General features: G+C 34.3%; 3 protein-coding genes across 5 annotated transcripts; 1 reads left to right on the plus strand and 2 right to left on the minus strand.

Annotated features, from left to right (window-relative positions):
• Window positions 1-11,455: 11,455 nt before the first annotated feature.
• LOC132303771 (uncharacterized) lies at window positions 11,456-18,375 on the minus strand. Of its 2 annotated transcripts, none has more exons than XM_059801187.1 (8): window positions 18,223-18,375; window positions 17,918-18,127; window positions 17,116-17,176; window positions 16,946-16,988; window positions 16,248-16,325; window positions 16,052-16,124; window positions 12,138-12,177; window positions 11,456-11,840 (listed from the first exon to the last, which is right to left on the minus strand). In XM_059801187.1, exons 1-8 carry the CDS (start codon window positions 18,253-18,255, stop codon window positions 11,800-11,802), a joined length of 579 nt encoding a protein of 192 aa, XP_059657170.1. In that variant the 5' UTR covers window positions 18,256-18,375; the 3' UTR covers window positions 11,456-11,799. The 2 variants fall into 2 exon arrangements, with proteins under 2 accessions (XP_059657170.1, XP_059657169.1); XM_059801186.1 differs by having other exon boundaries at window positions 11,456-11,814; window positions 18,223-18,371.
• An 8,736-nt stretch (window positions 18,376-27,111) lies between these two features.
• LOC132303773 (nuclear pore complex protein NUP85) lies at window positions 27,112-42,567 on the plus strand. 2 transcript variants are annotated; one of them, XR_009481325.1, is made up of 19 exons: window positions 27,112-27,683; window positions 28,676-28,778; window positions 28,935-29,045; window positions 29,169-29,252; window positions 30,544-30,615; window positions 30,724-30,780; window positions 36,380-36,499; window positions 36,577-36,777; window positions 36,949-37,059; window positions 37,161-37,198; window positions 38,449-38,605; window positions 40,065-40,166; window positions 40,290-40,346; window positions 40,550-40,696; window positions 40,880-40,950; window positions 41,061-41,148; window positions 41,436-41,492; window positions 41,713-41,993; window positions 42,102-42,567. XR_009481325.1 is itself a non-coding variant. In XM_059801189.1 (18 exons), exons 1-18 carry the CDS (start codon window positions 27,286-27,288, stop codon window positions 41,905-41,907), a joined length of 2,169 nt encoding a protein of 722 aa, XP_059657172.1. In that variant the 5' UTR covers window positions 27,112-27,285; the 3' UTR covers window positions 41,908-42,567. The 2 variants fall into 2 exon arrangements, 1 of the variants encoding a protein (XP_059657172.1); XM_059801189.1 differs by having other exon boundaries at window positions 41,713-42,567.
• Window positions 42,568-43,003: 436 nt separating this feature from the next.
• On the minus strand, window positions 43,004-54,778 carry LOC132303772 (protein unc-13 homolog). Its single transcript, XM_059801188.1, has 5 exons — window positions 54,164-54,778; window positions 51,341-52,207; window positions 47,970-48,425; window positions 44,493-44,682; window positions 43,004-44,414 (listed from the first exon to the last, which is right to left on the minus strand). The coding sequence occupies exons 1-5, from the start codon at window positions 54,704-54,706 to the stop codon at window positions 43,489-43,491; spliced, it is 2,982 nt and encodes a 993-aa protein (XP_059657171.1). The 5' UTR covers window positions 54,707-54,778; the 3' UTR covers window positions 43,004-43,488.
• Window positions 54,779-63,373: the final 8,595 nt, after the last annotated feature.

A 63,373-nucleotide genomic window follows, 5' to 3' on the forward strand; every position in this document is an offset into this window, starting at 1 on the left:
ATAAGGCACAATATTATAAATGTTATTCAGTTGCACAATAACACTAAGCAATATTCACCAAAGACGGTGAGAAAGTTCGGAATATTGTCTACCTTTTTGGAATTGGAATTGATTTGAACTAAACATTTCTTCAATTCTATCAATTTCAATTTCATGTAGCAGAACATAGTCTAACAGAGATTATTGATCTTTATAAGCTTTATGGCCAACACCTCTTTTACAATGAATTCTTAAAAGACAAGTTTGAACTATTTGGACCAAATGGGCAATTGCCCAACTGCAATAACCGAACAAAAAAATAAAAAATAAAGGATCAAATATTGTAATATTAGTTTTAGAGTTTTAAGTTTTATTTCAAAGTCAAAATTGGCTGAGATAATGTCCTAAAAGTTAAAGCACTAAGGGGTTAATTTGCACAATTGCATTAAATCAAAAGAAGTTATATGCATCCGGAGTGTTTTGTGACACAATTCTTATATAGTAAGAGTTATTTTGTTTTGTTTTAATTTTTTTTTTCTTTGCGCTGTACCTTAAATCTATATATTCAACAACTTAAGCAAAATCATAAATCAATTAAAAAAACAAGTTATTATATCATATCAAAACGGGAGATGAATATATATTAATTTAGTAATGATTTGATTTTCGACGTCGACTTTAACAAGTACTACATACTTATATAGTATGAGAGTGGCATCGAGTGGTGGGTGGCCGTGGAGTGAGACAAGGGTCATGCCCCGCCAAAGGAAAGTGAAAGGTGTGTTTCAGAGTCTTTTACAGTGCGTAAAGGATAATGGAGTATCAGAGGATTCTTGAAAGTTATAGTAATACAAAGAGTAAGAGAATATTTTACAATGGTAGAGAGTTTTATAGAGTTGTAAATATCTAAGCTAAATATTTTAAAAGTATTAGGTTCTACCATGTATATATAAAGAGTAGGTGTCATTTTAGAAACAAATCTAAGAGTTAAGAGTATAGATATAGACAATCACCTGCTACTACGCATGAATCAATTATAATCATGTAAAAACATGTAATGATAAACTTACAAAATAACACGGAATGGATCTCGATATAATTAGGCGCAATCATCAGCCTACAAAATGAATCTACTGCAGAGTTAAAAATCACCATAAATACTAATGTTACATTATTGAGAAAAAATGTCAAAACTGAGAACATTTACCACTATACAAATTTTCATAATTTTTTCACTTAATTTTTTTTCCGTTCACTCAAAATAAATAAATAACTAGTGTTAGATATATCTAAACTTAAAAGTAAATTTCCACCCATTTCTGAAATAATTAAATAAACATAATGTTTAAAGATGATGACGTAAGATAGCAAAAAAAAATATGTTAAAAAAATTAAGCCAAAAAAATGGAAGGTAAAATGACAAATCCCTGACCTACATACTGATGTGGGAGAAAAGGTTTGTGTTCAGTCATTGATCGCATTGAAGGACCTTTTGATAGCAAAAACTCTAGAGTACTTTGATTACCTCCCGACTATAGTAAGTACTGAATTTGTGTCAAACATAAAAAATATATATAATAATTCAAATACTACTATATAATGGTACAAAAACACTGTTGATTTATTGTTTTAATTACATTATTATTTTAAAACTCGTGAAAAGTCCCTTTAAATTATCTGTATTCCATCCAGATATCATCTTTTCCAACAAAATAATACTAAAAAAAAATACTATCATATATGAATATTAATGTACATATCATCTTAATTTATCATGAATTGTTTTTCCTTGCAGTGATTCTTGGCTTTGCCCTTAATATATATATATAGTCAGTTTGGGATTACTTTTCAATTGCTTAAAAGTATTTTTATTATAAAAAATTGCCTTTAAATGTGTTTGGTAATCAAAGCTCTTAATAGTTACCAAATTTAAGTTCAGTATAGCTTTTGAATTGAGTTATAATTTAGAATTTGTAACTCTTTTTCTTTAGACAATTTTGAAGTTAGAATTCCAAATCAATAGAGATCTGAGTTTATGTTGGCAGTGAACTTAATACAATCCCCTTGCGCCCATAGGGTGAGAAGCAGAACCAGTACCCTATTTCTGTAGTAATCTTCCGAAGACAATTTTACAAAATATGTACTCAAAATACTCTCTCCAATTACTTCCATAATTACCATTACAGCCCTCTTACTGAGGGTAGTTAATGGAACTTTTTTATTTTTTTTAATTTTTTTTTCATGGGCCTCAAAGGTAATTACCATAATTTCTAGATTTTGACATCTAGTTTCTCAATTGTGCATTTTCATCAAAAACTCCCGAAAGATACCAAGAATATTCACAACCCTACCCCACCATGCAACTCTAGTTTTGAAATAAATAGTACTCCGTACATGTTTCCTAAGAAAAAACAATTTTCATAGAATGTTTGATTTAGTAGAAGACCAATGAAAAAAACTCTCACTTATTCATGTTATTAATGTCCTGTTTATTGTAACCAGAGACACTACCCTGCATTAGCTTAACAACACACATGCCCGCAAAAATTTTTATTTTCTTAGATTGCTAAATTTTGAACAATACAATCCGATAAGGGACAAAATAAAAATAAAAAAAAATCGCTATAGCCCTATAAAAAACAATATTATCTATAAATAGAAATATATATTTTATATATTTAGTTATATATTCAAATAAGATATACAAATTACTAATAAATTAAATGAAATTTCAAATAATCCCACAATTCAATGTATTATTCATTAAATATAAAATTTCTATATATCTTCAATTCTATTTAAATATTTTTAAATTTGAATCAGTTTATTCACGAGGAGTTCATGTCCGGTTATGTAGTAGAGATTTCAATTTGTAACCATCAACTTTAACTCCAAAAGAACCAGATTCCAATTTGTATTGGTAAAAAACGATTTTTTTATTTCATTTTATTTTATATACCACATAAATTAACAAATAGGCTCAGAATCCCCAATTATACAATTAAAAATAAATGGAGATTCGAAGGAAATCAACAAACTGAATTGCGCCACCGATAAGACCCCACAGTGGCGTACCGGGGCCCATTCGCTTTGTAATGCAAGTGGAGTCCGGTACAATTCGGGTCGGCTTGTGCCCGAGTACCGGCCCGCTGAGAGCCCAACATTTGTGCCGAATACTCGAATTGGACCGGAAGGTGATGGAGCTCCGGAGGCAAAAGGAGCTCCAAAGAACCCAACAAGGACATTAACAGTTTCTTCCTCAGAATTTTGGTTTATCCCTCGGCGATGATTACTTGATCCATCAGCATATGGGGCCCGATTTTCGGCAGCTGATGTAGTGCATGCATGAGTAGGGTATTCGGGTGATATTCAGGTTTAGAGAGTTTCCGTTAATTTTTAATTTCATAGGGATCATCTTTTATTTTTTTTCGAAAATTAGGGATCATCTTTCCTAACTCTTGATTTTTGTAGTTCCTGAATTTGCTTCGTCTAAATTTGGCTAATTATAAAAAAAAAAATTATTTATTTTTTTTTAGCTGAAACATATCTTTCTTGTTCTATTTGTGGTTGGACTTGTATGATTATTGAATTTTGAAACTTTTTTATTATTATTTTTTCCTTTAAGTTTACTTTATTGATATATATATTTGATCTCATAAATAACTCCCACAGTGCACTTCAAGACCCTATCCTTCTATATTTCATTTTGAAAAACAATGAGATATATTGGGATAAAATCACAAAACTCTCATGTATTTTTAAATTTATACATAACTAATTTAACCAATATAATTTAAAAACCTCCTGAACTAAAAAATGTTATCTAAGTTACTCTATTTCTGACCGACGAGTTATGAAATGTCAAAATTGACCTTATTATTTAAAGTTAAATTAAAAATTGATTTCTTTATTTATTTATTTTTAAGATTACGAATATACTTAATAACATTTTTTAATTTATGACATTTTTTAATTGTATGGGAACTTTATGTACAAATTTAAAAGTACAGAGATTTTGTAATTTTACCCCATAATATATTAATATGTTGGGTAAAGTGAAAAAAAAAAAATTAATATACAAATATTGTGCAAATACTGCCATATGTACGAAATGGCTCTTTCGCGCATATGTGTACCACTTATTGCTATCAAGATGCTTTAAGGATCCTTCATTGTTTCAAAGCGAAAAAAAAAATCACAAAAATCACAAAAATGTGTTTGAAATTGGGTTCTCATATGTCTTGCATTCTTTGTTGGTCTTTGATTACTAAAAACAGAGCACCTAGTGAAAACCAAATCCATTTGGATTCAATAAATAACACCTCCCAATTCGTCAATATATCCAATTTTTTAAAAAGCAAAATTATAAGCAATCAAAAAACAACCCATGATCAAGAGCAGGGACTGAGTCAGGATAGGAACGTGCCCCTGGATTTTCTACTTCCCTTATTTTACATATATTTTTTCCCATAATATGTATATATTTTTTTAAAATGTGTAAAAATACCTTCGTGAAATTTCTCCATCACTTGTATATTGTATATTTTTCTTAAATGTTTTTTCTTAAATTGTTTTATTGTATTTTGTATATGTAATTTATTAATTTATCTCATTCTAAAAATATCAATTTTTAAGTATATGCACCTATGTCTTTTAATGTATATATTCTCAATAAACACTACGTAGTGTACAATATGCCCCTGAAAAAAATTTTTGACTCCATCCCTGATCAAGAGCCATGTCTATGCACAAAACCATCAAAACTGGAGATTCATTTATACCATTTAGAGTAAGTAAAAATATCAAAGATTTGATTTTTGAGGTGCTTAACATGTTATCAAGAATGAAATTGATGTGTTAGGTGGTGGGTGGCCGAGTAAGTGTCATGCTCTACTAATGTGTAGGGAGGTTGCGGCGTGCGCCATGAAGGTGACGCAAGTACTAGAGAGAATTTTGCATGTGGTCTGCTCGGCATATGTGGATGGTTAGTTTTAGAGTGTTACATACTCGTGTAGTGAATTGTATAGAATTGAAGGATTTTAGAAAGTTTTAGTAATATGTAAGGCATATAATATTCTAAAATATTATTAAATTATTTAGAATTGTAAATATTTAAATATTTTTAAATCTGGAGGTAAATCTTAGTCGTTAATGGTAATACATCCCGACACAGTGCATTAGGAGGATAATACCACGCATCAATATAAAGGTATGAATCTCATTTGTAGCGAACTAATTCTGAGAGTGAGAGTAGAGCTAAGAGTAAGAATAGAGCTGTTGAGAGTGAGAGAGAGTTTTGTTTTGTACCATCATTGTAATAAAGTAATAGTGTGTTCGCATGAATGAGAGGGTGTGAGGGTTGGTGAGACACTATAGACACGATGCGAGAGATGGTTGAAGGAGTGATTCGTGACACAAGGCAAGAGATGGTTGAAAATCAAATTATGAAGTTTATCCGTCAGATGTGGTCTATTGTCATTGAAATATGTGTCTAAAAAATAAAATAAAAATTAAAGATGAGCATTAATCATTTTTTATGGGTTAAACTGTTTTTCTTTTCTTTTTTTCATCTGGAACACAATCATCTGTCTTCATCTCTCTCCATAGCAAAGCAAATCTCTCTCCATCTTCATATCCAACCTCTATCCAAAACCCTAGTTTTCACCCTGCATTGCTTGCCGCCACCACTTTCCTCCGCTGCTTGTGGTTGCGTTCATTTTAAAACCATAAGTTTGAGTGTCTAAAACCCTCAGTATATAATCTTCAATAAGTGTAAAATCTTTATAATATATTTAACACGGAACACTATTATAGAAAACCATATATATATATGTACTAACTTTTAAAAACTTAATAGTTTTAGTTAAGAACTCAGTATATATCTAAGGACAGTATGCCTAGCAATCCAATATTACATATGGACAATCATAAATAAATAAAAAAATTAATAGAATTCATGCAAAACATGATAATGGCAAATAATAATAATAATAATTATTATTATTATTATTATTATTTCTTCTATGCTTTCTATAGAATTTTGAAATTTTTTTTTCTCTTTACTAAAAAAGTAAATGATTATTTTGTTTTGGAGTTGAAAATATTTATTTATTTATGGAGCAAGTTTGGACAATGAATGATTATTTATTTACTATTTTCTACATAATTTTGAGTTTTTGTTTTTTCTTTATGTTTAGTTAATTGAGATTTGCATTGTTGTGAGACCAAGAGAAGAAGGAGAAGAAGAAGAAGAGAGAGAATTGCTTTGTTGTAAAAAGAGAAAGGAAGATTGAGGAAAGTCAACCGCCGTATCTTATCGTGTTTAAGAAGGAAAGAATAAAAAAAAATGGAAAGAAAAATGATTTAACCGGTAAAGAATGGGTAATGCCCATCTTTAATTTATTTTTATTTCTTAAAAACATATTTCAATGACATTAAACCACATGAGATGGAGTCATCCTCGGAGGATCCAAACATTCTCCATCAAATTAACCTATCTTTTAATAAAGTTTCCAAATAATTCTCTTACGTTTAATTAAAACCGTTTATTTTTTAAATTGGTACAAACATGAATATTAGTCACTTTTTTAAAAAAAAGATATTGTATATATAATATATTTACTCCGGTTAATAGAAGTATGATATCTTTAAAACAGGTTCCGGATTGTTGGATGAAAAATAATGAGAAAAGAAAATAAATGAAAATTATCACCCAACTTTTTTTATAAAATTTTCTTAGAAAAAACACATGAAAACTTAAAAAAATTTTTTTTTTTTTTGAAAGTTTTATGAATTTAGAGTAATGTTCTTTCATTTATAGTAAATTTTATGACATTTATTTATCGAAAAAGAAAGTTTTATGATATTCAAACCATAAAATGGTACCAACCATTATAGTCTTGGATAAGTGGGGTGTGTGATTGTATTTCTTGTTATGATTTTAAATATATATATAGTTTTTAATAATTTTTTTTATATATAAAAAAATTTATACTAATTAAATACACGATAAAATTTTTATTTTCCTTTCCATCGTTTCAATTTAACCAAGTAGGGTTTTATGAAAGATAAAGAAATATTTCATTAGTTTGGTAGAGATGAGTCAAAAAAAAAAAAAAAAAAAAAAAAGGAAGGAAGAAGAAGAAGAAGAAGATGAATGAGTCATCTTTTTTTCTCCCTAAATTTTCATCTCTCTAAATACAAACGAAAGAAAAAAGAACCAAATTACTTTTGCCCATATATGTACCTTGTGTCAATAGTTTGCCATAAATGTGTTTTTTTTAATCGAAAAAAGTGTATGAAATTGGGTTCTCATATTACTTGCATTCTCTGTTTTATTTTGATTTTTAAAAACAGAACAGAGCACCTAGTGAAAAAACCAAATCCATTTGGATTCAATGAATAACTCGCTCCCAATTCGTCCCTATATCCAACTTTTGATGAACCCTCACTTGATGTCGTAACTTGATATACTAATTGGTCGCTTATTTCCTCTAAAAACTTTTGGAATGTCTTTTAAAATATATAATTATTTTTAAAAATATCATTTAAATATATTTATTTCTTATTTTATAACACAATTAACAAGTTATTTAGTTGGTAGATGGTGACTAGGAATTTCCATTTTGGTCTTTGGATCCAAGAGGTTACAAGATCAAAGCGATCTAGGCCGTCCATCATTGGTACTGGCAGATGAAGCTATCTTGACCGTCAAACGTGGAAAAATGGTTGATCTTAGAATTTTTTCTTTTTTTTTTTTTTTTAGCATGAAAATGATAACATATGATTTCAAAGGCACAAAGGCCGATGGCAATACAGAAGCAAAAAGCCAAGCCAGAAAAGGCATACAAATTATGAAGCTAAGCAATAAAATGAAGAACAGACTCCAGATCTGTAGAGAAAACAGAGCCTAACACTTTGCAACGAAACCACCATGGGAGAAATGTAGCAAACTGGAGTAACCCAAAGGTCAGGCTATCATCAAGGCAACAACTCCAAAGTTACAGCCACAAGGCGCTCTAACACCCAAGAAACCCCGCACAAGAGCAAATCAAGGAGAAAAAGATTAAATCTAGACAAGAGAAAACCAAAACCGACCTAGACCGGAGATCTAGTCGGAAAAAACAACAGATCCACCCATGTGATCCGAAAACGAACCCAACATGAACAGATCTAGTCGAACAAAACAAAAATGGTGTAAAGAACGCATTTATTGAAACATGCTGAGTTAGATTAATGGCCATATTTAAACACACCTCAATTCAAAACACTATAAAAGGGCTTGGAGTGAGCCTATTACAGATGTGAGAAGTAACAGACTTAAGAAAAAGTCTAAGAAAAGGAGAAATTCGGTGAAATACTGATGAGGATTCCGGCGACAAGTTCGGGTTCCGATCAATGTCCAATGAAGTTTTCGGCCAACAAATCTAGATTCCGGTGAGGTACCGGCAGATATTTCAATGAAATTTCGATGAAGTTCCAGGAAGACTCCGACGAAGGTTCTAACCTTCCCGTCTGAATTCCGATAATGCTGCCAATTTAATATTCCAATTGCATTTAGGAGAGATTTCAACTATCTTCAAAAAACAATTACGAGCCTTTAAGCCTTAATTTGAAATTATATTAAATATTTTTATTTATATTTTTGGAATATTTTTATTTATCACCTATTTATATTTAGGTGATTAGCTCTATTATATGAGATATATTGTCATTTTTGTGATCAAATTCCAACACAAACCCCAAGTGTCCACCCATCACAGGCTCTATGCTTGTCTATGTGAGATCTCATATCCGAGTTGAACAAATAATAAAGAGTTATATGCACACATACTTAACAACAATAGTGTTTTGTGGATAATTTGGTTGCACTCTAAATTTAATTTTCAATTTAGACACATGGTGTTGGTTGATTGGAGGAAAAGATATTAATTAAGCCACATGTCATTAGTTGATTGAAGAAGAGAGGTGTCCTTTTTGTGATAATAATTTAATATTGTTTTCTTAAAAGACTCTTATATAAAATTGGAGTCTTAAGTCAATAAATTGTCAAGGTCAGTTTTATTCAACAAGTACGATTCATTTAGATAAGTTTAAGACAAAAGACAAAAGACAAAAGGTGGATAAGATTGAGACAAAAGAAGTTTTTTTGTTAATTCAAATATATTATTTGAATTTGAAAAGGAAACTGTCGATTACTGAAAATAACGGCTGCTCCATACATCTATAAATAGCACCATAGGCCTTGTGCAAATGGTCCCCGACCACAACAGATTTCCTATTTTCTGCAATTTCTGTTCTTACTGTATTTTCTTACAATGTAATTTTATTTGTACTTCTCTTTTTCCATAGGAATAGTGTTAGAATAGAACTCTTATTCTTGTACTTTTGTATAAGACTACTTCTTATTAAATAAAGTGGACGTTTGGATCTCGTATCTCCTCCATTTTCTTTTTATAAGTTGTTCTTGGATTAGATGGACGCTTGGACAATTTGTTTTGTCTCCTCCGTTTATTCCAAAATCTAGAATTGAAGAACGTTTAAACAATTTTTGTTGTTCCCTTCTTCAAGTTCTAGCCCTTACTGTCGAAAGTCCTCTTTATTGAGGCGTTGAAGAACCTGAAGGAAGGGTCATCCTTGCCTTCCAGCAGCCGCCTAATTCACTAAGGGCCGATTTCATATTCGGTCAGCACCAAAAATAGTTTAACTATCCAACCTCTTGGGTTGAAAAACTCTGGCATGCCCCTAAAAAAAAGAGCCAAACAATTTGGCACGCCCGGTGAGACCCTGGAAGTGTCTAAATTCAACCTATATCTATGCCATTTACTCGATATCAATCGCAAAATTTGCCTGAGAAACAGCCTCAACATTAGGAATAAGAGGCTGAAATCGAAATCAATCAACAGCCAAATAATCAGATGTTGGTTGAGAATATTAACAATTTAGTGCAACAGATGGAAATTTCCAGCCGTACCTTTCATGGAGCACTAGAGCCAATCCATAACACATTGGCTAATTTAAGTAACTCTTTAACCGTTCTAGCAACAAGGTTTGATCAACACCTTATGACACGGTCAAATACTACAGATACTTTGTTGAATGCACAACAAGAAGTTCCAGCGCCTGTTGGGGTTCAACAGAATTACTACCAACAACAGCGGCAAGGGTTTTAATTCCTTCTGCAGCCGTTGCATGGACAATATCAACCCCATGCTAATCAATTGTAGACTAATCAGTCGCAACATCAGACGCCAGCTAAGTACCAACTAATCGGATGGGCCAATCAGAATGTGAATTGGCCACCACTTAATACGATTTATCAACACCAACCGCAGGCATGTTAAACCCAAGAGGGGCGAGATAATGTTAATGCTGGTTTTAATTTTCCAACGCCTCAGCCTCAGGCGTCGTATGTGCCTTAGCCTCAGATGTCGTACGTGCATCAGCCTCAGGCACCTTATATGCATCAGCCTCAAGCACAACAGCCAAACCATCAACCCCTTATGGTTGATAGAGATCAATTGGCTAATTTAATTCAAGAAACTTATGAACCATCCCATGGAAGAGTTGGTCGCCTTACATATAGGAAGCCATATCCGGGTTATATAGACCGATATGCGTTTCCAAAAGGCTATAAAGTTCCCGATTTCGTTACCTTTTCGGGAGAAGACTCCACTTCGACCATAGAACATATTAGTCGGTTTACCATTCAATGTGGTGAGGCTGGAACAAATGAATTTAAAAAATTAAGGCTATTTGTTAATTGATTAAAGGAACCGCATTTTCTTGGTATATAAGTTTACCGGCAAATTCGGTCTATACTTGGCAACAATTAGAAGAAATGTTTCATACCCAATTTTATAGGACTAAACCAAAAGTATCGATGGCTGACATATCTAGGCTGTACCAAATGCCTGGAGAGACAGCTGAAGCCTTTATTGATAGGTTTAAAAGGGCGAAACACAAATGTCAAGTAGCCCTTCCATAAACTGAATATGTGAGTCTAACCTTAAATGGTTTAGACTTTGAATTACGAAGGAAATTTGAGAGAATGCAATTTTGGGACTTGTTTCAACTAGCCTCTAGAGCTACAAGATATGAAAAGATCCTAAAAGAAGAACAAGATAGAAGGAATGCCTCTAGGGGTACCTATTACAGGGACCCAAACTATGAAATTCGTGTGACAGAGGCGTCAAATAATAATTATGTCAAATATCCTACTTATGAGATTCATTTGACAAAAGTTGATATTGTGCAATAGTGATGTGGACTCCCAGAAAGATAGTGAACCATATTGTTGACAAGGAGTGACTCAGTATGGGAGCAATCTGATTGATTGTACTGATTTACTGAAATTTTGTTGAATTGCCTAATTTATGCTGTGTCTCATTGTACCCTATAGAAAAGTTTATCTTCATGTCCTGTTGATCAGCGGAAGTATAGTGACCCAAAACCATAAAACACTAGGAAGAGCAAGTTTCCAATTGCAGTTGCTGATGATTTATTCCAGAGATGAGAAAGAAACATGGATTAAAATATTTTCTTCAAATACGACTTTAAAGTACGCCTTTCATATTCCTCCTGTTCTACGGGGAAAGAAAAAAAAAAAGGGAGATGCTAACTAGTTACCTGACAAACTGGTGTAGTATCTTGGAAGATGTCAAACAAGTTCTTTGACTCTAGTCCATTACACATGTTCAAGGAATGAAGTCTCTCCCATAAGAAGTGACAAAATTACAGCATGCTTCGAAAATTTAGTCACACAGGTCTACCATACTCGACACCTTCAGAGTAAGCGCAGTTTCCCGGTTATTGAATCCACTATCGCCTTATTCCCTGCTCAATAATAGCAATAGGAAAAACTGCAAATCAGAAGGCATTTGATGTTAAATGTCACTCTGCGAAGCTATAAACACTGAAAAGGCTGGCGATTTGGATTCAAAAACCATATGAGAAATGGTAGTTAGTTTAACAAACTGCCAACAATACTAAGGGGGACTACCCAACTGCTCAAGAGCCAATAAGACCACAAGAGGCTTTCTGTCCTCAGGGAGGCACCAATGGGAGTTTGGAAGTTGAGGGATTTTTTTATTATTATTTCTTTGTTTTGGCAATTTGCCCACAATAATATAGTGAAGTTGGATTGAAAAGAAGCATACCAGGTCCAATCGCAAGAACTGTCTTTGACCCAGACAAAACCTGAATGGAACCAAAAAAGTTGTGTAAATGTGATTGCAGAATTCATAATGGAAAATTAGAAAGCAGAATTCATAATGGAAAATTAGAAAGCAGAATCTCAAGGTAGAAACAATCCCTTAAATGCAAATTGTGAACCAGAATACTAGATGCTTGTTGCACGCTTCACTTTCAATTGCCAAATGGAGATGACATAAATTTATTTTTCTGATGCAGCTGAATACAAAATAATTTTCTTGTATGCCATCTAAAAGGGTATTAGAAAGAGTCGTTATCAATAGTGTGGAATCTTAAGAGGGCTGCACTGGATACACTCCTGACTTCTGGCATTACACAAAATGGCTATTCTCAGACTTTAACTCACGTTCTCAAACTTGGACATGCACTTTTACCACTAAAACAAAGAATAATCTACATTTGTAGCCAACTAGCCATTACTGAAGTCACTTATATCATAGTTCTCCATATCGAGTCGTAATGGACTCACATGAAACTCGACCAAGTCTCCTCCGAATCCCTAAGGAATTAGTCGAGTCAGCACATCAAATAGCGTCCAAGGTTGATAAATTTCACAACCGCGATAACCGATTCAATTACGTAATACCCGATATGGCCTTGTGTACACATGGGCGTCTACGCTTTCGAAAAATGACTTATATGGATATATATATTATATGGATTCTATAAATAAGCTAATTTTAGATCTACTTTATTTTCATTTTCCATATTAATTGGTTCCAACAATGATTGCGAGAACCACCAGCAATGGAGCCCGAGTGGTACTTCAAAGTTCACCAATATATGATTGTTGGGGTTCTATTCAATAAAAGTGATGTTAAAAGATGTAAAAAAAATTTTAATGATAACCAATTAGAAGAAAAACTCTAATTGTGAGTGACACACCCACAAATTTAAATGCAGAAGAATCTAGTTCCATACTTAAATTCAGTGCATGTCTTAAATCCAAAATCCACAACCATCCACAACGATATTAATAAAACCACATTGCCAACCAATAACGTCATTAATCCATAAACAGTCACAATAAAAGCAATCCCAACTAGTAAAATTCAACACTAGTTACATGTAATTCTTACTTCATGAGTCACTTATGCTAGATATAACTGAAATAACTAAAATAAATAAATAAATAAACTAATTAAATTCCTCTCTATCATGTGTCTCCGTTAACATGTGCTCAACCAACGAGTACCTAAAAGAGATTGGTAAAGGGTAAGCTCACAAGCTTATTAAGAATAGTGCTGCTCAACGCAATCACTGCTCAACAACTTTCCCTAACATTATATTTTTATACATAAAAACAATTCACATTAGCAATTTTATGCTCATCTCAGCATCACCTAATTAAGTTCTCATTGATTAACCATATACAAATATGTAATTTAATATCTTATTAATTATAATAACTGATACCAATTCCACACAAGTTACATTAACTTGATCTCAACACATTTGTTAGTTAATAAACTTGATTAACATTTATTAAATTTCGATGTATTAATCATGAGCCCCGAACTCCAATAAATCAAAGCGGATTATTGGTTTATTTACCGGGGAAAAAAAAAAATCAAAGAGGATTACTCTCAAAGCCACAAGTAAAATATCAAATACTCCTATACTCTAAAAAAGCGTGCATCGCAAAATCGCGGACAACCAAAAACACGTGGCTCGGTTCGTACATCTCGTCACCCAAATGGTCCCAAACCACGTCCACATCAAAAGAACATGCTCAACCCAAATGGTCATATCAGAATCATCAATGAAGGGTAGTCCACTGCCAAAAAGGAAGTTCAAGACCCATAAATTCAAACCTGTGAGAGTACGATATTTAGAAAGCTTTGTTAACATCAAATCAAGATCCTGGTAAAATTTCACAACATAAATCTTCACTGTTAATTTGTAATCTCCAATTATGCGTATTAAAGAATTAACTTTTTCGGGTTTTTACCAAATTAAAACACAATGCTCTTCTAAATTCGAAAATCTTACCACATTTTGGTTCATTATTATATTATGATTTTTCAGAGATTCGGTAAAGTTTTGAAGCTTTTTAATATTTTTCTCTAATTTCTCCTAATTTTTTATCAATAACAAATTAATTAATAATATATTTGTAATCGATAGGACCCCAGGGTGGGGCCAACGGGTTGGGATAAACTAGTGGTCCTTTCCGACGGCCAAGCCGCTGCCCCATGACGCCGCATTGTTCTCACACACCGACGGCGAGAATGGGTATGTGCAGCCAGACCAAAAATGAGTCTTCTTCTTCACCTTTCATGATCAAAAACCCTATTCCACCATTGCCAACCTAATTCGAGCTTTCTTTCCCAATTTCAACACCCAATCAAATCCAAATTCAAATTTTAAACTAAGAATCATCACTAAACTTCTCATTCCGATCCTAATACTCAAAATTTTCTTTGATTTTTTTCACTGTTACAAGTCTTTATAATCCTTTAATTAGGGTTTGAATCAATTCACATTTACAAATGTAAATATACTTATAAAGGTGAAGATCCAATTCTAATATCATTCTACATAACATGGATTTTAACATTATAAGCCAGAATCAACAGTACACCTTTATCGTCATTCCTAAATCATGTATGCATAAATAAATAGACACACACACGTCACACAACCAACTTCATGTTGATAACAATAGAGCCCAACAATTTTGAGAACAAGAGTTGAAGATATTCAGTAGCAATCAATATTCAAACATATAACCATGTACAAGTTCAATAGGCTTCACACATATAGATATATAACCACGAAAAATTAAAATAACTATAATTATCATATGCAAATTGCTTATACTAATTTAAAATCAGATTAGATGAGTTACAATCATGAATATAAGTGTAAGGTAAATTCAACTTGTTTGGATTTGTTTTATGAATCGAATGTTTTCTGGTCTTAGTTCTCACTTTTCAAACGTTCCTTCTCTTTTTGTCAACTGTGTTTTTTTTATTTCAACAAAGAGTTTCCAACCCAACGTCCATGAGTCATACCGTAGTGTAAATAATCAGTTGTGTGATACTAAGTTCAGTTTTTTAGGAAGTCGTGTGAACGTGATCGTATATGTATAGACAAATATTTTAACCATTATAACGCGGAGAGACAAGACAGTAGGGTGGTTAAAGATATTTTCAATGTTTATTTAAATTTCAAAGCTAAAATATTATCCCTCTTATCTAATAAAACAAATTTATAGATATAGGCATACATGATCTATCAAAATATTTATCTGATACTGTTATTACATATTTTCGGCTATTATATTGAGGGTTGGATTTGTTTAAGACTTGCTTTCTGGTATCAAATACTTGGCAAATCCAGTCGTATGGCTACAAATTTTGGACAAGATGGCAGCCTTGTGCCTCTCTTCTCATGAGTTTTGACATTATAATCATCATCATCCTTTACCCTTATCCCATATGAATGGAGTTGGACACGTGACTTCTCGTATTCCATTTTGTACTACAATTTACAAGTCATGTATCCTATAATATTTATTTTTATAAAATCATATATAATTACTTCATCTCATGTTAGTTTGGGTCGGTCTCTTTATTTGTTACCTTCAATGCAAAGTAATATTTCTTTTCTTACCAGTGCATCAAAAGGTCTACATTGTATATGTCCATATCACTTAAGTAATCTTTGATCTTGAATGGTTAGAATTTTGACATTATAGGCATTATTTTTAATATTATCACTTCTGCAAACCAAGCTTTCCCTCAAACTAGAACTGCTAGGCAAAAACACTTCATGTTGTCTAGACTCCGGACACACTAAGATATTATCTACTTCAAGATGACCTTATCAATTCCATACATTACAAAATGTATACCTGAGTGCGTCCCGCATCAGCAACAACAAAAGTCGGAAGGCCAACGCCCTCAGCTGTTTCCTTCAGCCTATTCCTGATATAGTGCCAAGAGTGAAACACGTGCATCAATAAACAAATGGACACTTCTGAAATATAGAAGATGCTTATTGTAGCAAAATTAAGTGAGAAATAACTCACACTGAAATCACCTGCTTACATTTCTTGCTGGTTCTTGCATGTGACGACTATTTTGGGTTGCCCACATAGCTCCCATTGTCTCAAAATGGACCGCTGGCTGCAAAATATACAACTTATACTGTCACTGAAATATTAGACTCATTGTAACAATAGTAACGATGTAGATGATAAAAAATAAGCGTCTAAGCAGCTATCTGGACACGCTACTACTTACTTCAGAGTATATTGCAATGATATATGCACTTATTGTTGTTTGGCTTAAGACTAGAATATATAAAAGCTATTTGGAAGCTCATTAATTGTCTCTAAAGGAGAAAAATCCAGGCTATCAAGACATGTCAAAGGACACATTTTTAAGTGAATTATGTAATCAGAACTTAATAAATTATAGGAATCATGATTAGATGGAACTCTCAGTGTTCTTTCTGAAGCTACCTACTCTCCAAGATGATGAAGGTGCATAAATGGCAAAACAAAAATGTGAAGATTAAAGAATCCCAGCTTACGTAAAGTACACCAAGAAATAAAATAATGAGCTCCTTCCAGAAATATTATATACTCCGTACTTGTTTAAACATGTGAACTATTTTGTATTTATCTACTTTAACAAATATTATCAAAACAAGCAAGAAAAGGGGATTAGGAAAAAAATTCAGGGACATGACTAACAAATGTAACACATATCTAGCAATAGTATAGGAAGTCACTCATATATACCTTTGCAGCAGCATCATTTCAGCGTACATGCCGGTGGCAGCATCTGCAAGTTTAAAATAGAAATCTTTAATCAAGTAATAAACAAAGGAACCAATAATTAGTTACAAGAGTAATAAAAGTGCAATGAAAGACAAAGCTATGATATCAATAAAAAGTTTAAGGTATCTTACGAGCACATTGAGATGCAATCTTTCCTGTACCCATCTTGAGGTCTTGCCTAACTATCAAAACCTGCCAATAAAACAGAAAAAACAGAAAAGTAAGTGGTTTTCACAATCAAAGTGAAACCAGCTACACCTCTACCCCATGTGATGCATTGATGTAACACAGGTGTTTGGAAAGCTTACGCTCCATTGTCAAATTTGTATGCGATAATTACAACTGACAACTATTTAGAATCAATGGAAAAAAGAAAAAGAAAAAAACTTCAATTGAATTCCCTTGCTCAAAAGCAAAAAGAAAAAATAAAATAAAATAAATTTGGGGGGGGGGGGGGGGGGGGAGGGAGTATTCATCATATAATTTTAGTTCACATACATCATGATTATTTGAGGGTTTTTTTTATAAATAAATAAGACTAATTTCAAAATCCCATGAGGCCCACTATTGCAACAACAAGGGGAAATTTAATTTTTGGATTTACCCATAACAATTAAAGATACTCCACTATATTTTGTATCCAATTTCTGATATCTAACCTATGAATTGATAGCACCCATTTTCTCCACAGGCCACACCATGAAAAAATGGATGTCAAATTAAGCAAATTCTCCTAACAAACCCCTAATTTTACTGCGTACAACAATAAAAAATAAAAAATAAAAAAAAAAAAACCCACATAACAATTTCGTATTCTAAATCAAATCATTGATAAAAAAAAAAACATTCTAATATCACATTAATATAGAAAAAAAGAATCGGACTTTTCAAGGGGCAAAAAAAAAAAGAAAGCGGAGTAAATAAGAACTAGACCATTTTAAGCTCTTCATCATTGTCATTTGAGACCGCCCTTTGTTCCTGGTGAGGCTTGCCCAGTATGCGAGTGTTGTTCCTCTTTGTAGTATTTTTGGCGGGTTTCGATAAATCGAGGAACAACCCAAAAATGAAACCAATTATGAGACCTGGAATGAAGTTCTCTGGCTTGAAGCTCACTGCAAACAATTCTCTTCCTTGTTTCTGCTCCTGTTGTACAGTTGAGAAAATATTGCAAATCAGAAACAGAAAATAATAATAATAATAATAAATAAATAAACCATGAACAGAGAGAGATAAGATACCTTCTTTGAAGGCTGAGAAGGGTTTCTAAACATTAGGTCTGGTTGTTGAATGACAAGGAAAAGTTTCTACCCAGTGATGGCTAACGGTGGCTGACAGAAATATATCATTTTGTTAGTATTATATTTTCAAGGGTAAAGTGCAAAAAACCGCCTCGAGCTATGGAGTTTTTGCAATTAATCCCCAGAACTGTAAGAAACTCTCATAAACTTTTAATTTGTTATAATTTACCCACTCAGGCCACCGGAAAGGAAAAAGACGAAACTACCCTTCTAATATTCTTATAATATCAAACCAACCAATAATAGCTGATATTTATGTATTTTATAATAATATATAATTAATATGTAATGGCTTCTAATTGTGCTTTGGCTTCCTCAAATTTGGTGTCTAATCTAGCTCCGGTGAGCTCTCTTCGCGACATTGCCGGCGAACCAACCTGACTCAAAGACCCACATGACTCATAGACCTAATCAGCAAGATAATCAAGTGCATAATCAATCTAGGTCTTGCTTACGGTGGTGGTGGTGTTGCGAAGCAGAGGAAGGCTAAACCAGATAAGGCATAGAAATTGACGAAATTGGTGAAATTGGTGAAATGGGTTTGGGAAAATGATGGCCGAGCTTCTTCATAACAGCCCATCACTGGAATCAACCGTCTCCACCGGCCGAGCACACCGCCGTCCGTGTTTTGAGCACCGCCGCAACCTCACCGTCAAGCTTCGCCTCATCCGCCGACCTCTCCAAACCCTAACCTCAATGGGTCTCGCCGATTCCTCCACAGCCAAACTCGTCACAGCCAAGCGACATCTCCAAACCCTAACCTAAGTGGGTCTCGTCGATTTCTCCACAGCCCAAACTCGTCATAGCCAAGCGACATCTCCAAACCCTAACCTCAGTTGGTCTTGCCGGAATATTTGTTTGGCCGGTAAGTTCAGTTACAGCGCTGCCAACCTTTTTGTTCGTCGCCGGTGAGGTTCATTCCAAGTCGCATATGCTCACCGTTGAATCTTTGCTTCCCCGCTGTTTCGAGCTCACCGTAAGCCCTCTTTACTGCCTTATTGGGCATCCTCACGATCTCGCTGACATTCTCGCCGTCACTGTGGTCGTCGATCCATTTTTGGTGGCTCATTCATACCGTCCTCTCCACTGTGCTTACTGGAGTCATTTCGTCAAGCTCGCTGCCATCGTCGGCCACACCCAGCTAGCTTGCTCATCGGTAAATCCTTGTGCCACCGTCCTCTGTCCTCGCCAGCGCCGTTTCTGGGTTCGTCGGTAGCACAACGAGAAATTTAGTTAAAAGCCGTGTTTGACTTTGTTGTTAATTAAGGGTATTCTTGTCCTTTCATGCTTCTAAGGGCAATATGGTCTTTTAAAATATTTCAATAGATTTTAACGGCCAATTCTCACCGGATGTTGGCCGGATGAGGTGATCTGCAATTTTTTTCATAGTTCAGGGGATTTTCTGCAATTTTGATAGTTCAGGGGGTTAGTTGCAAATTTTCCCAAAGTTCAGGGGTTTTTTTGCACTTTACCCTATTTTCAATGAATGGGCTGTGTGTTTGTTATATTTCTATTGGGCCCACAGTTTGAACAGAGACAGTTGAATGCTAGGCCCAAAACCCATATCACAGCACACACAATGATAGTGTTAATGTAGCTAAGAATATTTAGTAGAAAAGATTATGATTTATATTCATCAACGTAACAATAAAGTGGGTGTGAAATACTTTTTAGGATATTATGAGGGGGTGTACCATGTACATGGAGTTATTTTGTCACTTCATATATATAATAAAAATAATGTGTGATGCGTGTGTACAAAATTGAAATGTTAATATTATTCAATATATATGAGTATGTGAATGTGTGTGCGTTATTTATTAATGATTTATTTATTTATTTTAATCATTGACAAAAAAAAATTTACACACCCACTTTGTCCTTTTGAGGTCTCCAACCCTTACTATTTTTTTTTAAGAGATAGAAGAATTATCACTAGACCACAAAACTCTTTATAAAAATAAAAAAATAGACTTATAAACAAATTGAAAAAAAATCATAATAAGAAAACATTATGCAAGACATACAAATAAGTAATGTTATATAAGTAGACTATTTAAATCGACTAAAAACATAATCACCTAATATATTTATTTTTTTCTCTTATTCCAGTGATTAAGTTGAAATTTTAATCATTTTTATTTTTTATTTTTGTCAAAAGTTAAAACTAACACTACCCATACCAACAACACGATCCTAATTAATGGAATTCGAAATCTCAACCCTCGAAATATATATATATATATATATATATCTTATCATTTAAACTAGAGATCTATTATCTATTGGTCAAAGTTAGCCACAAATGTACTGTGGGTTCGGAGGGGGCAGTCCCCACTAAAATTTTTTATTATTACATTTTACATAGTTAAATTTATATTTTTTTGTATTTATACCCATAAAATTTTAAAATTACTCCTATTAAAATTATGAAAAAAAAAACCATCTATATAAATTTTTTCTCCCTTGTATGAATTTATAGATTATGGTGAAAGTTATTTTACTCTACGCCTTGTTGGTTATAAATTTGATTCCACCTTGTTTAGTTCAGTCTTTGGCTATCGAGTAACATTTCATTTTTCTCTTTATTTTTTTCACGATTTTTTTGTAACATTCCTTGTACAGTTATATGTATGTATCGTAATCCATGCATGTAATAATTCTTCAAATTCAGAGAAAGAATATGAGAATCAACATTCAATTTAATAATATTCACGATGGTGTTACATTCAATTTATAGAGTAATATCTAACTAAAATAGGTAACTAAATATACAATAATCGGGAAACTAATTACCTACCAATTAGCCCTAAATTAAAGAGAAAATAATTCAATTCTACAGCTGTACAATAGGTGAAATCTCAACATTCCCCCTCAAGTTGGTCCATAGATGTCACACATGCCCAACTTGTCTAAAAATTTTGAAAACACTTGATTTGAGACTGCTTTGGTGAGAATGTCAGCTAGTTGATCCTCAGATCAAATATTAGGCAACTCCACAATTTTTTCATCCAACTTTTCCTTAATGAAGAATCTGTCTATTTCGACATACTTTGTACGACCATGTTGAACTGGATTATGGGCAATATCACATGCTGCTTTATTATCACAATATAGTCGAATCGGTTATCCAGGTAGATAACCCAAATCCCGCAAGAGAAGTCTTAACCACAAAGTTTCACAAAGTCCATGTGCCATACCTCTGAATTCAGCTTCTGCACTCGAGCGAGCAACAACATTTTGTTTCTTACTTCTCCATGTAACAAGATTACCTTCTATAAAAGTGAAGTAACCAGAAGTAGATCGCCTATCATCTATAACTCCAGCCCAGTCAGCATCAGTATATGCATTTATGTTCTGATAACCAGTATTTTTAGTGAACAAAATTCCTTTTCCAGGAGCAGATTTCAAATACCTCAAAATGTGCATAACTGCAGTCATATGTTGCTCTCCAGGATCATGCATAAACTGGCTAACAATGCTCAATGCATAAGCCAGATCCGGTCTTGTGTGTGCTAAGTACATCAATCTCCCTATAAGTCTTTGGTATCTTTCTTTATTAGCAGGTACTTGGTTGGACTCAACACATAACTTCAGTCCTTCTTCCACTGGGGTCTCAGCCGTTTGACATGCTGTCATACTAGTCTCTTGTAATAGATCTAAGGCATATTTTCTTTGAGATAGAAAGATTCATTTATTAGACTGAGATACTTCGATCCCAAGAAAATATCTCAAAGGACCTAGATCTTTCATTTCGAATTCTCTGGACAAGTACTTCCTAAGAGCCTTCATTTCTTTTTCTCTCCTTCAGAATCATCTACTGTCAATGCTTGTTGTAGCTTGGCGGAACTTTTTGACAGCAAGTCCAAGTAATACAGCTTCCCTCGCCTAATACCACAACCAATCGTCTGCTTTGTTTGAATGTCCTTAAATACACAAAAATCAGGCCAAAAAATTACAACACAAGATAAAGATGTGGTTATTTGGGAAACTGACAAAAGATTATAAGATAAAGATGGAACAACCAAAACAGAATCTAAATTTAAATTATCAGTGAGTGTCAAAGATCCTTCACCAATAACTTGGGTCGAAAGATCCTTCCCCAATAACTTGGGTCGAAGTTCCATTAGTAATAGAAACAAATTGTTGTGGGGCGGAATTATCGGGGAAACCTGTCTAGAATCACATGTCATATAATCTGTAGCACTAGAATCAATTATCCATGCACTATTAACAACAGGTGTAGAAATATTTAAAACCTTACCACCATGATCTCCAGTTACTACCAACCCCAAGGCCTTGTCAGCATCATCATTATCTGTCTCAACAACTGCGGCAGTGGAGGTCTTTGTTGAATTCTTCTTCCAACGACTATGATCCCACCATTCCGGATATCCCACAAGTTCGAAACAACGACTTTTGGTATGACCAGTCTGATTGCAATGGGTGCATTTGTAGGTAGACTTGTCTGCACCGTTAATGGCTTTGGATTGATTAGGTTTAGAATGATCCTGCCAGTTTTGCTTAGACCTGTTTCGAGCCATTATGATTGAAGCTTCAGAGTTTTCGGATTCCCCTTTCAGAGTTGCACGACGTACCGCTTCTCGTCGAACCAACGAGTAGCAGCCTTCCAAGTCTAGAACTGGATCATTGCGTAGAATTTCTCCACGAACTTGTTCAAAATCACCATCTAATCCGGCAAGAAAAATGTGAACCCTTAGTCGCTCGATAGACTTCCGATATGCTTCAATGTCATCTGGATCTTTCATGACCACTTTATCTCGATGGTCCAATACTCGGAAAACTTCAGTGAGCTCTCCATAATATTCAGAGAGAGATTTTCCCTTTTGTTTGGCGGTGAAGGCCTTTTGGTTCAAGGCGAAAACTTGCAACTCATCATTCCCATCATAAAAAGCCTTTGATAGAGAACTCCAGATTTCGCGGGCAGTGGGTAAGTGTAAATAACGCTTCATAATTTTCGGAGTCATGGACATTAATAGCCACCGTTTCACTTTCTGATTTTCGGCATACCACTTATCATAACCATCTTTTGATTCAGCAGGTGGCTTAGTCTTGCCACGAATATAGGATAGATTCTCCCTTTCAGCAATATGCATCTCCATCAGTTGGGACCAAACGTCATAATTAGATTCAGTAAGATTAATCCCTACATTAAAAACACCTTCAGATTGAACAAAAATAGGAACTGATTTCGTCCCAGAGGATTCAATAGATTTTTCAGTCATCTTCGTTTTTTTTTTCCTTTTTTTTTTTTTTTGATATATATATATATAGATATTAAAAATAAAACAAAAAACAAATTTCAAGAACTATTCGTCTATGTTAAGAGGCAGAAACAACAAGAACAAAAGAAAAAAAAAACTTTGGTAGATTCGGCAAAGGAAAACGATGGCCGTGGATAGCAGCCGGAGCCGGCGATCTGATGACGGAGAAGGCGGCTGGTTCAGTTCAGCAGCAAAGAGGCGGTTGGTTCAACTGAGGTAGATCCGGCGGCAATGATGGAGAAGATCCTACGAAGATCCGGCGAGGAGAAGAAGAACCGACAAAGCTATGGACAGCGGTTCGGCAGGCTCCGGCGTGAGCGATGGACGGTGATTTTGATCCGGCAACGGCGATGCGGCTTATGATGGCTGTGTCTTGTGACGGCTGCGGCTTGTGACGGCAGTGACTTGTGATGGCAACGAAAGTAGATTGGTGAAAGGGAAGATGATTCTGTATTGGCAGATTGGTGAAAGGGATGATGGGTATGGATGACTGTATATGTATGGGATGGGTCTTTGGATTGTGTATGGGTATGTATGCATAGGGTTTTAAATTCAAAGATAAATTTAAAGAGATTCAAGGTGACGGTTCAAGAATGGCTCTGATACCATCTTCAAAATCAGAGAAAGAATATGAGAATCAAAACTCAATTCAATAATATTCACGATGGTGTTACATACAATTTATAGAATAATATCTAGCTAAAATAGGTAACTAAATATACAATAATCGGGAAACTAATTACCTACCAATTAGTCCTAAATTAAGGAGAAAATAATTCAATTCTACAGCAGTACAATAGGTAAAATCTCAACAAATTAGGCTCCGCAAAATTAAACATCATTACTGCATGAAATTCAAAATGACATATTTAGCCTCTTACCCTGTATCCCTCTATAACACGATTTTTTTTTGTAACATTCCTTGTAAATATGTTTGTATGACAATCCTTGCATGTAATAACAAAATTAGGCTCCGCAAAATTAAACATCATTACTGCATGAAATTCAAAATGAAATGTCTAGCCTTTTACCCTGTATCCCTCTATAACACTCGGACTGATCACTTAGACTGGTTGCTTCAATAATGAGTTATTAGATGGCATATTCTTATATGGCTGCTATTATTATTATTATTATTATTAATTATTAGAAAAGATTGTGTAATTGTACTGCCCACCAAAGTTGTCTATGTCAATGCTTTAAATTTTTAGAACAATTTTTCATTAATACACTTTATTTCAAATTTCAAATATCTTAACCATCATATTCAAGATTTTGGATTTATTACATTCTTTCTCCATTTATTTTGAATTTATTACATTCTTTCTCCATTTATTTTGAATTTATTACATTCTTTCTTATTTTTCATAATGATGTACAATGAATAAATAGAAGAGAATCCTCAGCCTTTCCATTTTTGCCATATGGCTATTTGTCACTTTTTTTCATATTCATTTCAGTTACATAGTGTTGCTGTTATGACTAACAAAGTAAAATCATCTAATTTTTGTCAGCGAGTGGAAAATGTTACTTCTAATATCAAACTATACCTAATAAATTTTTGTTTCAACTTATTAAGGGTGTGCTCTTTTCTATTCAAATATTTTATTATGTTATTAGTAGAGCTCCTCGTTATATGAGCATGGTTAGAAATGATTCTCTCACCTATTTACAGCTATCCAACCTTCCCACACATTCTAAATACTTACAACCGTATAAAAATCTTTACTATTCTTTCTGCATCTATATACAAGTCTTTAGAATCTTCCAACTCTCTATGTGATACTCCATAATCTCTACATGAAAGGGTCTAGAATATATTATTTTGGCATTGCTCCTTGTATTGTTGTAATGCTAATCCTTGAAATTCACTAGTAGACGGAAAGAAGAACTTATATTACGTAGTCATTATACTATTTGCTTCAATCTTTACATTTTGATCCTGACGCGTCTTGTATTCTTTAAATTAAAATCCCAGTTTACCAAATATATAAAAATAAAAAATAATTTCAACATTATTTGTCAACATGACTCGAACATAATATGGGGTATAATTATGTTTGCATCACTTTTAAAAAAAATAAAAATGATCAAAAGCAAAAATATAAAAATAATTTTGTGTATAAAATTCTTAGGAGTGGTTGGTAGAGTTAAAAATTTTTTTAGTAGTTGATATAGAATTTTAGGAGTAGAAAACTGTTTTTATATATTTACTAAAGTAAATATTATTATAAAAAATTAAAATACATTATAAAAAATCAAATATAAGATAATTGTTTTTATATATTTATAGAGATAAAAAAAATATTGTATAAAATTATTAGGAGTAGTTGATAGAGTTTATTATGGGCGGACCTAATGCATTGGCAATTTATTATTATGTATATTTTTGAACTATATACCCCTCGTAATTTCTTGGGTCCATCCCTGGAGTTTAGGATTTTATAGAATTTTTAGGAGTATATTGGTAAGAGATTTAAAATTAAATAATATTATAAAAATTTAAAATATATATTATTACAAAATTGATAGAAAAAATGAATAGAAATGGAAAAAAAAACCTAAATTATTATTTAGAAAAGAGTTAGAAAGATAATAGAGGTATAAAAAATTTATTATTTAGGGAATAGTTAGAAAAAGAATAGAATAGAAAAGGTAATTTTATATTATTCAAAATGCATTATAAATAAAATAAATAAATAATGTACTAAAATTTCTTATACTTATAATAATAGTATAGATATAGGTACAGATATAGATATAGATACAGATAATGTGTATATATATATTTTTGAGATTCAACTCCTTTAATTAATCAGGTCATAATGGTTAACTTATTTTAATCCAACTTTTATAGACATTTTTGTTATTTCAATATAAACCCAATATAGATTTTGCATTATCATTTTCTTATCATAATTGTTTTGTCCAAATTGTTGTCCTTTTCATGAATTTAATTCCCAATCATATAACTTTATAATTAAAACTCTAATTGATAAAATAGGCAGCAAGTTAAATATATTATTGAAAAATAAAAAACACACTCACACATTCAATTTGTCACTTTGCATAAGTCATATTACAAGTGTAACCACGAGTCGTGTCATTAATAAAAAAAAAAAAAAAGAAAAAAAAAAAAAGAAAAGATTGTGAGAGTGTGTTTGGTTGGTAAATAAAAGAAAAAAAGAAAAGAAAAAAAAGGGAAAGAGCAGAGAGGGATAGCTATCCCTTATTATTTCTATTTTTCTTCTTTTTAAAAAATGAGTAGATAGAGAGAGAAATTATAGCATTAAAAGATTTAAATATTAGTATTTTCATAATCTTGAAACTGTTCTCAATAATTTTAAAAAAAAATTATTATACCACTCATATATGATATCCCACTATTTATTTATAAGATAAAATAATATTTTAAATATTATTATTTCTCTTATTTTATTCCCTCTACCATATTAAAACAAAAACACTGTCATATGTTTTTTCTTTTCGCTTATTTTTTTTCTTCTCACATACCTAATACTATTTCTTTCTTTTATTTTATCTCCAGTGTATCCAAACAAAGCTTAGTTACATCCCAGCGCACGTTAGTCATGCCCGTCGTCCAGTGTAGAGAGCGTCTCTCTCAGTCAACACTTGCGAGTTCTACTCAGAAAAAACCCCTCCAAAACCCTTAAAATCAGCAGAATAGCCGTCGGCTTGCCGGTTACTCTCCGGCGATATGCCCGCGCTTGCGTCAGATATCGGCGACTCCGCCCTGGTCCTTTTCTCGCCGGAACCCCAAAAACCCGTCGTCTACCCTTTCCGCCACGGCCTCAAACCCCCAATCTCTCGCCTCTCCATCTCGTGGTCTCGTGGCAACTCTCTCCGCGTGTCAGTCTTCCGGCAACTTCAACCTCAGCCCAACGACGTCACCAACGACGGCGAATTGGGCGCCGAAGTCGGCGGCAAAGTGGTGGAAGTGAAGCTTGCTAGTGGAGATGATGAGATCGGCGACGCGCAGTGGCGGAGGATCGCGTACGGTTCGGTGTCCCCGTTTGCACATCTTCAGAGTCGGAAAAACTCACTGCTGGCTCTGTCAAAAGTTTCGTTAGGCTCGTCTCCGTATAATGTTGAGTGGTAATTGAGTTGAGCAAATTTCAATTCAGATTGATTTCACATACATATACATAGTTATATATATATATATTATGAATTTTTCCCTTACATACATTTAGATATATGTATGCATTAGTGTTGTTTGATGCTAGCTTCAATTTCATAGTAATGCTCTGATTCTGTGCATTTGAAGTTGAATTGTCCCAAGCTTGATAGGGTTATTTAGAGTGATGCTTTGTCAAGCTATATGCAAAGTGTTTGATTAATTTTCCACAATTGAATGTCAAGAATAAGATATTGTTAAGTGAGGTTTAAAAGAAAGAACACATCCACTAATGTGAAAACCCTCACTAGGTGCCACCACAGAGAATTCCACTAATCAACAAAATTGTTTTATCAAGAAACCTTTTGAGACCAAAGCAGGATTTCTGCAACATGAGAAAAAAATTAATATTATAGGGGATTATTCCAGTGGAATGACTTCTTCACATTTCCATACTCACAGCAAGTGATAATGGCTTCTAAACTCGTGTTGAAGACCCAACCACGTGAATTCTAGTCCCGTAGCTCTAAATTTCCATGTGGGAGTATGAGAGGATTGAAGAGATGGCAAGACTTGGCTCTTTGAAAATATTTTATATACAATAAGAAGGAATTCATATATTTGTTTTCCTAATTTCATTAGAACCTCAAAAGTAAGGGTATTGAGCTTTTTTATGACTTTCGTGTAGGCTTGCTCTGCAATTAAAAGCACCCAACATCCGTCGATGCATGTAACTTTGAACACCATTTCATTGAAGAATAATTCACTATCAATTAGGTTAAAATTTTGTTTTCATACTTTCCTTTTTACTTTTATTTTTTTCTTCTTGTTTGTAATGCCGTTTGTATAGTGCAAATTTTAGTCCAGACAAAAGAATGTTTCTGCCCAGTTAAATTAATTTTACTTAAAATATTACTTCATATCTGTTAGTCTTTATTAAACAAGTAATCACACTTTTTTATATAATCAGGTGGGAATATGTCATGGAGTACAGCAAGGACATAAATTCTCTTCTCGGTAGTCCAAAGTTGCCTCCTAGTTCGGTGATTGAAGACCCAAAGACAATTTTAAAGGTGGATATTTGTATTTGATGTGGATTTGCAGGTTGCGTTTTGATTGTTTATCTGTTGGGCCTGGACCATGTTCGGGAGATATGTTCATATCTGGAACTTAATTGGTTCTATTTTAATACCTGTTATTGTGTCTAAATACAATTTCTTTTTACATAGAAAGTTGAGGAGCCAACTTGTTTGAAGGCTGCATGGGAGCTGATGGAAATATTTTATGCGGACAAACAATCTCAAGGTTGGATTCCAGAACAGCTTGTTGATTGGTTAGCTGTAAGGATCTTTCTTATGCTTACTTCTTATGTCAAATGAATCCACGGTGGCGCTCCTCTTTCTGTTGGAGGCAATCTATTAAATCTATCAAATTAAAGAATTTTTAATTTTTTTAATTGGTAGGAATATGATACTCTACTGTCCGGGACTCAGCCAACGGTCCATTCAAAACTTGTGGAGTTTCAGAAAGAGCTTGTCGCTTTACAGGTTTAATTGTGCTTTGATTTTTTATTTATTTTTTTCTTTTCATATTTTCTTTCATCACTTTTTGTAAGTACAAATATGAGGCAGCACACGGCTGATGTAGTTATCACTTGGGTATGACCTTTTGTTGGGTAGCAAAGCATTTGGCAGTACTTCCGCTTAGTTTGTATCAAGCGGGAGCAAGATTGTTGATTTATAGTTGGGCCACGGAACCACAGTGCAAAAGTTTTTTGTTTTTTTGTTTTTTTCCCTTTCTAATTGAATATTTATTCAAGAAAGAAAGAACGTACAAAAAGCTAGGAAACCTAGCCAGACCACAAGGAGTAAACACCTCAACAAGGGCTACAAGCCCAAACAAGGTAAAAGGACAAGGCAAATGAATGCCATCACAGACCAACACATGAAATAAGCCATAAACAAAAGAGTAGAAAAGACATCTTTAGTGTCAGACCGAGAAGACCACTTGAGCTTTAGAAGTCTCTATGCAGAAGATATCAAGATCCATAATAGATAAGCTAGTGATTATCTGGAGGATGTGAGGGAGGATAAATTATGACGGAAGGCTCCAGTCAGCTCCAAGTACTCTCACCCGCCTGGAATTCTTAGTTCTCAACTTCCATAGGTATCAGCTTGCATCTAACTGAGTCAGAAATAGAATTTAACAGGTTAGTCCAGGAACAACAGACTTTTCTGCATGTACGATCATTTCTCTCTCCAAATGTGGTGATGCAAACAACTGGTTGGCTAGGCAAAACTTCTTGATAGGTATCTGCTAAACTTGGTTTGACTTTTCAAGTGAGTGGTAGCCCATTGGATCAGATCTCTCCAATACCCAGGCAGCACATGAAAGCCACAAAGACTTTGGAATTGTCAAAAAACAATTGAGATCTGATATCGACGCCATTGTGTTGATGAGGTGGAAGCAAACTAGATGGGGCCATTGCCTAATCTTCTTTTCTTTCATTTTTTATTTTTTTTCTTTTTCTTTTGTAAATAACATTTCATTTTTTTGTTATTGTTTTAGCAAAATTCATTTACTATTTTAGTGTTGTAATATCTTTAATTTGCTTCTTACTACCTTATGTTCCTTGGACCATCTGAAAATATTTGGTCATCTGAGTTTTGGCAACCTGACTAGAGATGTGAGCCTGTCAAGTAGATCTTTTGTCTAGACGAATTTTACATGGAATATATGGAATATATGTTTCACTTGTTAATTCATGGGGTTTTCTTAGTGGATGCAAATTTGATTGGGTGAAATGGTATAAATGTTATTGAAGATTATTCTTCTCAGGCAATTGAAGATGATCCTAAATACTGGGAAGCATTGTCATCAGCATTGGCAGTTGGCTGGCTAGAGATTGTGGTAAGTTTTATTCACTTATTTTGTTGGTGATTAACATATCACACTGAAAAAAGTGACAGCATATATGCTGCTTGCGCAATGCACCAGTTTTATACTTCTTACTTGCAGGTAAAACTGTTGCGGTTGCATGGATCTTATCAGCTCGATCAGCTTGGAAACCGCGAGGTTAGTTATAAACCATTAACCTATAGCAGTTATGGGGATGTGAGCTCGATTGTGTAACACACTTCACAAGGCCTTAACGTCCTCAGTTCACACTGTTCATGCTCTATTTCACTATTTTTCAGGTTGTCTATTCAAAACTGCCCTTTCTTGCTTCCCTGTCTATTGTATATGTTCCATTTATCACATGTAATTGTTTTACTTATTATTTCCCCATATTTTGAACTTTTGTAATGCCAGAGTTCCTATATTTTATAATGCTCATTGGTCTTCCATCCATATAACAAAACCGGTTTTCTCTAAATCTTCGAACTTTTATACATGTTGGTGCTACACTTGTGCCTCATCATATATGGTCTTTTTTTTCTTTTTTGTCTCTCCATCCATTGCTTTTAACACCCTTCCATCAGCACTTAACCTTTTTGTAACATAATGCATCAAAATTTCCATTTGTCTGACATAGCAAATGCTGAGTTGATTGGTGATACAACCCTCAAAAAGTCTGGCCATGATGTAGGACAAGAGAGCAGCCTTAAATAGCTAAGAACTCAAAGAATTCAGAGTCTGAAAGTTCAAGAACTAGGGCAGAAATTTGGAGTTTGATAGTAGAAATGTAGAAAACCAAAGGAGAAGTGGTTGTTAATTAAAATAAACAGAGCTATGGTTCAAAATATTAGTAGAGAGAAAGGATTGAAAACAACAAAAACCTACTGGAATCACACCAACAGGTCCAGGTATCACACCTAGAGAAGGCCTCACACCCTCACAAATTGTGAATCACTCACAAAGAAATCTCAAAGATATTTTTATTCATTCCTTGACTGCCTCAGCAAGTTTACATCATACCCTTCTTATAGCAACTTATGACCCTCTAATTACCCCATGGTTGAGGTAATCAAAAGTTGACTCTATAGCATAATAAAAGTAATCACCCCGTAATTGAGGTAATCAATATTTGACTCTAGCATAATAAAAGTAATTACTATGGACGGATGTAATTTGATCGAAATTGATGCAAGCTACCATAATTATGCAATTTGACCAAATCCCCCTAATTATGCAAGACTCCAAGTGAACCCATCGTCTAGCATGTGCCAAATTAAGGTTTGAGCCTTAGAACCCTCCTTGCCACGGCTTTTATATAACTTAAAAGGCTGCTGCCACTATTCTCTATCAGGCCAGCAAGGAATTGTATTCAACTCCAATTAACTGGAATTAAGTTTTGCTTATATGCATGAGCAGCTAGTTCTAGTTAGTGTCTGCGTGAGAGAGAGAGAGAGAGAGAGAGAGAGAGAGAGAGAGAGAGAGAGAGAGAGAGAGAGCCTTATGGGTTTAGTTGGTGTTTGAAGTGTGGAGTCTTTGTTACTATATAGACTGTTTTTGTTGTGTTGATGCAATTTGAAGTAGTGACTAAGAATTTAAACAATAATATCAGAGAATGAATTGGATTCGTATTAGGGAGGTCAATAATGGTAGATATTTACATACTGTAGAGACTAATAGAAGGGATCATTGTTTGGTGGGCTGGTAAAATAATTGGGTTGTCAAGCATGGAAATAGAGGTTTGAATCTTGAGATCTGCCATTTCATGCAAATAAGTTATGCATCCAGTCTACCCCTCCCAGCATGTTGGATTTGCAGGGATCACAATGGATAATGACCCTTAGAGAGATCATTATATGATTTTTATATATTTGGATAAAGACTATGTGATGTTGTGGCCTGAATTTTGGAAAATTAAAATTTTATTTTCATTTTTTGTATTTTTATTTTTGCTTGCAGGTCGTGGACCCTGTTTAGTACTCTCTTTTAGCCTGATATATAAGTGCGTTTAGGGTTTGGAGTGAGAAATTACAGGAAAGAGAGAGAGAGTGAGTGCGAGAACTAGGGTTTGGGGATTGAAACTTGTAATCTCCTGATTTTCACATAGTGATCTTTTGCCGGATCTTCACCGTGGACATAGGCACAAGCCGCACAACTTGTGTCGAACCACGTAAATTTTTGTGTTCTGTGTATGTGGCATGTTTACTTTTCTATCGTGATTCTTGTTTTGTTCTTGGTTTGCTACGTTCGTCGTAATAGACTATGATGAGGTCATTGAATTTTGAAAAAGAAGTTACAAAAAACAAATTGACATGACAAAGGACATTTATGATGGGGTTATGGCTATGGTAAGAACAATTGCACAAGAAAGTGAACTCTCAATCACTATAGCCTTTAGTGAGGGGTTAGCATCAAGTCATGTTTTTGCCCTGGTTATAAAAAAAAATATAATATATATCTTTACGATTGTGTTGCCTAGACTTCTCGGCACTAGCGAGAGTGTCCATGGGAAGACTAGAGATGCTCCAACGGAATTTCCTTTGGGGGGGTCGTGGGGAGGAGTTTAAATATCATCTTGTCAAATGGGATCAGGTTTGCAAGCCTCTTCAGCTTGGTGGTCTCGGAATTAGAAGACTGGCCCCTTTTAATAATGCTCTTCTAGGCAAGTGGCTTTGGAGGTTCGGCAGTGAAAGACATAGATTATGGAGAAAAGTCATTTCTTGTCGTTTTGGGGAGGAGAGAGGGGGGTGGTCAGCTAGGCCTGTTAGGGTTGCTTATGGTGTGGGGGTGTGGAGGTCCATTGGGAAGGGGTGGGATGAATTCTCCAAACACATTAGATTTAGAGTTCGGGATGGAAGATTTGTCAGGTTTTGGGAGGATTCATGGTGCGAAGATAGGCCTTTGGCTCTGTTGTTTCCAAGATTGTTTAGGATTGCTGTTGACAAACATGCTATGGTTGCTGACTGCTATCGCCTTGATAGCGGGACGTTGTCTTGGGATGTGCGATTCAGGCGACCTTTTCAGGATTGGGAGTTGGATGATGTCACTGGCTTGTTGGCCCTTTTGTATAAACAGGAATTGGATGGCACTGGTGTGGATTCCTTGTTTTGGGTGCCTTCTTCTAATGGGATGTTCCAGGTCCAGTCATTCTTTGTGCGCCTCTCTGGGTTTCATGGGTTGCCCTTCCCGTGGAAGACGGCGTGGCTCTCTAAGGCGCCCTTTAGGGTGGCCTTTTTTGTGTGGACTGCAGTTTGGAGTAAGATTCTGACTTTGGACAATTTACGGAAGAGAAGACATATCATTGTTAACTGGTGTTGTCTTTGCAAGTGTTTTGGGGAGTCCGTGGATCACCTTCTGTTGCATTGTCCTGTTGCTTATGAATGTTGGAGTCTTTTGCTTGGTTTGTTTGGCATCGATTGGGTTATGCTTCAGACTTCTTGAGGATTGCTAGATATTTAGAGGGGCCAATGGGTGGGGGCTCAGGCTAGAGACTTCTGGAGGGTGACCCCTTTTTGCGTTTGGCGGAGTCTTTGGAAAGAGCGGAACATAAGATCTTTGATGGGAAGGAGTCCTCTATTGGAGAGCTGAAATTTTCTATTATTTGTACCCTTTTTTGTTGGGGTTGGGGGAGGGATTATTCTTCTTTAGTGGACATTGTGGACTTTTTGGGTTCTTTGAGTTCATAGATTCTTTTTGTGTTTATCTCGGGACGCGTTCCTCTTTTGAACGCTTTCTAATACATTTTACTTATCAAAAAAAAAAAAAAAAAAACTTGTCTACTGGACACGGCTGATGACAAAAACCTTGAAAAGGATTTGTCTGGTTAAAAAATGGTGGTTTGTACTGAGGAATAGGGTTTTGAAAGATAGAAAATGACCTGAAATAACGTGCTGTGTATGCCTAAATTCTAATGCCTGACCGAGCTTGTTTTTCAGGCAAATGTTATACTATATGTTTTTTTTTTTGCCTTACCAATGTTACCAAACATGCATGTTTTAAGTTTTAACCTGTAAACTTACTATATTAAATACAGTACGTGGGTTACAGCTGCAACCCACAAATACAATAATAAATAATAAAATAAAGTATTAAAGCATATAAAGGTATGCACGTGTTCTCCAATCCTCACCTATTTTTTAACCGCATGAGTTGTGCATTGCCTAAATTTGGCTCTAAAAAGCATGTGTGAACCTTCTTGAAAAGTCACCTCAATATGCTCTTTGCAAGTGGATTGCTGATTTGGTGAGCGATATGCAAAACATAAGAAATTTCGTTGTTAACCATGGCATGATACTGTCAATTTTCAACATTTATTCAAAATTATGTTTACTAAAGATAGCAAAGACAAGATTTATATCAAGCAGTATCATGGAAAACGTATGAGAGAAGGTTGCATTTGAGAAAATGGTGTTGGATGCAAATTGGAGAATATCTCGAAGAGGAGATGGAAAAACAACAATGGAGATCAAGGTTCGTGAAGTTAAGCAGTGTATTGTCAATGACAGTTGGTGGGACAACTTGGAATACCTATTGCATTTTACTGAACCTATAATTGACTTTTTAAGGTTAGCAGACATTGGTGCTCCTGTTCTACATTTGATTTATCATATGTGGGATACGATGATTGAGAAGGTGAACTCCAAAATATTTGAACATGACAAAAAAGATTTGCTCACTGGCTAATCAGATTTCTTTGATGCCATTCACTGTATTTTGGAGATAAGATGGAACCAAAGCAACATTCCACTACATTGTATGGCACATTATTCATTGGTGTTATATTTGTGGGTTAGCTAACTAGAGAACACATGCATACATTTATAGGCTTTAATACTTTATTTATACTATTGTACTTGTGCGTTACAACTGTGTTTAGGATTGTGGGTTACAGCTGTAACCCACATACTATATTTAACATAGTAAGTTTAAAACTTAAAATTTGAAACATGCGTGTTTGGTAACTTTGGTCAGGGTTTTAGGCAAAAAAAATTAAAAAACATTGTAACATTTGTGTGAAAAACACACTTGATCAGACACAAGAATTTAGGCATGCACAATGTGTTATTTCAGGGCGTCTTCTATCTTTCAGAACCCTATTCCAGAATACAAACCACCATTTTTGAACCAGACACATCCTTTTCAAGGTTTTTGTCATCAGCCGTGTCCGGTAGACAAGTCGATGCGTCTGACACATATCCCATGTCCGTCTCCATGTTGTGTCAACATAGACACTCATGCTGGTGCTGGCGAGTCCAAGTAACACAGGTTAAGACATATCATGTTAAGAAAATTATGCTTACGTTGAAATCAATGTGTGGTAAGGTGAGAGGTAAATTAAAATGAACACATTTTGAAGACAATAGGAGCACCTTTTAGAGATAAATGAAAATGAAAATGAAAATGACTAAGATGGTTTAGGTATATGTGGTGAAGAGCAATTAATATCTCAGTGAGGAAGAATAATACGATCCACATTAAGGGTAATGTTAGCAGGAAAATGAAAGAAAATTAGAAGTTGACATCGAATAGTTGGTATAAGGTTCTCTTAGTTGAGTTAATAAAGCTAAATTGTTTGTTTCTCTTCACGAAACTAGTTGGTATGCCGATATCTTAAATGTGATTGTCTGATTTAGTTTTTATATTATTATTTTTATATATATCATTGTTCGAGTCAGTTATTTAATTTTGTACACTTGGTGATGATGTTGCTATCTGCTATGTAACTGGTATGATTGTTTTATCTCACATGTTTTATGATTTTTATCATGTGACTGAACAGGCAGAAAATGGACTGGTGGAAGCAATTGCTGTTCTTATTTCAAAAATGCCACGTATGCGTCCTGGTCTCAAAGCTGGGAAATTGGGTGAATGCTATAAAACGAAGCCCGATTTTATCAGGGTAATTTTGGATCTTTTGGTATATTTTATCTTTCAAAAATCTTCTCCCCTTAAATTTTGAAGAACTTCATCTACTAGGCATGGGAGAAATGGCGGGGACAAATTTCTAAGCTGGACAGCAGTGCATTCTGGATTCAGTGTGGTCACCGTCCTACTAGGGAAGGATTGAAAAATATGCTACAAATCATGCTTGGAAACACCAATATTCTCTGCACTGCTACATGCCATTGGTTAGAGTTGTATATTTCACAGCTACTATACATCAGACCTTTCACTGTGGTCAGTGCCTATTCTTACCTCCTATTTCTAGTGAATTTTAATCCATAAGTTGTGTGAGTTTAATTATATAGACAGTTGTAGCATTAGTTATTTTTATTTATTTATTATTATTATTATTCTTATGCATTATAAGGCAATGAACTAGGCATGGAATTCTTATATTTGAATCAGGGTTTAGAAAGCCTGTTCAGCCTAGTTCAGACATGTATGCAGTTAAAACCAACGTCAGATCCCCATAAGTTGATGAGATTATTAAGTGGTATTCTTGGAGAAAATACAGAGGTGAGGGAACTCATGTTACACGCTGTTGGTGTGCAATCTTCTTTTGTTGTTTCTTATTCCCTCAAGTATTTCATCTGGCTTTTTTTCCCCTCCCTCTGCAGGTTGTTTTAGCGGAATGCTCAAGATCATTTGGCCCTTGGTTAGCAATCACTTTAGCTTATCCGATCAATTATTTTTTTATATTAACCATGGAAGTAATGCATGATAAATCTTTTCTTCTTTTCTCCTTGGTTGCCATTAAAGGTTTTAGTTCCTAGATTTCTAATAGTTTTCATTGAATGTTTTAATTCCTATATTTCTAATTGTTTGAACAGCGCATGAACATTAATCACAGGGTCAAGGATTGTTGGATGGGTGCTCTCCAAATGATCCATCACCTAATAGTATAGGAACATATTTCATCTTTAGACATATACTTATGCAACTAAGGTATCTTTCCCCATGTAGCCTGATGGCTGGTGGGTAAATCTTTTAGACTTTTAACCAGGGCTGCAAATGAGCCAAGCCAAGCTTTGGCTGGGCTTGGCTCGCCAAGGTCAAAAGGATGTTCAAGCTCGGGCTGGGGGAGCTTGCCTTAGCCAAGCTCAAGCTTGGCTCTATTCAAGCTCGCATTGCAAGAAATCACAGCCATGTCTAAAATCAGTCTACATTCTTCATCCTCTCATGATTCCATAAAAGTGAAAAATGGTACCAAGAGAGAACATGGTTGAGAGAGAGTGAGCACGTGGCTGAGAGAGGGAGAGAGTAGTAACCTTGTAGTTGCTGTTGGAGTAAGATTATCACAGCAGTTAGTGGTAGAAAAGTTGCCGACACTGGGTCTGCGATTTATGGAGAGGCCTGACAGTGCGTGACTGCCGTCTCCAAGAAGAGTTAGGGTTTCTTTTCTTAGATTATAACATGTATAAGTGTAATCCAATGGTTGTGCTAGATCAGTGTAATCCAATGGTTGTCTAGATATATGGTTTAATGGGCTTATGGGCTACTGGAATGGATGTAGGACAAGGTTATAAATATAAAAAAACTCCATGGGCCTTTAGATTCTTAGAAAGTCAAGTGTTTGGACTAAACTTAATAGAAAATTTTGAAATATAGGCCCTTTAACTAAGCGAGCCTGTTCACGAGCTTGGATAGCCAAGCTCGGAATTGTTCAAGCTCGGCTCGTTTATTAAACAAGCCTGAAAAATGAGCTCGAGCTTGGTTCGTTTACTAAACGAACGAGACCGAGCCGAGCTGTTAACGATCCAAGCTCGAGCGTGAATTTGCAGCCCTACTTTTAGCCTAAGGATAAAAAGGGGGAGGGGGGACTCATAATGAATCATCATGTGATAACATGCGGACATCCTTTGGTCTTTTTGACATTTACTCAATGTTAATTTTCTTTTTTGGTAGGATGATTGCCCATGCGGCGGAGTTATTGACAGCTGGGAGCACTCAAGCAGACATTCTTTTACATGAAGAGCATTATGATCTGGGGGGAATCAGCATAGAGGAGCTCCACCGACTTGTCTATGCTCAAGTTTTATCTTCTCATGCATTAACTTGGCAAGTAAGTGCAAATTAGTTGGAAAATAATGTATTTATTGTTCCATTTCTATGTTGGTTTCTTTTTAAGGAAATAATATTAGTCTTAAAGAAGACTAAGGACTCTGAAAGCTTGGCCTCCTTTAAAACCACATTAACAGTTTAAAATCTGTTTATGTGGATTTCTTTTGATTTTTCTCTACTATAACATTTTGCATGTTCCAGTATACTTATTTAGCTATATGAAAATAGATATTAAGTAAAAGGAATAAAAAAAGAGTTCTGCTATATTCTCAACATGTTTAAAAGTAGATTTTATTAAGTCAGTCAATTGCACTTTGTGGTGCAGCTGGAACCACCCACAAAAAATCTCTAGTGGCCTCTGAAACTTTTTTTTTTTCTTCTTTTTTCTCTTTGTTTCTGGGGGTTTAAGAAAAGAATATTAGTCTCAAGGATGACTAAGGACTCTGAAAGCTTGGCCTCCTACAAAACCGCAAAACAGTTTAAAATCCGTTTCTGAGAATTTCTTTTGACTTTTCCCTAGTATAACATTTTGCATGTTCCAGTATGCTTATTTAGCTATATGAAAATAGATATTAAGTAAAAGGAATAAAAAAAGAGTCCTGCTATCTTCTCAACATGTTTAAAAGTAGCTTTTATTAAGTCAGTCAATTGCACTTTGTGTGCAGTTGGAACTATGCACAAAAAATCTCTAGTGCTTTACTCGTTTTTTTTTTTTTTGTTTCTGGTGGGAAGAGGGGTGAACCGGCAGAATCTCTGGTTCAATTTTTTGTCGTTACTGATTTAGTCATAGGGCATCATGTTGGGATTTTTCAGTTTCCTTATGGAATAAATGGATTACTTGTCCCAGAAAACAGATCTCTAATTTTTCATCCAAGGAGTGGAATACAATTTTTCATTTTTAGCGTCTCAACTCTCAAAGGGCTGGTTCAAGCCTCATGATAGGAGGAGGGAACAGGCTGTTAGTGCCCACAATACCTTTATGTTCACCCTTGTGAAGACAAAAACTGACCTCAAATAGGTAGGATTTAAGGCTTTGTGGAGTTAATTGGTCTTGTTTCTTCTGCTGGAAATTATTTAGATTTTGATCGTCCTGTGATTTAGTGCACTATATATGACCTTCCACATGTCAAAAATTAATATTGTGATTTTCATCATTATGGTTTCATGTTAATCCTAGGAGTATCGCATGGTAGTTTGTTTAAATTTTTATAAAGGAAATTAATTAGTTTACATTGATCCTTTTATTAATATTTAATAACTTGATCATTGGACAAGCCAAATTTTAAAGTTACTGATGATGATGGCTTGTGTATAACAATGAAATGGCCTATTTTTTTTCATGTCATTAGCCACTGCGGCCCTACCGTGTTTTCTGTTAATATTTTCAATGGTCATGATGGGTCTTTTTCTATGATCAAGCTAAGTTCTCCTAATCCATTTTGATGCTCTCATTTCTACAGATTGCTCCAATATATTTAACATCATGCATGAAACAAGGAATGGGCTTGTTGGAGATTTTGCTGTACAAGCAACCTGTACAACATAATCAAATACTGCTCAAGGTCATTAAGTTTTCTTTTGTTATCAGTTTGATTTTTCTCTTTCTTCTTGGGGTCAGTGGGGCTGTAGCGCCTGCACCGGCATGTGTTTCTGATTGATCACTAATTACTTTGTATTTTAAGCAGAACATAGAGATCTGCCGTCTGTATGAACTTGATGGTGTTAGTTCAAACATTATGAAGGTATGTTATCTTGGAAGTGGTCGATGTTCCTCTTGATGCACATCCAAATGTATGCATTTCACATGTATATTGGAATAGTTCACCTGACAGTCGGTATAGTCTGTTTTAGCTTAACTTATATAAAGTAGTACTGAAGTTATTTGCAAGAGATAATGTTATATGCATGTATATTCCTTTTGAATATGTAGTCTTTCATTGAATAGATTGCTGGAGTGCACCACTGGAAGCATGGTAAGAAGGGGTCTGGGGTCTTTTGGCTTCAGCAAGCTCGGGACGAAGTTCGTTTAAACAGAATTGCTCAGCAGTTGTTTGATTTTGTTGGAAAATCAATTTCTGATGAAAGTTTCAAGGTAATTATTGTTTAATTTTATTGCATTGAGTCACAGCTGAGAAGATCTGGAATCGAGGTCCATATGCATACAGTTATTCTGTGATGATTCACAAAATTTGTAGCCTGAGTGCCTAATCTTGGAAGATTGAATTTATTATATGTTGTACTCGTTCCTTTTTTTTTTTTTTTTCGTTTGTTACAGCAATGGGAAGGATTAATTGAATTGTTAGGATCTGAGTCTAGGACTGCTGGGGGTCTGGAGTTTCTGCACAAGTATGCACTCATTCATCTTCGTTTCTTTTTGTTTCTGGAAAGTCATGCAAAAATGGTTATATCTTCAATTTCTTGTTCATTATTTCTCTGTTTTTATGGGTGGTGCACAGGTATAGGGATTTCAAGAGATCCCTTCAGCAGGTTCAAGAAGGATCTACTAATGATGCAGCTCGGAAAGCTGCTGAATCCCTTATATTGGTATGATTATGTACACACTTGACTTAGTATGTAACCACAGCCATCAGGGTAACATACTGCCGACTACAGTAGCAAACAATTCAATGTGAAATGTTCAGGGCTTATGAATCTAGTATCCTTTACAAGGAAATCCATGTTGCAACTTATTGACTTATAGTGATTTGATTATACCATTTCATGCATAGCAGTTTTTTGGTTGTTTTTGTTCTCTGCTGAATGAAAAGTTCATCTTGGCATATGTAATTATTTAATAGATGATTTATGATGAGATTTTCTTGTAAATGCAGCTTATGAAAAACCCTTCTACGCCTCACCGCTTTTGGCTGCCTCTTCTATGTGACTCGGTAAGCTGCTCTAATTACATTAACATGGGTCTTTTACTTAGAAAATACAATAGCAATGCAAGAGTGTCAACGTTGAGATATTGTGTATCCTTAAATATAAATATTTTAAATTTAAGGATATTGTGTTTATTGTCAATAATTTTTTAAGGTTTGTCTTTTTGTTCACTTGCATAGTTGCATGGTTTGCTTTATTAACTTCTTTTTTCATGTTTCTGTGCAGTTGAAATTGCTCAATTGGCCGGGGCGCCCTCTGCTTAATGTCTCTCAGACTTACCTGCTGTTGAATAAATTGCAAGAGTTGTCCCTGGCAAGGCTGCGCCCTGATTTCATTGAAGCAAACTTACCACCCGAGGCCTTGGGCTCTGTCAGGCTAGCTCTTGCCACTAATCTAGGACGCGCCATCCTTGAGGAATGATGCTTTGCTTTCGTTGGAAATTAAAAAATGTCCAATATTTGTAGTACGCGTCTTGTTACCCAACTCCCTCCTTCAGGCTTAAAATGGTGATTTTATATTATTCACCTTGTATTTATTGATTCTAAATCCTTCCCTTCTAGCACCTCTATGCTTGGACCGATGACCAAATCACACCTTCGCACTTTATGGTACAGAGCAAGAGGGTTGCCTACATCATTTTGCCAAGAAACTGTAATTGGAGAGTTACCAGATACACATGGTCCTTGTCTTCAAATATCTTTCAGGGCCTGCTGAAGCCTCTGGTTTTGCAATGTACGGATACTGGTTTGAGGACAAAGCACCTGTCTTGGAAGGGGAATATGCGCCTCTAGTATCGGCGGTGGATGCTGCACTTGTCCTAATTAATGGCCATGTGTTGTAACCAAAGCAGAATTACATAACAAAAATCAAATGGAACTGAGAAAATCCACTTAGCCGGGAATGGGTCGACAGTTGTACAAGGTCGAGAGAATGTTAATATAGCCAGTTCTATCTGATCTGCCTTGATTGCTGGGATTTTTAGTTTCTGTACCGTATGTCGGATATTTTGTTCATCAGCAAAATACAAATTTTCATGTCAGTGTATTCCAAAATGATTTCTGGAAATTGCACTGTCCATCTGATGTTTGGTGTTGCGTGGACTATAGTTGTATGAAGAAGTCGAGCCTGTTGTCATTTTTGAGTTTGAAATTTTTGGCATAAAATCATTTCTGCAAAACTTATTGGTTTTAAGTATATTTCAGTTCTGGTTTAATACATGTTATTTCTGCAAAACTTATTGGTTTTAAGCGACAAACTTATGGTATGGTCTCTTTTTCAAGAGGGAGGACGAGAGCTTGAGTCTCACCAGGGTCAACGTTGTGTGTCTTGCATTTACTTCCGGGAAAGGCATAAAAAAAGTGCCGATTGATGCTACTGTACATCCCCAGTTAGTTCTACAGCCAGTATTCCATGAATATTATATATATATATATATATACATACACACATAGTAGTATACATATGCGTAAACATTATCTAATAGTGGAAGAGATATCCAGAGCCATAGAAAACATCATAAAGGACAGCCTTACAAGGCATGCTGATAACAAATACTTACAAATCAACAGAATGCCTATGTTTTATAGGAATACAAATATAACCTAATACATCCAAACGGGAAAAGGAAGAAAAAAAAAATGAAACGCATAGAGGAAGAGGACTCTTAGATGATTTATCTAGTGAAAAATAAATAAACAATAGCATTAAAAGGATCTAATAAAATATAGAAAATGAATAATAATGAATCTCCACCAACCTTTCCACAAGCAAGCCTTTGGAAACCCCCCCTAGTGATCCAAACGGCAGTCTTGACTCCAAAATATACAAGAATATGCCACTTCCAAAGGCACCCGTTGTTCCAAGGCCCCAAGCCAAGCATGGCACGAGGAGCATACCCGATAAATGCATTAAATACAAGCAGAACTGCACAGAATGTCGTTCTGCCAAATCGATTCTCATACAAGTTGCCTTAGTTGCAGCGCACCATGCTATCAAGTTTTATCACAGTTTCTTAGGCAAGTTGTAGGTCTTCTTAAGAAACTTTGAAGCTGCTTCATCATTCCGGTAACACAGAACACGCAGGAGCGTGTTTGGCTCAGTTGGGTTCCACTGCCCCGAGGTTGGAGGTAATGGAAGTCTTGATCTGGCTGAAGAGCCATATGTTTCCAAAGTCAAGCGTCTGAATCGTTCAACGAGGCCCACTGTATCTGTCCGGAAAAGAGGAAGGACATTATTCACTGTAGTTGAAAGCTTAGTGATCAATTCAGTAGGCAATCCGTCCCCATTTGCCCAGAATAGATCTTTAAGGTTCTTGTAATCCTCCTCTATAATTTGAGAGTCTTGACGGCTAAAAGCACGAAAGGGACCACCAGCCAGCAAAACCAGCAAGAACCCATCCAACGAAGCTCTCATTATGTCAGCAATAACCCTTGTACGTACTCTTTCATGTAAAGTGTCTGATATGGTTGTCAAGTTCTGCTCGAGCTCTTGAAGGAAAGGCTCTATCCTAGAAGATGATGGTTCTCCCACATACAGACCATCCCATAGAACGTGACTCAGATCATGGAAAATGATTTTGTAACCAACTGCCTCAGAAAGTTGCTGAATCCCTTCCACACAAGCAGTTGGTGTCAGCTCAAACTTTTTCCCCAGCCCATTTGAGAAGTCTTCTGCATGAGCCGATTCACAGTTCCGCAAATGGGTGATCATTCTCTTCTCCACAACCTCTAATTCTGTCCGAATTCGTTGCAAAGTGTTTATACGAGCACATAGCTGTGGTACTCCAAAGGAGTTCCCTCCATTCATTGTTGCAACCTGAGAATTCCTCCGCTGAGAGTTTTGTGACTTCTCTTTCTTCTTCCATAATTTTGTTTCTGTGGTACATCTGGTTAATGCTGGCATAGTGGGAACAAAGGTGTTCCTTGATCCTACATATCAAATCAATAAACAGTTAGTCCAGAAGCTAAAAATGTTAAGCCATGTACCAATCCTTTTCGAATAATTACCGCAGCCAGATTTTGCCTTGCTTATGTAATACTGGAGACATCTGTCAAGGCCAACCATCAGGTCAGGAAGCAATGCTGGATGCATTGGTATTGGCAGTTGGAAAAATGCATCCAAAGTTTCATCTATAATTTGCAGGACTTCAACTGCAGATGGAGCAAATCCATCTTGATTTGCTCGTGGATTCCATACCTATAAAATATCAAAGGACAAAGTTAGATTGTGTGAAGCCAATAATTAAAGAGGCAATCTTCTTCATTCCCGCCACCTCTGCAGAAGGTGTCTTCCCTCCTTTGGATTATTGGCAGGGAGTGCAAAAGTGGTGCTATTTTTTTTTTTTGGGTCATATGAGCAAGGTTCTTCACTGTGGACATCAAGTCAAAACAAGATTCTGCAACTTTACAATCAAATAATATCTTGGACTGCAAGAAGAATAATCTAATATTTCAAGAATAATTTTATCTCATTCCTGCAGCTTTGTTGGCAGATTGACAGAGCAACCTCAGGAAAAAATTAAAAAAATTGAAAAATGCTAATTTGATAACCAAACTATTAGCTGAAATAATATGCTATAGCCACTTACAAGCCTATAACAACTTAACATGGTGTCCTCGTTCTCATTTTTAGTGGCAAGTGGAATGCATCCTTCCTAACATAGTTCAGTATGTAGATGTGACATTCCTTTTGATAAGTCAGATGTCAATGTGATAATTGGCAATAAATATAGGTGATGATAGTGCATAACTATATCACCAAAGATGCTATTTCTGACTATATATTTTCAAAATATGTTAGGAAGCTTACTGGAAGAATTGTAGGCCAAGACACTAATTTGATTTCAACAATAGAATCACCTCGCAAGCATAATTCAGAGTGGAAAAAACACCAGAAAATCATTAGGACCTCACCATTCAGGATAGACCTGAATATGCAACTTAGTATTTTCAATTAATCGTTGGATTCTTTTGTAGTCATTCTTTGTACAGTTGGTTTTCAGTGTTAACTTCTTCGTATATGCTTTCCCATTCATGAGTTCATAGTTTAAATTTAACAATCATTGAAGGCTCATTACAATCCAGCTGTAGAATAATGTTCTTTTCTTATTATTCGAGCCAAGCAAAATGCAATTAGTCCAAGATTGTATGGCATTTGATGATCTAATCACCCCTTTCACAAATTCTTTCTTCCCTGCTTTTATACTCGTCTATTGAGTTTTAATCATTTGCTTTCCACTGATTAAGGGATGAGCTAACAAACCATGAATTATAGTAAATATAAAAGCAACTGCATATCTGCATACATTGAATTCTATTCTTGACACCACCAAAGGTTGTAACCCAGTGGTACTTCCTCGCCTTCCAAAGTAGAAGGCGAGGGTTCAAGTCCCCATAGGAGTAAAGTGGGTGTGTGAGTTTCTTGCCATGACAAAATAAAAAATTCTACATTTGACACCCATGTCCAATTCTACAGATCATAGTGAATTGATGAGCCCGCATCTCCACATAAATCTGCCCTCCACTTTTTGTTTCTTCCTTTCTTCCCCCATTTGTCTGAATTTGTCCATCAACTCCATACAATATCAAGAACAAACTGATAAAACTCAGTTCCCAAGCATCCTCACTACACAAAAGAGCAAACTCAGATTCCCCTTTAATTAGGCGAGGATCAAAATTACTCAAATCCAGATATCATACGATCGATAGTCGAGCATTTGTCTCACCACCATCCACGTACCAAAAGGGAAGGTAAGAGTAAAAGGGGAAGAGGAGGGTGAAGGAGCAATAGAACCTGACCCTATAGCTGAGAAAATAACCATCTAAACGCTATCACCAATCTCTCCAAATGAAAATCCCCCTTCACAAAATTGCATAATCTTCAAACTAAGCCCAGGAAATAGTGATTAGTGATTACAAACAGATGTCAATATTTCCAGAAGATGTAAGATACCACTGTTCAATTGTCATTCCAAAAATTCACACCGCTGACTCCTACATTAAATCAACGCATTCAACAAATTACAAGACCTTCCATTATTACTTTAACCCACCAAAAACTTCCTGCCAACTCCATCGGCTATAAAATTTGTTACATCACACAACCACTTCTTTCCACAGAACACACCTTTCCTTAGCAAATCATGGAATAAGTTTATCCAGAAATGCTTGATTCATACTCATCAGGATCCAAAGATACAAGTTTACAAACCTAAACTCTTAACTATATAGTGATGTTTAAACTTACCCCCTATTATGGCCTTAGGAAGTATCTGTGAAACTTCATTTCAACTGCTCAGCTACCCAATGCATATACAATATCGTCCTTAAGACACCAAATATTTTGTAGTACCATCATCCATATAATCATCACAAATACTTTACACTAATGTTATCCAATCAACTTACTTTAAGTGATGTGGGAGAATTACAGGGAGAATGATTTTCAGTTTCCTTATAGAGCCTAACTAACAATTTTCCCTTAAACATTATTTTTCAGTTAGGGTAACTTATATCTTAGTACTAGCAGATACAATCACTCAAGGTATCATGACTTACATCATTATCCATCCTCTAACACATGCGTATTGATGACAAATTTCGAAATCAATAATGGTATCAATTTGTCCGACTAATTACTTTCTACTTATGTTGTAATCAGACCCCAAAGACCGGATCAGCGCTACCGAAATAAAGTAGCTCAGAGAAATGGGTCTGGTAATCGGCCTTGGATAAAGAAGTTATAGAATTGTGAGAGAAGATATGAGAGCCAATTGACAAAGATCAAGAATAAGAAGAAGAAAACTTATGGAAAAGGTTTTGTGCAGCCAAATGATAGGAATATATATATATACACACACACACCTTTTTTTTGTTAAACATCAACTATATGAGTTTGTTTCACCCTCTGTAATGGTGAACATCATTTGTGCACCCAAATGCTAGTAAGAAGACTTTGTTAACTTTTCAGTATTTTTGTTCGACTCACTGATTGTAAAAGGTGATCCTTTGCAATGACTTAGAGATATTTCCATAACAGTGACTAGCAGTCCTTCCCTTTTCAGGTGTCAATTTAAAGGCCATCACCCACTCCCATCTATGTGAAAGTTGGCAGGGTTCAGAAGGATATAGATCTGATCTTTGGCATTATTTTTGCACAAGATAGGCTCTCAAACTCAAACTAGCATTCCGCACACTTAGCAACCTGATGTTTTACCATTGCACTAAGAAAAGGCAATTGCTCCGGTAAGGACCAATTTGGCACTCAAATTTTTACAATTTAAGTTCTCATCAAATGTAGCCTAAATTCCTGTATGAGCACGGCACTGAGCTATAGCATTTTAAAAGTACTTTTTAAGAGTAAGTTTTAAGTATAATAAAATAAACTAGAAAAGATAATGTAACTACTAATTTTTAAGCATCAAAGTTCATATGAAAAATTTACAGATAGGCAGAACAACAAAAAATGTAAAATTAGTGGTATACCTCTTGCTGTAGACTCCTGTCAACCCATTCCTTCAGTCTGTCAACTCTCACCTTAATCCACACATTAACCAGACTGGCTATTGTAGCTTCAGCTTCATAAGGAGGCATCTCACGAATTATTGCTTTACCACCATCATCACTGTCCACAGAATCTTCAACAGCTATCTGCACAAGATCTTTCTCCAACTTATCTGCAGCTCTCAATACTTGAACCACATCCGGTGTCAACTCCGTTATCCCCAAAACGAATTGCTTAAGCTCATTCCCGTAGCAAGCATGAAGGGTGGCAACAGCCACACCTGCAGAGAAAGGATGCCATCCTTTCAGTATAGGACTGAATACCTCCTTCTCATTAGCTGCCAACTCGCCTACATCTTTTGCAAGGATGGCAAGAACAGGAAGAGGATTTGGCTGGTTTCTGGATGCTCTCCTGCTTGAATCTGCCTTTTCCATTATCTGTAATTTGACATTTAAAACGTCTTTTGTCACAACCCCAGTAGTAATAGACTGTTAATCTAGTAACTGTGTGGTTACATTATTATACTGAACAGGAAACACATAATGGGGGATGCACTGTGTTATGTGTAACTAGTATGAGCATTTTACTTTTAAAAAACAACATCAGAGAGCATGAAATACTCATGGAAGAAAAAGGAGTCAAAAGAATTTTTGAAACCTCTGTGGCAATTGCCATTGTCAGCTTTGTCCAATCAGTTGTTACTACCCGTTGGACAGAGAATAGCCCCAAGTCATATGGCGTGTCGGCTTCAATCACTCAATGTGTGTGATTGCAGAAAGACCATCAGCTTCACCTTATCAATCTACATTGCTTCAATACTTTGTCAATCGCATGGGTCTCTAACAATATCAGTTGAAAATGATACAAAGAAGGGTATAGGAATGGCAGTTCGGCAGGAGGTCAGGTATCTGAAATTTCTGCCCTATTATTTATAGGAAAATAGAGTGATCATGGGAAAAGCTTTTAGGTTCCAATTGAATTTTGGAATATGTTGAAGTACTAAGTACAGAAATTAGAAATTTTTTAAGGTAGTTCAAATAAATTAATTTAAGAATTCTAATGCATATCCTCCTCTTCATTCCCAATTTCATGTTTCAAACTCCAGATACAACTAGTTTCCTCCACCATCTGAGTCAGAATCGTCTTTACTCATCAAGTTTGCAGCACCAATTTGATGAACAAAAGAAGGGTGGGTGGGAATTTTGTCACAATGGAAAAATGAGAAGTATTGTGAAGGTATTCAAGAATATGACAGTGACTAAATCTATAGTAAAATATCAAGCCACGATATCATCAAAGACCTTGAATAAATGCATTTTCACCTACCAGTATCCTCTTAAGATACTTGTGGAGCAGGTGACAATACTAGGCCACCCTAAAATCTGGTTTTGGCTTTTAAGACTGGTCACGTCCAAGGTCTGCCTCATGTCTGTTAAATATAAAGAAAAAAGGGTTTAGGTTAGCCAAAGTACGTGTAAACTGAGACAAAGTTCAGGATTGACTTGTAGTAGTTCCAACTGATGGAGCAAGATTTTAAATCCTAGGTGGCTAGATATCATGGCACATCACATAACAAAATATCGAGCAAGATTTTAAAATGAACACATTATCACAAGTCAGGAATCAGTTGTTTGCTGTTTCCCTGGGATAAGTACCAAAAGAAATGATTCCCGACTTGTTGATAATATGCAGGCCTTTGAAGGAAGATCAATTTAAATTTGAATATAGACTTGCGGGCCTTGGCATAGTGGTAAGGTTGCTCCATTGTGTCATGAAGGTTACGAGTTAGAAACAGGAAATAGCCTCTTCGCATGCGAGGTAAGACCCTTCCCAGACCTGTAATGGTGGGAGCCTTGTGCACTTGGCTAGTCCTTTATTTGTAGGTATGATCTAAAATTTGGTCAGATTGTAGGATTTTCCTCATAGATATGTGTCAATTTTTGGGGTGAATCTAAATGATCTTTTTCCATAACTAATTTCGGTTGACCAGCACACATACATGGCTAATTCTTTGAATTCAACTTACCCCCTTTTTAAATTGAGGCAGATTAATCAAGTAAACAAAAATAAAATAGAAAGGTACCCAATAAGCACAATCAATTGGTATTCTGGCTTGCCAGCAATCTAGATCGGTTGTGATTGATGTGATAATCCAAATTGTTGTGATTGGTGCTTGTGGGTTTTTATCCCCTATATAAGGCTTCTATTCTAAATGGTGTCGGAATCGTTAGAGCAATCCTGTCTGTGGCAAAAGAGGAGGTTTTGCGAGCTTTAATTATGTGGTGATGGCTGTTTATGCAATTGAAGGTATATACGAGTAGGAAATGGGGAAACCAGGTTGTCGTGGACTAAGGAAGTTAGAAAAATTCGATATAAAGATTGAGACTAAGGAATGTCCTCTAATTCGATATCAGTTCTTCAATTAATTAGTTTTTCTTCAATTTTAATTTCCTCAATCACACTAAGGATTGAAGAACTGATTAGAGAGAGAGAGTTTGGTCTGGCCAGCTTGGGGGGTTTGATGGAAGACCAGAGACAGAGAAAGAAACAGAGAAGGTCAGTGTGTGAGCATTCTGGATGACAAGAGAGTTTTAGGAAAACAGACTGCATTAGAGAAGTAGAGTTTTAGAGTGACTGGTTTAGAGAGAAAATTAGTTTGAGAGAGAGTGGCATGCAACAGAAAACTCTAAGTTAACGAGAGGGCAAATGCGTCTTCTCACAAACAACACAAGGTTAAAATTTACATTTTGATATTTTAGTTTTGTGACATGAGTAACAAATGGGGCTGACAGGAATTTTTTTTTGATAAGTAAAATGTATTAGAAAGTGTTCAAATGGGGAACGCGTCCCAAGAGCTATACAGAGGCCGAAGCTAGACGGTAGCAGACAGTTTGTTATACAAGTATAAACTAGAAGGGACCTAAGTGATATTATTTGAAATAGAGGGGAATCGTGTGTAATTAAGACTAACAAGAGGGTAGGGCTATTGTAGTTTGCCCTTATATATATTATAGAAAGTGTAGGGAAAATAGTCACCCCATGTCCTGAATAATTTTCTTTTATTTTTTAATTTTTATTTGGTTGCATAATGTTTGATATCGGAATCATCCGTTCATGTCATATTTCAACTCTCAGTCACATTCACTTAACAGTATCAGGTGGTTTTCTCCATTTATCAAGGGTGTTGGGAGGTGTGCATGGATGCTACCTAAATTTTAATATTATTCTGATAAAGTAGTTGCACTTAGACTCAAACTTGCATTCTCACATTTTAGAGCTCAAACATTACCACTGTAACCAAAATGACATCGACTACATTGGATCTCATAGGCTGTGGTGAAAAAGAACTTGCCTGGGCAAAAGCAGTGCGAAGTGATGATCTGATGTAAGTGTCAATCCTGCTGCGAGCCACATCAACTTCACCTTTTCTTTTCCTTCGATACTCATTAGATATATCTTCAACTAAGATCTTGGCTGATGATACTCCCAGAGAAACGATGCCTTCCATGGAATCAATATTTCCACTGTCAAAAGTGTCATGATATGCTAGTAGTCTTTTCTCTGCCCAACCCAATATCGAAGTCAATGTGGAACTCAAGATTTTGGAGTAATTTGAATCCTTCGTTGTCTTTGCATCTTTAGCCACTTCTGCCAATTGACTATCGGCAGCAAAGAGCAGGTCCTTTTCAACTTGACCGGTTGAGACAAAACGGTTAAACAAAACCCATGAAAAGCAAAGATTATGAAGCATTTGGTTAATTCCAAGAATTCCCCAGGTCTTCTTTATGAGTTCCATAAGTTCATCAACTTCCTCTATAATAGATATTGTATCATTAGCATCAAAGCAGGCTTCTAGAAGCACTTCATAGAGTCGGAGATTCAGTGGAATCCCGTCTGCCCAGTGGCATGAATCAAGAGACCCATCAAATGATTTGCAAGCAAGAGACATTACGGCACTTCGTAGGACTTGCATTGACTCATTATTCCTCCCAGTCTCGATAGGTCTATCTAAAGCCACATGAATAATTTGCCGCAGCCGTTGACAAGTAGGGTTGGACTTATCTGTCGGCAATAAAGGATGTAAAAGGAGACCAGCCTCAAGAACTTTTAGGTTTCTCTTTTGCCATGTTTCATATTCTTCTTGATCAGTAAAATCTGAAGATTTGAACTGCTGTAATAACTCTAATGGAAGAACCATTGACTCAATTCGCCTTCCAACCTGTAAAAAATACATTACGAGAACTCTATATTCAACAACTTCTAAAGATATAGTAACTTTTATCTTCAGACTAAAAAGAACAAAGATATAAATATGTAACAGCATTGAAATGCTCCTAAATTTATTTGCACTTCTAGAAATATGTGATTCAATCACAGACAATAATTCAATTGCCACCTGGTTAGTTGGTTATGATTGTTTTTTTCTGTGTCACTTTATTGATAATGAGACAAAAATAAAAATGCCAAAGACCCATGTAATGTTACAGGACCCAAAAAGGGAGACAACGATAAATCAATATTATAGTTCATTAGTATATCAGATTAACAGAGTAACGTCAAGGAGAAAAAACAAACAAAATGGCAACTAAATATAGAAATCATGAAATATAGTAGTCATGTAGAAACTAGAAACTATACCATCACGGATGAAGCCTAGACCAGTGGGTGCAGCTGTCCCCAGTCAAATTTTTTATTTTTTATTTTTATTTTATGTACGTATCTTTGCATGTATCTAAAATCTTAGATACTATGACTCAAATTTTCTTTTTATTTTGATTTTGCATACATTCATATATCTAAAACCAACCCTTATAATTATCAATAACCTTTTATTGTAGCACGTTTTGTTTTTCAAATTTTCTATCATTGAGTCACTCTAAACACATCAATTATTGTCCCTAAGGCGACTTGAACTCTCAAATTTTCCCTCAGAAAGAAAGGAAGATACTACTTGAGCCAAAGATTTAGTGGTATCTCTCTCTTTCTCTCTCTCTCTCTCTCTTCCAAAAGAAGAAAAGAAAGGAGAAAAACATTTTCTGAGTCAATCTCTCAACATTCAATCAGTACGTAAGAACCAAAATTCTCCTTCGCATTATCTTGTAACACTTTGGAAACGTGAAAACTTGTTAACAATTTTATATGTACTAATAATCAATACTTAAGTTTTTGTATTTGTTATTTTAGTTTTTTTTTTTTTTTTTCCCTCGTATTATTGTCCAAACTCCAAAATTGCCCCACTAAAGCAAATTTAGTGCTCTATCACTGCATTCCATGTTTCTAAAACCCAGCTTGACAGTTGAATACAGATCCAAAGAACACCCAAATCAAATCGAGAAAAATCAACTTTAATTCAGAGAATTTGCAAGAATATTAGGGAACGAACTTTGATAAAGTCAGAAAGTCATCTAATTTTCATATAATTCCATTAATTTGACTCAAAATATCAATAAATAATTCAGAAGTTCGCAAAATAGATATAAAAGTTTGACATGTTTTGGTTATTACAAAAAAGTTGATTTGGGCCAAACAGATATTAACATGTCAAATTTAGAATCTTTATAGAGTAAATCCAACATGAGGGTGCTGTCACAGTAAATTTGTGCACTCAATTGATTGAGAACTCATTGTGAGAGCATCCTCCTAAAAAGGAGGAGTTTTTTTCCACCAACTTTTTAAAATTTATAAAAAGAAAATCACAAAAAGTCTAGTATTAATATCTCAGATCCTCAAAATATGCATTGCCAACCTCAATTAAAAGAAATCAAGGGTCTTTGAGTTTATAATAAAAATAACACTAACACACATATTAGTTTATAATAAAAATAACACTAACACACATATTAGCAGGGCCGATCTAGATCACACATTATTCAATACCATTACCAATTAAAAAAAAAAAATGTAACTATCAGAAAGAAGCAAAAAAAACAAGCTATAACTAATCAACTCGATAGCTCAAGCTTCAGATCAAATCATCAAAATTCTAAATTGAACATGAAAAGTAACTATTAGAAAGAAACAAAAAAAAACAAGCAATAACTAATCAACTCGATAGCTCAAGCTTCAGATCAAATCATCAAAATTCTAAATTGAACATGAAAAACAAAATATCAATGCATTATATATAATGTGTATATGAATTGAAACAATTGAAACCCTGATTGAGCTGTGTCACCTGTCCAGCCGCAATCCTCAGTAGAGCCCTCCGAATCCTCGAGTCCGTAGTCTCCGAAACCCTCATCTGAACCCTCATGAGCTCCCCAATTGTCATCGGCTTCTTCACCTTCCCGCCCGACGACGGACTCCCCTCACTCCTCTTCGAAGCGGAGCCCGAATTGGAAGTGGATCGGAGCCCTAACGCCTTCTTGACCTTGGAAGCGGCAGTGGAAGTGATGGATCGCTGCATTGACGGCGAGCTGGACAGCGACGACGGCGAGGGGGACGGGGATCGGTCGGAATTGAAGGAATTGGTAGGAATGTAGGTGAGAGGCTTCCCGGTGGAGGTGCGGCAGGCGGCGACGAAGATCTCGTAGGCGGTGTCGCGGAGGTCGGTGGCGGAGAGAGTGGGAGTGAGGTCGCCGAATGGGGAGGGAAGAGAGGGGGTGGCGGCGGTAACGGCGGCGGCGGCTGTAGTGAGGCTGAAGCGGGAGCTGGTTGTTCCGGGCATGCTCTCTCTCTTGGATTGGCCGAGGGTTCTGTCTCGGAAGAAAGAAGCCATTGTAGAGAGAGAAAGTGGGGGAGAGAGGAGAGAGAGAGAGCAGGGAGAAGGAGTATAAAACTGTGTACTAGATGCAGAATGCTATTTTATTTACTTTTATTTTATTAATATTTGTTTACTTTTACTGGGACTTGGTGGTGATGTGAAATGGACACTCCATTTTTCTAAGGTTTTCAGTTGGTGCACGCGAGAGTCTGTTTAAATAGTCAACTTTTGTTCAAGTAAATTTCGTGGTGTGATTTTGGTTTCAAAAATATACTAGTAAATTTACACAGTCCAATTGGGTTGAATTCTAAATGAATTAGAATCAATTAAGTTTGAACTAATATTAGAATTAAATCCAACCATTAAAATTATATAAGAATTAAACCCTATATAATCGGTTAGATTTTACGGTTTTGAAATTTCTTATTTATATTATATATATATATATATATATATATATATATATATATATATTCATCTTAATTAAATAAAAAATCAAAATCTAACCTTTATATGGATAAGTGCAAAAATATCCTGCTATATAAAAAAATGGTGTAAGAAACTGCGCCTATTAGAAAAATAAAAAAATAAAAATGCATATAATTCCTTATATTATTCATCTTTTGAATAATTTACCCCTATTAAATGAATTCATCGAAAAAAAAGCCCGTTGGTGACATTATGTATATATATATATTTTTAATTCAAAAGTGCCCTTTTGTGTGACAATAATGTCCCTACTAATTTTGTATATATTTCAACACTTAATGGATTTGCAATGTGCCTCAAGACATGTCCAAGGAAAACATTTTTGAGTCTATATGTGTTGCCGTGGTCTATCTCTCCAAAAAAAAGATAAGTGTTATTCACAGTTGCACAAGTGACTTTCCATTCACAGTCGCACATCTTATTGGTTAAAAAATAATTTGTAATTAATGTCTGAAATAAGAGAAGTATGATTTCTCAATCTACTATATACATAGAAAATGAAAGAATTGAAAAAAAAATAAAAAAAAAAATAATTTTTTTTTTCCTTTCTCTTTATCTAAAGAAGAGGGAGATAAAGTGAGAAACCCATTCACATGGTGAGCATATAAATATACATATACATATATATATATATATATATATATATATATATAGTTAAAAACAACAGAAAAAAAAAAGAAAAAAAAAAAGAGAAAAGATAGGTAAGCAAAGAAGAATGAAGGTTTTATATATATACACGTACAAGTAGAATAGAAAAGAAAAAAGAAATATAAAAGTATAATTTGGTCTTAAAAGTTGAAGTTTTATGGTTTCAAAAAAAATAGGAAAGAGGCATTAATTACAACTTCTATAATTAAGTTTTTCAATCAATCAAATGCACTCCTCAAAAAAAATATATATATTCTCTCTCTAAAATATCTCGCCACAATATTCTCTCTCTAATTGTTTTCTCTCTCCAAAATACCTTTTCGTGTTGGCCAATATTATCAATTTTTTTTATTTTTTATTCTCTCTAGAATTTTTCTCGAGCTGCCAATATTATCTCATCTCTAAATGATTGATGTATATTTTCTTGTAATTGAATGAGCCTCCCTTAATTATATATTTATATAATAATAATTATTATTAAATTAATGAACTTGCTTTGATACAAATTGTTATTAGATGAATTTAAGATTTCTATCAAAATTAAAATTTTGATCTAGTTACTCTTTGACTGGACACAAACTCAATTAACACATTTTTATATAAATTGTTTATTTTATTTTATTAATGTCAATATTTTTATCATATCATGTTCTTTATAATAAACAAGACTTTAACATCACGCGAGCCAAATTTTTTTAGTTTACCATTAACTCTTTTTATATTTTCCTAGTTGATTCACTGATCGGTTATGTTTTAATTTTGATATTGTCTTTTGCCCCTTTTCTCAAGGTTAATTTAATAATTTTACCACTAAAATTATTATTTGTCTTTATTTACACAAATTAAAAGGAAATTTTCAAATAATAAGGAAGTAATTATACATTTTGCATATTATGAGAGAATTTTTTACAGTTAACCATTTATATATATATATTAAATGTTTGGTGTGCGTCTCTCTCTATATATACTCCGTTATATAATTATCATTAATAGTTAGGTTGGGTATTTCATTCTTTTATAATTCTATCGTAAAAGTCAAATAGTATGATTTATTGATTCGAAAAGTTTTTTAAGTGCACCCCTAAATCAGGCAAGTTAGCATGATTGATTAGTTGATAAATTTGTTATCATTGGCTCGGCCAATCTTATTCTTTTGAGACAAAGAATAGGCTTGCATTACATTGAATTATATATATATATTAATCTCTTGCTCATTTTTTTTAACCTAATTGTGGATATATGCTATATGGACCCTCACCATTGGCATAATATAATATTGTCATGTCGCTAGAAGATTTTAGTAGCACAATAAATGGTTCAATAATGCTTAATTTAGACTAAGAGTACGGGATTGTTTTTCAACGGCTTAAATACCTTTTTATTTTTAAAATTTGTGTTGAATAGGGATTTAATATTTTACTCAAAAAAACGTAAATAGGGATTCAATATTTTAAGTAATTTTTTTCATAGACAAATTTGTTTTTTTTTTTTTTTTTAAAACAATTACACTTTTTTTTTTTTTTAATAAAGTTGTTACTACCAAATATGGTAACATCCTATTAAAAAATATTGTTACCAAATAAATTTAAAAATAATTATATTACAAAAAATACTTATTATAATGTATCATCAAACATCTAACATGCTTTTTATCGACCACAAATTTTTGACAACTCTACTAATAAAATCAATTTTTTATTTTTATTTTTTATTCCAACAATAACCCCATAAAGGCTATAATATTAGTTTTTGTTAGATTATGTAAGCTTAATAAAACAATAGTTGATTCAAACAACTTTTACATGGTTCGAATTCGTTCAGTTTACGGATTTTATTTTTATTTTTTATTCCAACAATAAAGGCTATAATATTAGTTTTTGTTAGATTATGTAAGCTTAATAAAACAATAGTTGATTCAAACAACTTTTACATGGTTCGAATTCGTTCAGTTTACGTTTTGTAAGTTTGTTTCAAATTTTTATAGAATTGTTAAAGATTAATTTTGTTGTAGTTAACCCTAAAAGGGGTTGGTTTAGTTGGAAAATATTTGAGCTCTTGTGTCTCAGGAAGTGTTGGCTTAGTTAGAAAATATTTGGGCCCTTATGTCTCATGAAGTATCATGTCTCACGATCGAATCCTATCAGGTGTAAACAATTTATGTTCTTCAAAATTATAGTATGTAACAGACTAATATATCATTTTTTTCCAAAAATAGAAAAGAATAGAATGTAAAATTACAAAACTAAAGTGCAAAATATTTTTTTTTTCTTGTCGATGATGGTGTCGAGCTCACATGCACTAAGAAATTATTAGAAAATTCGGTGGTTGTAGCATAAAGAAAATTCAATCCCCAACCTCTAAGATGCAATTTAAGAAATTTGTTATTAAACTGTCACATTAGAACAAAGGGCATGAAGCCTAGTGCTATTTCCTCTTTCTTGCATACTATGTAATTCTGTTAGTCCATTTGATGATTCATCCTTGGTAGGGAAGATCCGTGTAAAAAGATTTGTTTTTGTGGGAGGTCAGAATAATTTTAAAAATTACAAGGGATGTCCATGTAATTAAAGTATACCTTAGGGGAGCTTAGTGTAATTTGTCCTCATTGAGACAGTTTATGAGAGGTTTTATTTATTTATTTATTTATACTTTACTCTTTTATAAAATTTTGAAACAAGATTGGACAAATTAGCAATTTTTAATTCCTAGTAATGATGACACCGTGGATTTATTTATATATGCAATACAAAGTTATTAACTACAAAATGCTAATAAATAGTTTGATTGGTTTTTTGTGGACTATACTTTTTCTTTGTTAAAAAGCTAAGTATGGATTACAAAAATGCATAAGTGTAATGAATATATATCACATCCCATTTACGAGAAATGTGAGATTATTTTTTGAATGATATGATGCTATGCTTTCGGAGAAACTTCATTAATATAGTTGACTTCACAAAATAAAAATAAAAACTCAATGAATTCTAATTGAATAATGCATCATGAAAACTCATATTCTCACTCCAAAGTGTTTAATTAATGTGGTATTTTGTTTTATTTTATTTTTTAAATAAAAGGTTGAGCGTGAGATTCTATTGTGTTCTGTAGAAAAGAAAGAATATGTGTGGAGAGAAAATTGAAAAGAAAGAGCAAATTTACTTGTTCGGAAGAAAAAGAAAAATAAGAAGGTTATACACTCATCATTCATTATTTACAAATTTTTATCCGTCCAAAAATAAGTGAAAGAAAATAAGAAAGACAAATAAATTGTTATAAAAATTTAAATTAAATACTATCTTAAATTATGCAAGTTTTAAAGTACAAGACTATCTCTGTAAATTACAATATTATGAGACATAATAATAAAAGTAATTAAAACTTACTTTTTCCTTCTCTTTTAACAAATATAAAAATTTTAAATTTATTCTCCTTTTATTATTATTATTTTTTTAATTCAATCAGAAAATATACAATCTTTTTCATATGAATATTTCATAACGTGTTTACATTAACAATCAAACGAAAAAAAGTAAAGAAAATAATAGAATGTTCTAAAATATCCTACACTACTGTTTAAAGAAAAAAGAAAAAAAACCCAAAAAAATGGTACTTAGCATCCGATCTAATGGGTCGGCAATGTGCCGTCTTATCTCACTGTTAGTTAGCGTGTCAATGTCAAATACTACTGGTGACAGGTCAATATCATATATATTGCTCTCTTCTCTCTCACACACACTATGAGACTGGTAAACCAATATTTGTCCCACTGAATTATTGATAATTGTTCAGCTAATGAGTTGATATTCCGTAATGCGTCCGTAATGGTGTATATGTATATATTTCATGACAAGAATATTAAGAGTTAATGATTACGAGAGGTGCCGAATTTCAATGTCGGTCTTCCAAGAATAAAATTAACTAAATTTGATACTTTGTGTTAGACGATTGATTAGACCTACATTTAATTTTGAAGAATTCAATTTGGCTAGAGAAGAGTTTGATTTAGCCAAAAGAATTCATATAAAAGTCGGAAGATAAAATTAATGATAATAAAAAAGGGAAAAAAAACCTTTGCATGATCGACCAAATTGTAGTACTTATTAGGTGTTCAAATTAATTTTTAACAATTAATACTCAGAATAAGGAAACATTAAATGCCGACTAGATTATTTGGTGAAAATATTAGTAACAACTCCTCTTTTTTTGCGTTTCCATTTACCTTTTCCTCTTACACTTTCTAACCACACAATTAATATTCATTACACACTTAATATATACTCCATAATTTGTAAATCAAAAACCTAATAAATGTAGAATCAAAATCAAAGCCATAATTTGTAATTCAAAATTCAATGCACGACAATCTTTTTATTGGCAGATATCTCAATAGTCTAATGGGTTAGTGTTTTCGGTCAATTTTAAAGTGTCAATTCTCTTCATCTACTAATCTAACTTAACACTTAGAGGATAGAAAGCTTTTGTTGGAGAGAAAAAGTAAAGAATAATACTTGTTTTCTTACCTATGGGGAGGAACTTTCTTTTTACCACGGATGTGTTAGGATGTCATTGGATCACATATACTTTTATGACACTATTAAAATTTAAAAAGAAGAAAAAAATAACTTATATTTTTAGATAGGTCAAGTTAGTAAAATACTAAATTTATTAGTATAGTACAAGAGAAATACATCGTGAATGATTTTCAAAATAAAGTATCATGAATGATGTGGCATGTCCGATTTAATCTAAATATTTAGGAGATAAAAATGAGAGTAAGAGAGAAACTAAAGAACACTTGTAGAGATACAAAAATTGATAAATATATATCGGCTTTAAGTGATTAATAACTTTTAAGATCATGTTTGTGTTATAGTGAAATCAGGTTGTGTATGTGTATGTGTACAAATAAAGATCAGGTTGATTAAGTGCATGTTTAGAACGCTTGTAGAGATACAAAAATTGATAAATATAGGCTTTAATTGATTCACAACTTTTAAGATCATGTTTGTGTTATATTGAAATCAGGTTGTGTAAGTGTGTGTGTATATAAATAAAGATCAGGTTGATTAAGTGTCCAACTATAGACAATGGAGTAATGCCATGATTAATAAAAAAATTAAAACTCTCCAACATTTATTCATAATTTTCGTTAGTAATGAAGGATGCTTTGTTGATTAAATTAGGGTTTATGTTTGATAATTTGTGAGAGAGAGATTTAAGTCCAAAGATTTTGGAAGAGAAAAAAAAAACAGAATGATTTAGGGAAAATAAAATAGGTATATTGGATGGAAGAGAGAAAGTGATGTGATGAACCCTACAAGAGTTGACCGGAATGAAGTTTAACAGAAAAAATTATAAAAATGTTATCGTAATATCATTCATGATGCAAATTAATCTAAAAATTTATTTCATGATGTGTATCACTGTTGGTAATCATATCACTCATCTCATATGTAAAGAGGAAGCTCCGGCCTCTTAAAGTTAAGGAGGGAAGTAAATTTAATCCCCTTTTCCTTTCCATTAGTTTTTTAAAAAATTATTCTTCTTTTGTTTTCTTTTAATTCTTTCAATCTAAACCCTATCTCAAAGAACTTTACTAAAGTCATGTCCCCCATTTTTTTCTCTTAAATTCACATCCCACATTCCAAAGGTTTTTGTCATGGGAATTGGGAAGTGTCACCGAAAACACCTGAAATATATATATAACTGAAGGAGCGTGAGATTACACACCAACCCTTTTCTGGTTTTTAAAGAGATGGTAGGGAGGAAAGCTGGAACAGGAAGGAGATAGGTTGGATGTGTATGGTTTGTCCTTCAATTGTGGGGACCTCGAATATAGTATGTATTTATAGATATTATTACCTTGTGTGTGTGTGTATATATAGAGAGAGAGAGACGAGAGAGGGAGAGGGAGAGAGAGAGAGAGATTTCAAAGAATTGAAAGGGAAGTATGACTTAAAAATCAGAGGAGTGACAGTGGCAGAAAATCTTGGCATGTTCATATTTGTATATTAAAAGATTAGGTCCATTAATTTATTATTTACTATTATAATATAGTCTCTACTGTTCTTGGACATTCTTGAATTCATAAATCCTGATCAGAAACGGTTAAGGTCATATGATTTGATTGTATGGCCGCAACAAACAAATGGATCGACCTTCCATGTACATGTCTTGACTTGTATGTCTATATTTTATATGGATTACCTCAATGTTTTGTGACCAATAGCACTGTGCCACATAAGTAGTCTGGATTTTGGGATAGGAATATAATATTTTTTAAAAGATAAATTTTTTAAAAATAATAATAATAAATTTAAGAAAAATATGGGTATATTTTTAGTAAGTGCTTTTGCTAATTTTTTTGAAAATAAAATTAGATTTTTTTAGGCTAGAGATATCGTTTTTTTTACTGTGAATGCTAAATATAAATGTGTTTGGATTGCGAGAATAATGTGGAAAGGACGGAAATGTTTTTCACGGATAGACTAAAAAGAAAAAGAAAAAGAAAAATGCAGAGAGAGAGAGAGAGAGAGAGAGTAATCATCATTTGATTCATTTTGCAAGTGGGGAACACAGAAAGTTTAGTATCATGTGATCCTGTCTCAAGCTCCAAATAAAACAAAATTCTATAATTTCTGTTGATTATATATATATATATATATATATATATATTAGTAGCTTAGAGAGATGTTTTTCTCATTTATTCCAGAGGTTTTAATTGTTTCAACCTATGCTAATAGTCACCAGCTTCATCTGGACAAACACAGAGAAGCTATGCGGATGGAAGGTGCTTCTCGGTTGACGTAAGCAACAAATATGTTTTGGTTTCAACCCTGCGACACAGAAGGAATAGGAGAAGGCATTATAGAAATCTTTTAAAATTTCAATTATTTTATTCATTTTTTTTCATTCAAGAAGTTTGACCCCCCCTCTAGTTTTTTTCATTATTTGCATTTGGGAGACTTATATTGAATTTAAATGTGCCCTCTATGTCAGAAGCGAGAGAAACCCCATCCCTCTCTTTCTTTTTTTCGTCCCCATGTCGGCACACGTAGAAGCCATAAATAGAGTGTTTTAAATTTACAAAGTGAAAAATAATTTTAAAGAAATCTTATATATCATATTTGTATTGATAATTAAATGAATAATTGAATTTATACCGTAACACATATATTTATAACTAAAGAAATCCTAGTTATAGAAGGATTAATCATAAAGAAATTTACTAACAAAAGGAAAATAATTCCTAAAAGAAATTAATTAAAACTAAACTTCTTATAAAAAATATAAAAATAAAATAAATAAAAAACCTAAAACTAAAGAATTTTGAAACACGTAAAATTGTCCTACATCACCGGAAATGTTGTTAAGGGTAGGATTAGAATTCAATACCGGGTATAGTGTTCCACATGCTAACCAGTTGTCATAGAAGCCATAGTGGCTGTTCCATTGTTGATTGTTGTATGCTTGACCAAAGATTGAGACATCTTTCTGTCTTTGATAATTTCCTCCAGAACCATGAGCATTCATTAGAATGTTGAT

This window comes from Cornus florida, unplaced genomic scaffold (genome assembly GCF_030987335.1).
Source record: "Cornus florida cultivar Cherokee Brave unplaced genomic scaffold, ASM3098733v1 CherokeeBrave_3.0.0_Hap2_Chr04, whole genome shotgun sequence".
NCBI lineage: Eukaryota > Viridiplantae > Streptophyta > Magnoliopsida > Cornales > Cornaceae > Cornus > Cornus florida.

What these genes read in the sequence shown, in the direction of transcription:
- LOC132303771 (XM_059801186.1), bottom strand. Translation starts at nt 18,255, where the DNA reads ATGTTTAGAAACCCTTCTCAGCCTTCAAAGAAG. An exon ending in ATGATGAAGAGCTTAAAATG is followed by an intron (nt 17,177 to 17,917) that starts GTCTAGTTCTTA and finishes TTTTATTGGCAG; the next exon opens with GTTTTGATAGTTAGGCAAGA. An exon ending in AGTTCTTGCGATTGGACCTG is followed by an intron (nt 11,815 to 12,137) that starts GTATGCTTCTTT and finishes ATTATTGAGCAG; the next exon opens with GGAATAAGGCGATAGTGGAT.
- LOC132303773 (XM_059801189.1), top strand. Translation starts at nt 27,286, where the DNA reads ATGCCCGCGCTTGCGTCAGATATCGGCGACTCCGCCCTGGTCCTTTTC. An exon ending in TTGGCTGGCTAGAGATTGTG is followed by an intron (nt 30,616 to 30,723) that starts GTAAGTTTTATT and finishes TCTTACTTGCAG; the next exon opens with GTAAAACTGTTGCGGTTGCA. An exon ending in GGTCTGGAGTTTCTGCACAA is followed by an intron (nt 40,951 to 41,060) that starts GTATGCACTCAT and finishes GGTGGTGCACAG; the next exon opens with GTATAGGGATTTCAAGAGAT.
- LOC132303772 (XM_059801188.1), bottom strand. Translation starts at nt 54,706, where the DNA reads ATGGCTTCTTTCTTCCGAGACAGAACCCTCGGCCAATCCAAGAGAGAG. An exon ending in TGAGGATTGCGGCTGGACAG is followed by an intron (nt 52,208 to 54,163) that starts GTGACACAGCTC and finishes TATTTTTTACAG; the next exon opens with GTTGGAAGGCGAATTGAGTC. An exon ending in TTCGCACTGCTTTTGCCCAG is followed by an intron (nt 48,426 to 51,340) that starts GCAAGTTCTTTT and finishes GTCAAATTACAG; the next exon opens with ATAATGGAAAAGGCAGATTC.